The sequence below is a fragment of the Anas acuta genome, chromosome 21 (assembly GCF_963932015.1).
Source record: "Anas acuta chromosome 21, bAnaAcu1.1, whole genome shotgun sequence".
In the NCBI taxonomy this organism is placed as follows: Eukaryota; Metazoa; Chordata; class Aves; order Anseriformes; family Anatidae; genus Anas; species Anas acuta.
The window spans coordinates 8,129,526-8,185,695 of record NC_088999.1 but is presented as its reverse complement, the minus strand read 5'-3'; the positions used below and the strand labels follow the sequence as shown (position 1 = coordinate 8,185,695).

The window sequence follows — 56,170 nt, the reverse complement described above, 5'->3', positions numbered from 1 at the left end:
AAATTTATGTTCTTAAGTGTTTATACTTAAGAATGTGGAAACCTGAAAGGGGGATCAGAGGGGAACACAAACCTTTCCAAAGCTTCTGTAGGAGAATTTAATGTTTTTCAACTTGTTCTGTTCCTTTGTTACAGGGCATTACAGCTAGTAATAACGTAAAAAACAGCATGTATTCTGCCTTAAGTAAAAACAGAAGGCCAAAAATCGAGAGTATAATTAACTATAAACTTATCCTGAAGTTTAGCACACCACATTCATGTCGTAGCTTACACATACAGGAACTTAGTCTTCAAAAACAATAGAAAATCTGCTCGGTAGTGAAAATATAATTTTATTTTTAACAATAGCTGCCAGCAGTATACTGGTATATCTGTAAAAGACGTTCAAGAGAGTGAAAGACATAAGCAAACTACAATAAATTGTATCAACTCTTCAAGTATTTCTGCAAACAATGCTCCAATTCTTGATATCTTGTCTTGGGAGTCTCTATATCCTATTCTGCTCCACTCTTCTCCCATCCTCACACCTCCTCCCTCCAGAAACAAAATGTAATAGTGGCACAGGTTCTGAGGCAGATTACATATTTTTCACTTGGAATAAAGCTTTCTTCTGAAGATATTAATTGGACGTGTTCAGATAGTATTCTGAGTGGCAAAGAGTAAAAAAAAAGTTGACTGTACTTAGCCACTTTTTGTTCTACATTAAGATAGGCATCAGTGGGTTTGGCTCAGGCATCTTCAATTTATTCATGTCTGTGTTCCTTTGATATGAAATGCTAATTTGCTACTTTAGCATAAAAACTTGATTACATCTCTCTTCTTATCATGGAACTGCACGCAACTCTCAATCAGTTTAGACATGCCCATTGCGGAAAAAACACCAATTTTATGGGAAAATGCAAACGTACAAGCTACATGGCTGTGACTGTCAATGAGGGACATTTACAGAGACCAGCAGTGAACAGTAAATGGATAGGAAAGTTTTGGAGTGCATGAAACTGTTTCAGAAGTTCGCATGCCTCTTGTTCAACAGGCAGCTGGGTACACATTAGGAATCTCTTCAAGCAGTAAAGCTTTGTTAAGAAAAAAAATCATGCACATTCTATAATCTGGTCTCCCACACAAAACCAGGGTGAAGATGATGGATTTTCCCTTTATGTTCAGGAAACAGAAGTCACCTGTTTTAATGGAAAATTAAGAATATTTCAGCTTGAGAATAGAGCAAGTTATTCAGCATGCTAATACATGCAACCAACTTGCAAACTGGAATGCCTACTTGAAAGGGTAACTGCTGTTTTTAAATTGTAGAAGGGGCTAGAAGCATCATTTTAAATTTAAACAGGGGGTAGATTAATTGCTGTTTGATGAAATTAAAAATGCATTTAAAGATCAGATTGTAAACAAGTTGACAGAAGTCAAGAATTTACATAGTTATGAAAGGGCTTTTTTAATTAATGTGGGGCTGGTGATTGGGGCCAGATGAAAGTGCTCTACCCACACCAGACGCTAAGGCTTTTACACACCACCCTAGCTATACTGTGCTGCTCCGAAAAGATCACCTACAAAGGTGAAAGCAGCTCACCCTCCATTAGATTCCTGGACTCTGCTGAAGCCAGCAAGAGGCTGGCCAGCTTCTGCCACAACACAACAAAGCTGTGCAATAGGAAGCCAGAAAGTAACCGATTCCTTTCACGTTGGACAGTTAACAGCTATCATATGGTAATCGCCTTAGAAATTACTAACCTGGCCCTCATTTGAATTACACCTATAAGGGAAAGGCTCTAACACTCAACACTACATTGTACTGAGATAAAAAATACATTACTTACAGCAAGAGCTTCAACTTTGTTTACAAGCTTTCAGACACAATCATTAAAATATTTAATGCTGAATATAATGTATTACAAGTGTTTGAAGATTGCCTAAAAAGTAGAGAGAATATATTACCTACACAAGACAACATGTCTGGTGTTTCAACAAGTTAAGTATTTGTGTGCATTGATATGCAGGCAGCACACACACTAGAGAACTGCATGAAAGCATTTTCATGTTCATATGCACAGAGTTGCCTGGTGTATTGAAGCGTGCACACGACGGCTAATTTGCTTTCATAAAGAGCAAGGCCTGATTACTACAACCTCAGACAGCTTCTAAGGGCCATCATGATATAGGTTCTAAAGCAGGGTTAAAAATTTAACAAAACTATGCCCACAATTACATTGCTTCCTATACTGTTTTTAAAGGTTAACTACAGGATGGCAAGGAGCACCAAAATAATGAAGGCTTTTTTTTTCTTTTTTCTTTTTTTTTTTTTAAACCTCTATATATCATTAAAAAAAAAACAACTTTTCTCTAACAAAAGAACATGTCATTCCTTTTTCTAGATGCCACGTATCAAAGACTGAACCCCTACAAAGGATTAGTATGGCTGAGAAACTTTATTCAGGATGAGAATGTGACGTTAGAATACAGTAATTATTAAAAGGCTACAATTAATTCTTCCTAACCAGGTCACCCTGCAGAACTCACTTTCTGTGCCTCAACACTCCTGTAGTAAGTTATAATAGGGTCTAGATGTATCTATGGTTGTCTTAGAAAGACATGTAACAGGATTGTTAATTGCCTTTATATTGCAATTCTAGTTCTAGGAAGGCAAGACAAGGCACCACAAGCCATGTATACAAATACAGATCTTTTACTCTAATTTTTCTATGTCAAGCTAACATCATGGGTATATAAAGTAGCAAAAGCAGGATGCTTAGAAAAGTCAGGCTGGTTTTCATAAAACCAGTGCTTACCAAAAAAAATAGTGTATAAAAGTGTTTATGTGAGCATTTTTATGTTATTGCATAATGTTAAATATTCCAAGAACAACCTAACAGGAATAGCACTTTCCAGCTTCTAAAATCAGTTAAATATAAAAGTATCTTTACAAAAAAAATAGGTATAAGTCTAGCTTTCTTTGGAGTTGTTTATGATGGCCTTTTAAAAAATAACCTAGCAATTTATTTCATGCATCAAAATTTCTTAAACAAGAAAACTATTCACCTGGTTTAGAAATATTTGAAAATTGATTTTAAAAAAATGCAGTGCTATTCCTCAGTGTTGCTGTAAAAAGATTATGTATAGTAGTGCAATGATTACGATTATGCAAAGTTGCAATCCAGGTACACAGACAAGCAATCAGGATAAATTCAATGTACGGACTCATTTCCACGCACCATTTCTTTACAAGAGAAATTAATAAGTTTCCTTTCAAAAAAGAAAAAGGAATACTATAATTTAAGGCAAATATTATCTTTAAAGGTCACTTTAGCTTTCTTCAGGAAAAAAAATAGCTTAAGAAAGTTCCCAGAAAGTTACAACTTTAACGGCTGTCAGTGTTCAGTTTTATATCACTAATCATTGCACTGCTATTCACCATATACAGTAGCTACCTATCAACTATGACACTAATGTTTACATGTTTTGTTTACGACAAAGATTTAAGTAAATATCACCAGAAAGACCTATACAAAATAAAGGCTCTTAACTACCAAAAAGAAAGCCACTTGCAATTTTTAAGGTGAACAGATGGCAAGCATCCAATTCTTTTGGTTTCATGATGTTAAAGGGCATCCTGACAGTTATTCGCTGCAACTCAGAACTTGGGGCAAGTGTAAGCTGATGTGTTTTTTTTTGTTTGGTTGGTTGGTTTTGTTTTTTTTAAATCTCAAACTCTTGAAGACATAACTAAATGCTAGCTCTGAACTGCGAGCTTCTGGCTATAGTGCACAAGCCTAGATTCAAACTTCCTGATGTTCGAGGTCATTCAAATCCAAATTTCACATCTGAGTCCATTCTCAGCCATCATTGTGATTGCAAATCCAAGAGAAGTGCGTGTGTGTGTGTTGTTTTTTGTTTTTAAAAAGCCAAATATTCCACACATGGCTTTTCTGGGTAAGTTCCCTTCTATATGCAAAGAGGATAGACAAACAGGTACAGGTCAATGTGTTGTAGATACGACAACTGTGTATAAATCTTCTGGAAAAGCAATAAATTCCAAAATACATAAATATTCCTGGTACCATATAGCAAGACAGTATCCTAGACCATTTCATAGACAGGGATCAAATGTTTGCAAAGAAAAGTAGCAGGGGCAAGGTAACTCTTCATGCTAAAGAATCTAGAGTTATCCCAGTGCAACATTAACATAACTGAGTTAATGATATTCAGACTTGCTATGAAAAGAGGTAAGGAAAAACAAGGCTATAATTAAGTCTGCAAACTTTAGGTAATTACTGTACCTGGTCTATCCACCATTAACTTTGAATAACTGCAAGTTCATGCAAAAAAAATGCTATCTTATATGAAAAGAGCAGTCTGTTAGAAGCATTGTTATGGAATATGTAAGAAGTCATCTCTTTTGCAAGTGTTGTTTACTTAGTGAGTCTCTTGGCTACATCACTGTAAGCTATTTCAATTTCTTTGTCTCCAGGACAGGTATTGGTGAATTCATCCCTGCTATAAGCATTTGTCAGGTATCTCCAAATCCCTGTCATTTCCTTGGGAATCTCGAAGTTGCGATATTTTTTGGCCACCACCTATAACAACAACAACAACAAAAAAAGATAAATGTATACATTTCAGCATAAACAACTTTTCCATCCCTCATCACTCTCTTGCTATGTTACCCTTCCAACATGCTCAGAGTCACTTCTCAATTCTGTAGAACCTGCCCCTCTGGGATATGCCTGGACCTGGCAGCATACTGCCTCACGTAGTCTTTAATTTGTCCTCTCCAAAGTAAATACTTCCGCATCCAGGCAAAAGCTTAATCTGTGGCTCCATCTGCAGTACAAAACTGACAAAAATCATTGGAGTGAGTGAAAAGAAGCCAACCCATGACTACACAGGCACATCTTCACTCCCATAGTTTTCCTGTGCTACTTCCTCCTTTCTACACCTCTGAACTGCCTTTTTTTTTTTTTTCTTTTACCTCCTGCATCGAGGTATTTACACTATTACTGTTAGAGCAGTTTTCTCTACCTGTATAAGAAGAGGACATGCACTTCAACATTACCTGGTCACACGACGTTCGATTTCCTTCTTCTGCCTCATTCGTTTACATATTGCAACTTCCTCCTGTGACCATATTGGTCAGCACAGTAAAACAGGATTTAGCTTGTCCCATTGTATCATCTACTACCTGACTTGTCTATTGGTTAACACCTTCATAGAATTCAGCTGCTCTATTCCTAAAGCCTTTGTGAACAGTACCTTCACGTACTGTTAATATTGCAGTTAAATTTACATGGGAGCATGGTTGAAATGAGTTGCACTCCAGAATGTCATAAGACTATAAGCATTTTTTTCCTTAATTGTCATGTAACTACATACAAGTCATTTACCTTGACAATGTGTAGTTTGGGTAGCAGGTTGCAGTCTGCTAGTGTCATCTCATTGCCATCCAAAAACTTGCGAGTAGAAATTGTAATATCTTCCATGCTATTCTCATCTATTTCATCAGGAAGAGGAGAGTTCAGATACTCATCCAGTTTCTGGAGGGTTTTCAAGAGGCCACGTTCTAAGGCTATTGAAGAAGGAATAGCTTTAAGAACAAAAAGAAAGCCAAACCACAGCAAGCAAATTTCAAAGCAAATTAACATTTAGGATATTGATACTGGTACCAGACCTGAAATACAAAATCCACATCACCGTGGTACCCAGAAGAGATTATGCAATAAAGGATTTCTAATCCTTGCACAATTTTGGTGACAACACCTCTGCTGGAACTGCAACTGCAGTCACTTGAAACACTAGTAACAATGAAACAGAACAAGAATCTCTTAAATATCACGCTGATACAGGTTATCTCAAAGTTAGTTTATATACAAGCTTGCACTAATTTGTAGCACTGTAAGACTATTCACAAATGTTTATTTTTGGATTAAAAAGTGGCTTATGTCAGTTTCTTAAGACTCTTCCTAACTGGCTTAAATTGTAGTTAGAATTAAGTTAAGCTACATAATCTGTTTAATGTCACATGCTCAGCTAAGAGGCACAACTAAGCATGCAGACTACCCAGGTTTTTGAAACACAGCAGCAGAGGGCAGCATAACCCATAAAAACAAAAAATATTTCTCACTAAGAATATTTGCAAATATTTTGGAGCTCTCTGACTGAAATAGAGCAGAAAGGCATTCTGATTCCCTGAATGAAGTTTTCCCCTCAAACTACATTGACCAGAAAATATTTGTACTGAATGACTTTAAGTCCTAATTGCACATTCTTTAACTCTTATTAACCTCGCACCTTCCATCTCCTATGTTCTCTCCACATGGAAGTGTCTTAATTCTTCACAGAAACTAACATAAACTAAGCTCAATTCATCAGTGTGAATAGGAGCACTCAGTCACAGAAAGGTCAAATATCAAGTGTACAGTAAGGCCTCATCAACTGGACTGGAACTCGGTCACTGAGGCATGTTACAGTCTGCATGGAATTCGGTTCTGGACGTTAAAATCATTACTATTTAGTTCAAGACTTTTGAATGGCTGTTGCAGAGAGAAATTTCAGTGTTAGGGACTTGTACAACACATGCACGCCCTATTAAAATATCCTGCTTGTAAGAAAAGTGGACGGAATGGTTCTTTTTAAAACAAGCTTTAAGAGACTTGAAGGGGTGCAAGAATGGAGTGAAGTCCTTCTCTCACCCAATCTCCTCTGCCATACCTAGAAGGACATGCTTAGTATAAGGGTCTAAGAGGAGACACAGAAGCATGTAATGAGCTTTAAAGTTCTTCATGTTTCCATCCTTTCCCAGTCTTACCGGGAAATAAACCATTTTATCTTGAAGAGTGAGACCCTTCACATAGCTCCGAACAACACAAGAATATAATGCAAGTATGGCTATCAGCCCTCCAGTGACATACCTTCATTAGCCTCTGGTCTAGAATTTTTTATAAATGCAGAAAATTTGGCAAATATATCCATTCCAGCAGTGTTTGATTCTGGGTGCTTTGGAGAAAGTTTTAGGTACCTAAGAAGTAAAAAGAAGTAGATCTACAGCACATTCAGCAGAATGACGACCATCATACATTAACTAGCACAAAATGACTTTTTTTTTTAATATTCTATATCACATACATTTACCAATTTATCCATTTTCAGATTTATGTGGAGAACTTGCTTCTTATGTGTATTATCACACACTTCTATTTAAGTTCAAGATTTTTAACTCCAACTTACCAGAGGAAAAACAAAGCACATTTCTGCCTTCTGATTCAAACATTTGCTTTAAGCAGTGTTTGAAACAGACAATAGCAACAAGAACAAGCTCCTTTATTCTAGCATAGCTGTGTTGCCAACAGGGCAGATCAAACAGGTAGAAAATGAAATATGCTCTTGCCCATTTTCTGTTCGCAGGAGATTTTTTTTTCCAAGTTATTATCAGTTGTCCCAGAAAATCATGGACCCCAAACCTTTCAACAAAAAAGTAAAGTCTTGCCAAGCTTTAAAGACAGAACAGTTCATTCTGCTAAAGACGGTGTCTGCATTTTGCCACTGTCTCCCAGTTGAGGTAGAAGAAAGCAAACAGTTGAGAGAAACCTCAAACACGTTTCCCATGTTTGTGCTGTTTTATTTAATTATCTCAAGAAGCGTTCAGTATTTTCAACTACACTTCCCAAATAGTAAATACCCTATCTCCAGGTTTCATCATCATGCCCCATATGAAGGAATTTTTACAAAAATATTTGCTAAAAGCAAATTGGAAATATTTTTGTAAAAAAATAGCATTTCTTTACAATTACCAACTGTCAATCTGCTTATAAAAAGCTGGAAAGAATAATGAAAAAAAATAGTATTAAATACAAAGTTCACTGATATTCCTGGTGAGAACAAGAAAATTAAGAGTTTTTAGAAGCTTACATAACACCTTACTTCTAGAAGAATGACTGCCCTTACAAGCCTCCAAAAGGAGGTGACATCTTAAAAATCAATTTCTACCATGGTTCATTACTGAGTCAGGGCTACGTTTTGTATAACAGGCTCATCTTAATTTACATTTTTTGGACACATCATCAGAATGGCCTGCCATAGTCATCAAAAGGAAAAGTCATTTAGTCTGAAAAAACACAGGTGACAGGAAGGGTGACAGGACTAAGAAAGGACAATTTTAAAATAAGTAAGTGTCTTTTAATATAAAAGATGGAAGAGCTGGAGGGACGAAAGGTATGACAAACAAGAGCTCCAAGCTATTATTGAAATCTAAACTGCAGTTTACTGATGCTGAAGAATTTATTGTTTCAGTGCAGAAAACCCCTGAGAACACTCCATCTAATCTAAGGTGAGAAATCATTTTAAAACTTACTTTGGTGGAGCCAAAACGTCTTCCAGGAACTCTTCAATCTTATTCACATCTGTTTTCACCTCACCATTATAAGTTATGAAGGGTGGATGAGTGCCTGGAGCCAAATTTTGAAGGTCTGCTGGTTTTCTAGGGTGAAATACAAACAAATGCAAAGGTAAGCTTGGGACACACATTACCCTATCTTTCAATGATAGGGTCTCAAAAGCAGTGTGAGGTTTCCCAGTCCTTGGCAATTCAGAAAATATATCACCAGTTTTCTTAAAAAGTTTAAAACTTAATTAATATTTTCTTTAACAATTAAAGTGCTTAAAAACTACTGCTTTCTCCTACCTTCTGGTTACCTACTTTTCCTCAAGTCAGTTGTATAATGTTGAATAGTGTGGCTGGGATTAGGTCGTATGTGCTATTACCACCCCCCAATACTTACACGCTCCTTCCCAGCGTATGCAGTACAGAGTTTATACAGAGTGTAATCTGCTATCAGTGATAATCCTCCCCCATTACACGTGGCTTCTCTGGAAATATGCAATGCAGGAAGAGCACTACATATAAGCCATCTACTTGTACCCACTCTCCAACTCTAGACAAGGTGAGGTGCTTAAGAACCATGTTTAAAAATGACACCTGCAGCTTCCTCCAGTGGAAAAAAAAATACAAATAATATCAGCACACTTAGACAAGGGGAGGAGAAGCCATGACGTTACCGTAACAAAACCCAAGAGAAAAGCAGAATCACGCTTAAAATACTTAAGACATTTCCATGCAAGTCAGTTTTGGTGATACCTCTTGCTATTGGAAGACTGACTCCAGCTCCTTTTATACCAATTCTTACCAAGCTAAGCCAGTCAAATGCAATTTGCTCTTCTCTCTAATGGGCCTTGATGTTGTAGTGATGAGTGACAGGCATTACTTCAGGGGTCTGTATGGCAGCTGCACATACACACCTAACTCACTCTGTAATGTAAAGCTCTCACATAGGCCTTAGCAGCAAGTCTACATGCAAAGCTGGAGTCAATTCAGCAATGTGATGTGGATTCATTAGAAGCTGTAGAATCCAAAACAGACTAAAACGCTGCACTTTTTCTCCCAGTAAACCATTTTATTGTTGGTTAGTCCCATGATAACTGCAGCACTCTCAGTGTAGGCAGAAATACAGTCACGGTACCGCTCGGCACAACAGCGGCAGCACCTCCCTCTGATGAAGCTACTGACTGCAGCTCAGAAGACTATCAGAAGAACAAATACTGAATGCTCCAAGAACCTTTTCACATTTTAAAGGGCAGCGTGCAATTCCTAGCTCCTCAGACCACCCCTGTGTACTAATATCTGACAGTGGAGGCACAAGGGTGCACCTACATTTTTGGCAAGTTAACCAGAGCACCCGCTAGATGACGACTACCACCTCTTGGTAATGTGCTGGACGAGGAACAACAAACGATACCCAAATCCAGCAGAAAGTTTGCCAAGACAAAGTTACCCCTTCGTTACTGTTTGAACAAATCCAAGCTGGAGCATCACCCTTGACCTGGTCTGTACTTCGCACAGTGCGGCCGTGACTCTGGAGCCGGACCTGCTGCGTACTGGAAAGCCTCCAGACCACACAGGGCAGGGAAACCAGCCCACCACAGCCACAGCCAGCCTGGTCGGCATTGGAAAGCTTCCAGGGACAGCACTCAAACTGTCCACACACACAGGTACAAGCCTGTCCTGTGGAAACCTACCTTCCACATCCTTACAAGATTTGGATTCCCTGCCAGGACTTTGTGTCCTGCCCACTGCCGAACCTTTGAAGCAGGGGAAACAGCAGTAGCACATGGTGACAAACAGCACTTGGGACGGCTATCAGCACTTGGCTGAACATGTAAAACCTGCATGAGACAATGGATTTTCATACTTAAGAAAATTAACTTCCCTGCTTTTAGCCAGGTGACAAAAGTCAGATGTTAATACAAGAATTTAACCATTTTCAATCAATTGGTAAGCTTCCAAGAAGTTCCTTCTCACTATGAGTTGTCATTGCCCTCTCACTGTTAGGGCTTAAAGTCTGTCACAGGCTAATGCTCCAACCTTAGCTTAACACTTCATTTAAATACAGCTTTGTAACCCACAACAATTATAGGAAGTCATTGTGGCTCACTTCCAGTTTTGCATCTTGCCTAGATAACATTCCTCAAAAGGAACGTAACTTTAAAAACTGACACGGGCAAGACCTCCAGATTTGTACTAATGCTATCAAAGGAAAGATTGAATTTCAGAAGCAGACTAGTCTAATGAACTAAACAAAGAAGTTTTCTGGAGAATCAGAGTGCATCTCAAGGATACCAGAACATCTCATTGACCCCTCCTGCCACTCCAGTCGAACCATCTGCATCTTTCAAAGACAGCAGAGATTAACATACCACAGCCAAAGCCTAGACATTAATACTGGCTTCGACTTCCAGTTTGCTGCTCTTGCCAGTAGACATTAAACAAACCCTGGCTAACCACATACAAGCCACAGCTTCTCGAGCACCCTAAGTACACGGGAATATCCTTAAAAGGTTGTGAGCACAACTTCCCTTGAAGAACACCATTAAGATACATAGCGAAGTTTATTTCAGATATGAAATTGGGCAGTTTAAAGCAATTCCAGGATAGTTAGTACCTGCCCCAAAGCATGCTGAGGTATTTGGAGGTAGGACCACATACTTAAGTATCTGCCTATCACCAGCTAATTAAATGGGCAAACTCTTTAACATCAGAGCTCAGTTACAGAATAGCTACAAACATCTTGTGGCTTTGCCACAAGCCAGAATAACAATCAGTGTTTCAGTGATTTCTTGAAGATCAGACAAAAGCCATCCCCCAAATTTAATATGCTCTACTGTGATGTGTAATTTAGACAAGTATTCAAACGAGTGTCTGAAGAGTTAACTTGAAAAAAAAAAAGCAAAGAAAAAAAACAACACAGGAAACACATCTCCAGTTCCTAAGCTGCTGAGGTTGCATTCACCTCTGAGCAGTCTTTAATATTTACTAAACTATTTAATTGTTGTCTGTCAACATAATTGTAAAACTACACAATCAAGATGTTTAAAATAGGATTTCAAAACTTAACTGAATGCAACCTGGCCCTGAATGTTGTGACAAGCCCAACAATGTCCTGTGACTGGTTTACGTACTGTAACTGCTCTAGTCACCAGAACAAGTCAGATCTCTGAGCTCTGAAATGCTGCTTCTGCAAAGAGGAAGAATGAAGTCTCTGTCTGGCTGAACAGAAGCAAGAAATGCATTATTTCTTTGAAAGAGCTGTGCTTCCCTCTTCATTTGCCTATGTGCATGTTTTGTCCTAATAGTAGAGCTGAGGACTGCAAAACTCTTGTTAGCACAGTATGATGTTCAGTGCAAGCATGGAAGGGAAAAATACATGCCATAAAGTCAATCAGAACAGACTCATTTTTTCCTGTGTCCCAAAGTATTAACTTGTGAACTTTTGTATCCAATCCTGACCTTTTAAGCCTCGCAAACAGAGCTTGTCTAACTGCTGAACAGAAATTACACTGAGCCTGAAACATGCTTTGCAAGTAAACCTGCTTTCTTGGCTAGTAAAATAAATGCAAATGATAAACCATTACTACCCAGGATCTTGAAAAAGTTTGTGTGTTTCCTATAACAGGAGGGAGGGGGAAAAAGAAGAGAATAATTGGCTCGAACAATGAAGTTGTTGAATCAGTTTCCTGTGAAATATTAGAAGTACAAGGGCAAAAACTAGCACCTATAATCGTTCTGGTAATGCTAACGTGGTAAAAATACCATCATAAAACATTTCCACTTGAGCAGTTTGCTGAACTTCACGTTCTGCAAGCTACACTAGACTACAACAAGATATTAGACAATTCAGAACATTGTTTTGCTTGTTTTTCTCCTGAAGCTTTATTCAAAGCCTATAAGGAATCAAGTTTGCATCATCATCTATTCAAATCTGAATTAGCTTCAACGGTCCTTATTTTCCTTCACCAGTATGCAAGGAAAAATAGAGTTCATTTGACCTATTCTTGTGCTTTTTTTTTTTTTTTTTTTGGAATTTTGGACTCATTTTGTGTTTTCCCCTTCCCAACATAAAAAAGAAAACCTGAAAGAAAGCTCTCTTGTGTAAGAGAGAATTGTAAAGGACAATTTTAAACATCTGCAAGCAATTTTAATTCTAAACATTAGTTTTACATCCCATCATGCCCCCATCCAATCAACTCAAAGATGCCAAACAAACCCAAATAAAGCCAATTCAATAGGGATCTTTGGCATTTTAATGATATTTCTCAGACTAGTTCAGCAGTACTAATGCTTCAAAGTACAAAATGGTTCTTTTAACCTTTTTATAATTTTTCCCCAGATGACTGCAAAAGGTTAAGTAACGCCATCATTAAAAGTAAAGCAGGTCCAAAACCTATAAACAACACACAAGCACAAGCTCTGCTCCTGAGGTTTCCACAAACCACATGCAGTGCTACACAGAAGATATGATATATTTGGTTTGTGTGTGCTGGCAGCAGTGTTTGCAGTAATACCCCACATCAGCCAGAGAAAATCTTAAAGCTGCTACAAATGCAAACAATTGACAAAAGCTGCTTTTTACCCGTTTGAGGGGTCTGCCTCAGTCCTACTGCACATAGAAATATTTAACGCTCGCTGCCACTTCAATGCTGGCAACTGAGAATTAGGTAACACTGGTATACTAAAAAGCAGTGTTGCCAATCAAAATGGAGGGGGCCACCATAGGATGTGTTATTTCTTGAAGAAAAAGCGAAACAAGTCACCTCCTTGGAAAAAAAAAAAAAGTTAAAAGTGGAGAGGTTAATCCTAGGAAAGTTTACAGATTTTACACTTGATTTGTTGGAGAATGCTGTGTATTTCTATTGGCTTTATTTCTGAAAATAAGATTTGCAAGCACTAGCAGCCTCTCCTCTCTCCAGAGAGTTCAGTCACTAACATCACATTAGTGCTCTGAAAGCATTACTTCACATCAAAAACAAATACAAGGTCTCTGCTGAATATAGCAGTACCGCTTCTAAAACCTTAGGAAATCAAGATTCCTGGATTCACATCTCATCCTTCTCAACCACTACTTCAAAGATAGCGAAGTTATAGTTTAGGTGACATGCAGCATTGTGACATTTCTTCTTACGCATAAGAAGAAATACTACCTTAAAATCTTTAAAGAGAGGAATAGGCTGCACATTATTTGTGACAGTTATCCAATATTCATTGCAGATTTGATCTAAGATTTGTTGATCCAAAATACTCACCTGGCAGTTTCTACTTGTGGGGTCTCAATGTGAAGTTAGTAAGATTCAGTATTCAGTTATAAGAATCTTCACATCAGTTTTTAGTTTTACATAAGAGCATCGTTTATCAAATCCAACAGAATTTATTGGACCAATTCTTTTTGATTACAACTGCTTATAACATTTAAATTAAGGCTGTTGCTTAGTATCTGAGGACTTTTTTACATTTTGGAAAATAAGGCGTGAGATTTAGAAGTTGCTGACAAATATTTGTTCTACCAGCTGTACTGTTGATTTTCAGATAAACCAAATATTTCTTACCTCTTCAGGTCAACTGTTGTGACACTAAACACCACTCCCTTCAGCCAAAGTATCATGAACAGCCTCTGAGAAAAAGGACAGTTTCCTATGCTTTCACCATCGCTGCCAGCCTGCAGAAGAGAACAGAGCACGACTATTAGAAGACATCTACAGGTGCTCACAACTACTAAAAGATCTTTAGAGCCAGTAACAAAACAAACTCTATTGCCCGTGCTGTCTTCACATCACTAGCTCTTCTAAAGACCCAACAGGCTTACAGTCAAACCTAGGGTCATCTTGCAGCAACACTCCTTTCTTCTCAAAGTCCAGCCAATGTACCTGGAACAGATATCTTGATGGCACCTCCATATAATGCATAAAGATAAGCAACCTCAGAACATATAAACTCGTTTCCTATACCAGGAAGGTATGCCTGGACTTCCACATCATTTTGTTTCCGTGTTTTTTTATACCTGGACCTTCCAGTGATTTCTTTTTTTTTGTAGCAGAAATAACTATGATTTCATTACAGCAAAATTTACAAAAGCCACAACTTTGACATCAGTTTTCCAAAGTCAACATTGTTCTTTGGATTTTTTCTTTATACCTTCTTCTACAAGGCACAGATAATTAACTACAGTCATCTTCCAATTTACTGCTCATCACACTGTGTAGTCCTGCTGAGACAACTGCATCCAGGAGCTACAGAACTTCATTGTGCTGCAGGTGCTGTAAGGACAGACGTAACTAAGTACATAGGGGCTGAGCTGCCAAAACAGTAATATTCCAAAGACAGTTTTTATAGGCAATTTATCAACAAGCCTTTGTCCTTCCACAACAAAGTTCTATTGCATAATAACAGTAGGCCACTCCAGGGCACCCAGCGATGGCATGCATCTCATGATTACTCTGACAATGAAGTACATACTGCTGAGTTGGAAGATTTTAGTATTAAAGTAGACTAGAATTAGACATTGGAATCCTCAAATCCTGTTAAAAAAATGAGCTTTTGAATAGAAAAATCGATTCAGTTCTTAAGACAGAGTAAGTCAGATTATCTTGACATGTACTTTATGTCAAAAACTTATAGAATCTTGCTTATTTTTATTAGAATATTTCCAAGAATAATTTTCATCAATGAAATTCTCAAGACCTAGCTAATCCTTTCATTGTTACTATTACCTGTTCCCTAGACAGCTTTAAAACACGTTGTAAAATATGCTGGCTGTACTCCTCTGAGGAAGTACCCAGGACAATTATGTTTACTAAACACCGCATAGTCACAAATGGAAGGGCTGAATACGAGGCCTGGGCATTGACTGGTAGAGATCCATCTTAAAAAAAAAAAAAAAAAAAAGTTTAGGCACTCATGCAAAGGAGTTGCTTTTTCTTCAATTCTCTGCCAGTTCCCAGCCATGCACTGAGCAGGGGCCCCGGTGAGGAGAAGGAAGAAAGACTGAGCAAGTTAAAAAGACTAACAGCAGGATTTTCAAAGATTGGGCAAAAGCTTTTCAGAGAAAGTGTCTTAAATTCAAAAAGCTATTTTATTTTATAAAAAACTCAACTGTCTTTCCACAGATAAGCCATCTAGACATATCAGGACATGGGGATTCATGGCTTACAATACCTCAGGTTTATGCTTAGTTGTGGACATTATATAGAGCCATTTTTCTTCACACATTTACTAGTTTCACTAATGAAGGTTAGAAAGAAGAAAAGTTGGTGGGTTGTTTTTGTTTGGTTGGTTTTTGCCTAAGTTACAAATTGCCTCCATTTTCTTGAGAAAGGAAATAAAACTGGTAGCTAATTAGCAGTATTAGATTGCCTTCAAAGCTGGCACATGACTTCTCAGTGTCTGGGAGCCTAAATTCTAAAAGCACCGACTGAAATGAGAAAAAAGGCAGTCTGGTTACTCAGGCCGTTTTGCTTTATACTGCTCAACACACAATTTTCTATTGAGCACATAACCATGGAAAGGATTGTAGCACTGTGGCTGAGCGTGTTCCTACCTCACAACCTGCTCATGTGAAGGAAGAGCTCTCTCTGCGGTGTACTTCCAACAGCTGTATGTTTTTATGGGTGTTAATATTTAACCACAATGCCCATCCCTCCAGATCACGGTGTATATTTCAGAATTTTCCACTGAAGTGGTTACTGTGTTTACACTGGAACAGACACTTTCTGCAGTTGAATTATGCCAACATAGATTTGCACTTGTTTACTCCCCCCAAAAAACACCTTCAACACATGTAAAATCACCTCCTTTGAAAAACATTGAAAAGCCACCACCTCATCCCACCTGAGGAAGTACATATATTTTCCCGCCCAGTCTAATTCATACTCTCTCAAGCAGAAACGATTCTTTGATTCAGAATCGAGCCCCATCTTCAAGTTTTACACCAACTTCACCAACACTACGTAAAACAAGGCACAGGCAGGAACGGCACAGGTGGGCACGTCCCATTCTGTTACGCTGTCCCCTACTCCCTCAGGCAGAAAAGCCACCACACGTTTACCATAAAGCCACCACACGTTTACCGTAGAAGAGAACATGGGCATCTATCCGGGTGCAGCACCAAGGCCGTGCGGCCGTCCCCTCGGCACCTTGCAGCAGCTGCTCACGCCGCCGTCCCCAAGGGGCTCCGTGGAGCCACCTGCAGCAGCTCCCCTCGCTCTCCTTTCCTTCAGCACTTCTGACCTCGAGACCACAGCTGGTGCAATACCACATGGCCAGAGGTCTTATTTATACATCCCATGTCTTCTTTCATGTAATACAATTCCACCACCGAGTTTTATCATTTGCAGTGGAAGATTAAAGAATTGTGACTGGAATAAACCAATCTCAAATTCAGGAAGCATTTTTGCTTGTACTACCAATGCAATCTTAGTCCATCTGAAACCCAAAACAAAACTGCTTTGAAGTCACAGAACTGAACAAAAATAAATCAAATTTTAAGGCATAGCACAGAACTGTGGCTTTCATCGAAGCCCAGTAACAAACCCAAAGCAATTCTTATGAGGACCAAAAAAGGTGAAATGCATTTATGCTGTCCCAACTTGTACAGAAACTTTTCCTCTCTCTCAATATAAGCATAACATTCAAAATGAACAAACAACATGATCAATATCATCTACTTTTGTTTAAGCATTACAGAATTTTTAATTACTTTAAATCAGAGAAAAAGGATTACAGCCCCCTACCAAATAGTAATTTTATCAAAACCTAATGCATTTTCGAAGCTGCAACCAAACAGCTGAACTGAGCATAGACTTTTATATCTACATTCAAAAGTTTGTCCCACTTCTGCTCCAAAAAGTCCCAAGTTATTCTGAGCACATACTGGAAAAGGAATGCGGTCAGAATGCCAAGAAACTTCTGGCTTCGATGCTCTTGCGCCAAGGAATTCTGCTATGTAACTGTTTGCCCGAGAGGCCCGTTTTTTATCTTCCTGTATGTGATGCACTGAGAGCTGCAGCCCAGATCTGTTACAACCGCCATCACGAGCGGCACAGCGCTGGCAGTGCAGCACACGGTTCTCCTGCACATGGAACTTCTCTGGAGGGAAGACGAGTTTGGTAGCTGCTGAGTCTCTGTCAGAGTCGGTGCAGGCTGATCTTCCCCCTGGAATACGTATCTGTGTCGGCAGTAAAGTACCTTTAAATATTGCAAGAATATTCTGATGTTCCACATGACTAGTCCTGCAGGGGATTATCATATACCAGTCATTTCTCAAGCTCACTGCTAGAAGCTAGAAATTTGGCAGTACCTGGTCTTTTAATTCAGGCCACAATATACCGAGGTATCTTCAGTCTCTAGTGCTCAGTCTCTAATCCTCAGCACCATCAGACTGAATATTAAACGTTGACTTCTCTATATTATGAACATCAGTCTAGATTATTTATTACTTCAACAAGATTATACTCATTCTATACAGAAAAGCTAAGGACATCCAGTTGACTTGAACGAAGTTGTGTTACCCTCCAAACTGACCGCAACTAAGAAATGCCTGAGACGATGTCAAAATGGACCTCACGTTACTTGTCAGGTGCGGGGCAGAGAAAGGGCTGGGCAGCCCCTGCAGCACACAGCGGGCAGGACTGCATGACAAACCAGGCTGCTTTTAAGAACAGAAGAGTCACAAGGCAGTAAAACAAACCAGTGTGCTCCCTGAGAAGACAATCTGATTTATCATAGCCCACGAACTTAAAACGACTAGCAACTTCTAATGGCAAGTACCTCAGATCATGCCAGCTACCTGAAGAAAATGATCTGCTTATCCCCCTGCCCAGGAGGCTCAGCTCAGCTGATCCAGGCGGTGCAGAAGCCACCTCCTTTCTCTTTCCCCAAAGCAGTGATTTCATTCAAATTAGATTGTCTTTCCCCCAAAAAATTGAGAGTCTAAGTAATCATACATTTTTCTAACAGCTAAATAAGCTAACAGAAGTAAAAAAGAAAAAAGAAAATCAATTAAAATTGTGAAATATTTGTGTTTACAAGAGCATAAAAATTAACTTGACTCCCACCACAATGACCTGCATGCATTTACTTTACCAAGGTAGCACTGAGGTTTACTGCAGACAGAAATTGACAAGAAATGAAACACTCAAAAAGACCCACAGCCCTCATTATATAGTATAGGTCTAAAAGACTTGAGAGTAAAACAGAATTCTAGAAATCTTTGGTCCTGAAGGCTTGCAAAATTGTTTCCAACAGCAATCAGTTAAAAGGAGCGTATTATGATTTTCCCAAACTGCATCAAATGACTGCAGGAATAAGTAAAGTCAGAGTGATGGGAAACACAGTACAGCTCAGGCTCTGCCTATGGAAATAAAGGCAAGAAAGGGCAGGGCAGTAGACCACCCCCCCCCCCCCTCAGGAATGAAGAACCATCAAAGCAATCTTTCCCAGATTTGATATACCAGGAAGAGGCAGGAAAAAAGTTTTGTTGAAGAAGGAAAAATCCAATTTAGAAACACATCACAGAATACTTCCTGAGGGGAAAAGAAAAGCAAAAAACACAGGTGACAAAGCTAGTCACACCCCCAATAAAGTCCCCACTGATCTGAACATGAAAATTGAACTTCAGCCTAGAGGATTAAAGTTCAAAAGCAAGTAAACAGACTAAGGAAAAAAAGTAAAATGAAAAGCAATCTCTATTTCAGTTCTAACTAATAAAAAAAATCTGCTGGTAAATCTACAAGAGAAAACAGCATGATATATACCCATTACCTCAAAACAGCAGATAAAAATCACTCTCGCACAGTAAGCTCATTCAAAAAATGAGCAAATTAATAATCCTACATGGATTAGTGTTTTGAGAGGAAACAGTTTAAAGTAAACCAACAAAGTGATTCAAGTGAAAAACAAGCAGCAGTTCAAAACCCCGGAGATGAAAGAATATAGACAGGAGTGGTTTAATGTTCCACGCAGGAATACGGAAAAGTCTGGCAGTATCAGTCTAAACCCTTGCAGCTCGCGCCTTTATCTTGCCGAGCTGGATAAACAGAATTCCATGCTGTTGACTGGGTAGGGCTCTCAGATAAGACGTAAGGAACCGGGTCTGCGCGAGGACCGCGAGACTCTGCTGCAACACCCTCAGCAGCCGGACAGGCTTCAGGGTGTCGCAGGTACACGCTGGTTTCGCCTGCTGAAACACACCTTAAAGGATCACAATGCCTGAAATATTAATGAGGCACCATTATGAGGAGGATATAGATGATGAGGTGGTAGGATGCACAGCTCAGGACAGAAAAAATGCGCTGTCTGTAACACGTGATGTTAGATGGATTCTCGAGCTTCCAGACTTATTAGCTTGTGGGGGCAGTTGTTTTCATGGGAAGAACAGGTCAGGCAGCAAGTTAGAATCCAGCCCCAAACTCTGCTGCTAACTAAATCTGGTTCTGCCACATTTAATCCGAGGTATGACAAGACAAAGGGACAAGACAAAGGGACACCTCTGTCCCCAGCTCCCCCTTCGCCTTGCCCCTGGGCATAGCAGATAGCTCGCATCCAGTCCAGCTCCTGGTGGCAGTGGGTCAGGCTGGGACGTACCGGGACGCTGCCCTGCTGGACTGGCACACTGTGATAGAGGAGGCCCAGATGTCTGACAGCCCAAAGGAGCTCCCTGCCACAATGAGCAAGTCAGACTGACGGTCAGATCTAGGAAAAAAAACACACAGCTGTAAAACCAACTGCAACCTGCAAAGGATTCAGAATACTAGAAGGACTTTCTTGCCATGTTGCAATACAGATCCAGCGTTGGATTGCAGCTGCTGGAAATATATAACTAGTGGCAGCAGCGGGTCATTGCTTGTGATGCACAACAAATCCAAACACTCATTATCATCTTCTTAGCAGCACTGGAAGTGATCAGCTAAACCTTACTCTAACTTCAGCACTGAAAGATTGTTTCTAGGTACACAGCCTGCCACTATAGGAGTCCTTTCTTTCAAATGCAGCTGTCCTGGGAAGCATAAAACAGAGTGCTGAAAAAAGACCTTAACATGGAAAAGTTGAAGAACAGTACTATAAGGATAGACATACTAGCAGATGAAAACAAAATCTCAGGGTCTATTATTCAACCAACCAGCACCTGCTACAGCAGCACAAACCAAGGGGCAGCCTTGGACAAGTCCTTGCAGCATGGTCCCTTCTCACACCAGACATATCAAAGAGTGCTCAAGCAACGAACACTTCACAAACATTGCAAGAATATCCTCTTGCCATTTTGTTACAAAAAAAAAATTGTAATTGTTGTTTATTTATTTACATGATTGAACGTCTCTGACAAGCACGCTGACTCTTACAATTCTTTTATGATGCTCAGAACATCCTAAATAAAATATCCAGCATCATTCTCATTACCTCAAAGGTCAGCAGTTTGACAAGTTATATTGCCATTAGTTCAAATTCACCTCTGTTCATCATGAGCCTACTGCATTTACAGGCACTACAGCATGCCTTTTTCTACATAATCTTGTTCTCCAAATCCATCGTTAACTAACCTTCATCCTATGTCAACTGCTTTTGAACTCAGAAGGTAACTATTTTTATAAAGAGATGTGTGCTTAACTTGCCTCTGCCTTCAACACCTACAAATACGAAAGTATCTGCTAGGAAAAGAATGTACATCCATTTACAAACAGGCCAGATGATCTCAGAAAGCATCAAACTAAGCTTCCAGTGCCTATATCACAGCCTTATCTCTATATGAACTATATTGATTTGTGCAAGCCCTTGTTTGACCTTTAGAAGGAAACTTAGAGCTTGGTAGCACTACATCAACTTAGGTTTAAACTCTTAGATCACCAGAAAAGTAATTAATTAGTGCTAAAGAACAATTTAGATAATCATTGTTACCTTAAATAGCTGGAGTACTAAGAAAAGCATAGGGGGAAAAAAAAAAACACGAATCCAGTGCTCATACCTGGAATTAGCTGTAAATACAAGAAGCCTAAGATGATTAACCTATATTTTCTGTGTGGTGATTGACACCTACCCCAACCTGGGGAAAAAGCAATCTTAGCTACTGCTGCCTCTGGACAAGCCGCATCTTCACCTCATTTGTAATTGATCCAACTTCCACTTCAACTGATATTCCTGGAAACTCAGAAAGCTTTTAAAAAAATAAATGAATGAATTGGACTCCCAGTAAGTACTTGAGATCTATTAAACCACGGAAAGGAATGTTTATCAGCCCATTCAAGCAGCCTCTTAAGTCATCACCTTTCCCATTAGCTGCTGCTGTGTCAGACATTTGGCTGTAGCAGCAACTGACCATTTTAGGATGATGCTGTATTTAACCTTGTGATGCTGTTCCCATCAAAATACTTAGGAGATTTGTCTTGTACAGTTTCACGCAGCTCTTGCTTATTTTCAGCATAAAACTTTTGGGAAAAGCTATGGGATTTTCATGATGTATTAAAATAACTTCATAATTCAGTAGAAATTAATTAAGCCCTTCTAGTTCTTTGGAGAAAAGACATTATCCCACATTCATCCTTTGGGAGAATTGGATGGAGAGTCAGATCAAAACCTGCATTAAATACTAACCACCATTTTCTTCAGTGGAGCAATTGGCTTAATGCTACAAATATAATGGTACAAACTTGGTATTACTGTGGATAGCCAGATGCACGGCTTTCTCCTAGCCTGATGTAAGGAAAATTGAAGTTACTAATAGCAGAAGCCTCACAGCTCATCTCTTCTACCTTTTTTATTCCAATGACAATACCTTTAACAAAGTGATTCAGTTGTAACAGACCTAAATAAAATAAATATGGCCAAACACACTGAAATCTGCTAAGTGACAGCTTGACACATTCTTGCAATTACACAGTAGGAAAGGCAAGTACGCTGTTAACCATTCAGCACAACATGTTTCTTTCCTCTCCCAGCTTATTAATTTGTTAATGAAGTGTGTGCTTCGGCTACACCCCAAGAGGCCCATTTCCAAGATCTCCCACCAAACACCGAAGCACCTATAAAAATCAGAGGAAGGAACAGCAAACCTGCATCACTGGGGTTCAGAAGACTGAGCACAATCTTAAATTTTAAGAATTCTTCAAATAAACCTTCGAACACACATCACTTCTGTGGGGCAAAACAAAGTGCCCCATTTATGGTAGTGTACAGCCGGGTTCTCAGACGGAGGAGGTGCTGCCAGCTGGGCAGGATGCCCCCAGCAGAGCCAGTGCTGGGTGCCCAAAGGAGTCCCACATCGATACACAAGCGCTCACCCAGGAGTTTCAAAATTCTGGAAAAAAATAACACAGCTAAGCACAACTGCCTCCAAATCTGAAATCAACAGCAGTGTCCATGGAAGAATTGCCTGTAAATGGAAAAAATTGCTTGAATTCTCAAAATTCGCTGAAGAAGAGCTGCCATTTTGAACCTGCACCCCCCGCTAACAGCACATTCAATGCTCTAGCAAGGAAAACCATTCACTTAGACCAAAATTGGCGTTGGAATTTTTATTCTATAGCTACTAGCACACGAAGGTTCCGCGGGAGGCTTGCCCTCTGCTGCTTCTTGCTCCAGTGCAAGTGCTGAGCAATTCACTTACTAAGAGGCACCTCTATGAATGTATTCCACACCCCTCGGGAAGCGGTATCCAAGGTCTTCATTCGCAGAGCAGAACTTCCTCCTTCGGGACATGTTGCCTTATCTCATTAAGATCCAGTACAGCATGTCTCATGAGGGCAGCTAAAACATCACTTTAAAAGACTACAGAAATGTACTTATGCTTTCTTTCATTTTATTTTTAGACAAAACCACGTAAAAAACTATTTCCTTTATTTAAAAATAGCAGCTCTCCAAAGTACAGACCAAAGTCTCGCCAAAAGAGTAATTCTTTAACAGAGCCAAAACACTCTGAAGCTGATCCAGTAGCACTGACTGATCTCATCGACTCTTCTCATGAAAATATACAGATGTGACTTCACTCCTGGATTACGCTCCTATATTTAGTTTATACCTAATATGGATATTCATTGCAGATCTCAGTCATTTCCTTTCCTCGTGCAAAGTTCTTTGTCCTTTGTCTAGCCAACAATACAAGGAATAAGTTTGAACTCCTAGAGAACTTGCACACAAAGACATCTGTAATTAATAGCAGTTTACCTTATACTTTTAACTTCAGCATAAACAAACAGCATTCAGAGCCCTGAAAATCAGATTATGCCACAAATGCATGTTTGACCTGAATTGAGAAAAAAAAAAATCAAAAAAAAAGTTTAAGAAAAGACACTGTTCTCTTTTAAAGAAAAAAAAATATTTCAAGCAAGGAACATAAAGCCCCTGATGTCAAAGCTCTATTTAAACTCATATCAAGGCAAAATAATTGTTTTGGGATGTCTTAACTGTTAAAACGTTCAGAAACTCTTAATACAAAGCAAGAGTAGAATGAGTACCTGACACCTATTTTAGAAGTATTCTGAATCGAAGAATATTCAATAAAATGCAAGAAATAAAATGTTGATTAGGACAAAAAGCAGTTGTTTCATAAGGGTCATTTACAGAACAACTTTGAATATAAAAATCGATTACATGGATTAACAAGTTCAGATGTAAACTATTTTTCCATAGACGGTCAACTTGCAACCAACCACCGGCTTCCTTGAAGTTTTTTATTTTAGACAAACTTCAGGGCCTCACTTCTAGAAGTTCTTGCAGTCCCAAGTGCCTCTATCCTAAAGGAGAAGTCACCTCACCTTCTCCCACAGTCCAGTTAAGGCTTTATGGAATTGCCCTGCTCAGCTGGTTATCAGTTGCGAGGCCTAATCAGCAGAGGACATCTTCAAAAGAAAAATAAAATACTGACAAGTACAGTTATTCAGCCTTAAATGTAGCTTCTGGGGAATTCTGCATAGCCCAGCAGGCCCTGCAGCTGCTGCAGGCGCAGTGCCTTGCATTAGCTGCCTCACAGCGAATGCCCCCTCCACAGCCAGCCTGAACGCGCTCGCAGCAGTGAGGAAATAAGAGTGCACGGCTCTTCTGGTCCCTTCTAACTAAGGTACACTTAAATGCACACTTTGCAACCTCAGCGTACAAAAGTCACTTTCCGCAGCAGACAGATTACTGTTTAGCCAAAAGTCCAACAGATTCCCTGGCTAGGCGCCTAACACCAGACTTTCACGGGATAACACAGCCCTCAAAATCCACAAGTTCAGTGACAAAAGATGGCCGCAGAGCCAGCTGCTTCTCTGCCCACCCTCTTCCCCTTAGAAGACAAGCACGATTACTTCTCAAAGAGCTCTTTCTTCCCTCCCTGGTTCTTTCCACGAGCTTCGGCCAGGACAGCCTGCGCGGGGCCGGGCAGGGACACCGTGAGGAACCACGACCGGCCGCTCACCACGCTGGGGCCCAGACTCCCATTGGCCCCCCCAGCGGTGGAACCAAGCTCACAACCAGCCCTCACACCCACCCGCTACTTCTCAGCCATCGAGGCAACTCCCTCCAGAGGATTCTCATTCTCCTCAAATATTTTTGTATGATCTCTAGTGGTAAGCGTACTCTTCTCTGCTTCTGTGCATTCCTTACTACACACGTAGATGGCTGGACCAAAACACAGAAGCACAAGGCTCGCACTGCTCAGCCCTCGGCGTGCATTGCCCCCAACTTTCAATAGGACCCAGGTCCCAAAGCTTCTCCAGCAATACCTGGCCTAACCCACAGGCGCCTCTTTCCTTTTGAGCCTCCACTGCACAGCCCGAGACACTTCCCTTCGGATTTAGGCTCAAAGAACGCCTTTGTGGCACACAGCCCCTGCGAACACCACGGAGCCGGTGACTCAGAAACCCCGCTGCAGATGGCAGGCAGAGGAGCAGGCTGCACAGACGGCGAGCTGAGGCTCAGGGACTCCGCCAGGCTGCTCGCTGCGAGCAGAGGAAAAGCAGTCGAGCAACAAGCATCCTGCTACTGCGAAGCAAGCCTCCAGTTCTCCTGACCACCTGAGCTGCCTAGCTGCTAACCTAGGAGGGCAGATGCCAGTGAATAAAACCCTTATTGCTGTGGAAAGATATTCAGAAGCAATTTCACAATTAAGATAAAGTAATTCCTCTCCGTAACCCCTTTGGAAATTATTGCTAGAAGTTTTTAAGCTTATTTTCCGATGTTTTGGAAAAAAAATATGTCTAGACTTGGGGCCATCTCTCTATCTGTGAAGAGTATGTTGCAAAGTGCACTGGTTCCTGCATCAGCAACCAGATCAAAAAAGACAAAGAGGTTTCTGGATATAAGAAGTCTCCCAAGAAGAAATTCAAACAATGTAGTTTGTTGGCCAAAGAAAAAGGCCTGATTCGCCACAATTAAGCACAGGTATACCATGATGGTTATGCTTCAGTGTACAACGGGATCCTTCACAATAAATAAGCCACACATGAAATGCTGCTATCCATACCAAATGCATACTGAGAAAGTTCTCAGGTGCTGAGGTTATTACACTAAAACCTCCAAAGGATGATCTTGTACATAAGGAAGAGATTTATCCAATAAGATTACCAAGTGACAAGCCTGCCCCTGACAACACCATCTCTGAGAAGCAATGTTACATGCCTCTAGTTTTGTTATTTCTCCTCCCTCCCCCCCCCCCTTTTTTTTTTTTGGTTTTACAGCTGTATTGCAGTTGACAAAAAATGACAATGAGCAAGTTTATGGAATGATGTGTTATAAATCAACATACAGCAGCAAGACAGATCAGACCTTACATAAAGACACTCAGGCAAAGAGCAGCCGTAGAACAAAGGCAGACCCACAAGCCAGCAGGACAGACAGATCACGCTCCTTCACCCAGCACGGAGCTAGCATCGAGTCTGCTGCTAGTGGTGCGGGCACACATCCCTTCCCTCTCAGAAGCTTCCACATCTAATTGAACAAACTGCACCTAGGTCCCAGAAGACAAAGTTCACCTGCCAAATTTCTCTTTAATTCAGCTATAGAGAAATGTAGATAAACTTCTGACGCAATCACTGGGAGTTTTAGAGGAGGATATTTATCAAATATGAATTCACAGCTTTTTCTCTACAGACAGCACAACTCACATCTGATTTTCAAAACAAGTGCCCAGTTTCACAAAGACATCTTATCTGAAAGCTGCTGGATATCCACAGCCTAATTAATTTACATGTATACACACGTCACACAGCTGAATACGACCATATATTCCTTAATGATTACCTATATCTACTATAAACCAATGTCTCCTGTCAACAGATATACGACTAGGAATTTCTTGTTTGTTGAGTTTGTTTTTTTTTCTTAATGCTGAACTCACTGATCGTCCATGTCTTCACCTTGCTATTACAAGAAGAATGCGATTGCTGGCTGCCCTCTGGAACACCAAAGGCTGAGCTATAGGCAACTTCCATCCCCACCTCCTTTGTACACATCTTACTCTGCACAGGCTCTGTCCTGCGGTTTCTGCAAAAGAGTGGCTCTGTTTGACCAAAGCAGTCAGACATACTTTTTATTTACAGTAAAAATCCACACATGACCAACTAAATTGCAGTTATTAAAGGGCCAATATGAGCTGTATTCAGATCCCAATGCTTGAGTTTCTGTGTGCACGTTCATCACAGTGTAGTCTTCACTTTTCTAAAATGCCACCAGGGTATATAAAAATATTCATTAGACAATGGAAGTGGGCCTCCCTTATTAATAATACACACGAGCATACGAGGAACTGAATGAAATCAGATACATCACTCGTTTCTCCTAACCAGCTCTCAGAAGACTTGAGAAATATTTTCACTTAGTTTAAAAGAGCCTGCAGGCAGCCCACCAGAGCTGTAACAAAAAACCTCCTGAAGTTGCTTGTTATAAGACCAAGAAACACATTATTCATGTCAGTTACAGCACCACAATATAAACATTTTCTTACCTGAATATTCTAATTCTGCACAACCTTTATCACAGCCGATGAAAATGCAGGTTATAACAGACTGATACACTACACTGTCTTCTTGAATAAGCCAAAGCTATCAGCGTGTGTCTGACAGCCCTACGCAGCTATTTGTATCTGTACACTCCTTGCTGTGCCCACCCTATCCAGTTACTGATCACAGTTAAAAAGGATTCAAACACAACATTTTGGGCATGAAACCAAGCAGTTTCCCCTGCTTCACAGGTTTGTTTCTCAAGCTTTAACCCATACCTCTGTTTCATCTTAGTCTGGCTGCTACAATCCTTTGTACGCAGGTCATACAGTTGCCGCCCTTCAGCCGCAGGCATTTGGCACACATTTCTTTTTTCGTCAGGAAGTCCTGCCACCGCCTCTGTCTGAAGCACTTTGCAGACTGGCAGTGCACTGTTAGACCCGAGCCCCCACGCGCTGCTCAGAACGTTACCACAGTGTGAAGTCCTGTTCTCAGGCTCAGCAGCGTCAGACTTTTTCTGGTCTGCACCCACAGCCAGGTGAGAACTGGGCAGAACAGACAAAACCAGACCCTGTGCTTTGCGTTTATAAAAGAAAAAGACTAAATCAAATTCTAGTGCTCTGCTAAAAAGATGCTGTTAGTTCTATTGAAAAAATATAAATATTTTCCTCTCATTCACATGAAGCGATGCTCTGGGCAGTCAGACACCAAACAAGACTTCTGTTAGGAAGGGATCACTATTCCAGTAACACTTAACAGCTTCAGCCCAGTATGGGGCAGGTAGCAACACCAGATGAAACAACTATTTCCAGTGTTCAGGGGGGTAGAGGGTGTTCCTCCTCTGCAGGACTTTCCAGGAAAATAACCTTTACGTAAAGATCATGAAGACAGACAAAAATAAATCCCTTTTTGTCCTGAACTCTACCGCAAAGACTGCCAGTATAGAGCTTGTAGCAGTCATTCATAACACTGGGAAAAGGCTTCCTTGAGGGAGATAGTACTCACTGATAATCCCAGAATCCCAGAATTTCTAGGTTGGAAGAGACCTCAAGATCATCGAGTCCACCCTCTGACCTAACACCAACAGTCCCCACTAAACCATCCTGAGCACAGCTGTCCTAAATGCATCCCAATAAAGAAATTTTAAGCGAGGGTGACAGAAAAGTCCCCTGCTTTTTCCCTTTCATATTCATTGATGTCATTGCCAGTCCAATACTAATCACAATCATTTTTTTTTCTGACAAGTAATTTTACTCTTTCTTTCCTGCTGCTCCTCAAGCACGACACAGCCTCCTTGAACAGATCCACAAGGATTCACCCTGCCCCCAAACCCTTCTGCCATCAGTAGCTGCTCTAATTTGTTTAAAAATAAAGACAAAAACTGGCGAACGAGCTTTAGGTTGGATGAAGGTAAGCTGGCACGTTACACCCAAGTACTGCTCTAAATAATTCAGAGCAGCCTGGAACGCAACTGCTGTCCCGGGGAGCTCTCACCGAGCTCCGGGAGCCGCCGTGCTCGGCCCAGGACCAGGCCTGGACCCCCCCCCGCACCTCCACACTGCGAACGAGTCTGAAAAGAGCAAAAGGCAACTTTTGTGGAGCACCCCTTCATAAAGTAACGGCGTCGGAACGGCTTCTTGGCAAAGCCCCCGTGCCGTGCAGGAGACGCCCCCCGCCCCCCGCCGCCCTCCGCGCCCGGCAGCCCCCAGGGTCCGGGGCTGGCCTCCCACCGCCCCCCCCCCCCCGGGAGCCGCGTCCCGGGGCCCCTCGGCTGTTCCCGAGCCGCGTTTAAACGGGGAAACCGAGCCGCCCCCCCCCGCGCCGCCCCGATAAGCGGCCCGCGGGCGAGCAGCCCCGCGACAGGCGGCGACAGGGGCGACACTGCGCGACACGGCGACGCCCAGCGCGCGGCCACGCGGGGCTCGGCCACACTGGGGCTGCCCCGAGCCGCCGCTGCCCCCCGCGGGCCCCGGGCGGGCGTTTTCCGCCCCGGCCCCGCGCCCCCCCCCCCCAGCCCCGGCCCCTTTTGTGCGCGGCCGCCCCGCCCCACCCCGCCCGGCCCGAGGGGAGCGCCCCGCGCCTCGGCCCCGGGACCCCGCGTGCGGCCCGGGGGCCCCGCGCCCGCTGCTGCGGGGGACGCGGAGCCCGCGGCGGGGGGAGACGGAAAGGGGAGGTGGGGGGGGGGGGGCGCCCGGCGGCACGAGGGGAGCGGTACCGGGCCCCGTACCTTGACGAAGAGCTCGATGACGGGCTCCTTGTCGCCCTCCTTGAGCCCGTTGACCGGCACGGACAGCGCCATGCTTCGCCCCTCGCCCGCAGCTGCCCCCCCGGGACGGCCGCCGCCCGCTCCGCCGCTCGCCTCGCCCGCCCTGCGCGCGACTGCGGCCCCGCCCCGGCGGCACGGGGACCCGCCGCGGCCGGCGGCACGGGGGCGGGGCCGAGGAGAGGGGCGGGGCCGAGGGGGGGGCAACGGTTCCCTCCGCGGGCCTCGGGGGTCGGCACTGGGCGGCGCGGGGGGGACCCTGGCGGAGGCCCCGCGGGCGCTGCCGGGCCCGGGGCGGCGCTGCCCGTTCCCGGTCGTTTCACCGAAGCTGCCCGGGGCCGCCCGCGACCCCCCGGGAGCTGCACCCAAGGCAGCCGAGGACCCTGCGGCCGGGACACGGTGGCACGCGGCGCCCAGCCCCGTCCCGCCGCCCTCAGCCCCTCGGAGCCGCGCGTCCCGCAGCCGATCCCTGCTCCCCGCGAGTCCCCGTCCACAGCAGGGAAGCGGCTGCCGGGCTCTCGCCGCGCCGCTAGGGCCGGGCAGCCGACACGGCAAAGCCCTCGTGGCTCCCGCGGCCTCCTCACGGCGCTTGTTGGCCGCCCCCCCCCCGGGGAGCCCCCTCCCCGCTGGGCTCTGTGGTGCGGAGCCCGGGAGCCGCGCTGATTCACAGGGTGGGACCGGCGGAGCGGGCAGGACCACGCGTCCCAGCCCCGTCCAGGAACCTCCGCGAGTAACCCACCCTAAATGGCTTAGGCCGTGCTACAAGGGTTGCTCTGTTGGAATGGGGCTGGGAGAGAGGGGCAGGGGGGCAGGGAAGAACACCCCCTGAGCGGGGTGGTCACGGAGCTGTTACCCTCTGCTGCTCGTCCCCTGCCTGCTGGGACAGGCCAGGAGCTGAGCCGTGACCGGGCAGCACGGGGCCGCCACCCCCCTCCACCCTGCGCCTCACCTGCCTTCTGTGCCCAAAGCTTCAAACTCAGAGGGTTTTGTAAAAGCTGAAGTATTTTGTGCCTCCCCTCCCTAAAGCAAAGACCCCCCTACTTTTGAGAAGGTAAGGAGCAGAGCACAAAGAACCAGCTCCCCCGCAGAGCCGCTACAAGTATGTGTACAAGTAAGGCACTCTGTGTTGTGTTGTGTTTTATTTTTATTTTACCAGCAGTACAAATGAGTTGCCAGGGCCATTTTTCCTCACTACCACTGAATTTCTTCTTTAACAAAGGAGTTCACGTGGTGTTATCTTGCCGAGCAGCTAATAGCTTATTTCATTTATATCCAGCTGCACCAGCCTTGTCGGCTGCTTAACATCTTTTCAGTTATTTTACTTTTAGATGACATTTTCCTGGTTTCCAGCTGCCTCATACCAAAGCCCTCATCCTTCCCATTCAATCGAAACCTCTTTCTTTAACGATGTTCAGAACAGTTTTGAATGCTGAAAGCTCTCAGTTGTTTCTCAGTTCTGTAATTGCTGGTTATGTTATTCTGGCAGGTTTTTGCAATAATACTTAGAATTAGTTTGCCCAAGCTTTACAAAATAAATAACCAATCCTCTTAACGACTCATAGAGAAGTGAGTATTACCCACCTTTTACAGCTAGGAGAAGTGAGTCAGAAAAGTGACTTATTCAAAGCTAAATTTGCACCAAGTCAGGGAGTCAGAACACAGCAGTTCAGGCCTCCCACCTATGCTCAGAGCAGCAGGTCACTCCCTCTATATTATTTTATGCTGTATTGAGAAGGCTTATTTCCATTTGTCAGAGCAGCAGTACAGTGTATTATTGTTTCGTTTCTCTAGCACTTTGGCCTTTATGCAGCAATTTTCCATCTCAAACTTTCCAAGTGCTTTTGGAAGTGGAGGCATCAGATGTTAAACGTATCAAAGCAAGCGCTCTCCTGCCCCAGCCCTCGCTGCACAAACTCAGCCAGGGGCATTTGCTGCCGCATTGACCCCGGGGTTCAGAAGTGGCTCTTTATCCCTGAGTGGGATTTTTCAGGCACTGGAGGCACTCAGCATGCAGATCGTGTTGCAACTCAGCAGGACCACATGCCAAGTCTTCATCCTGTTTTTTAAACACAATGAATCTGCTTAGGGAAGAAAGGGTGCTGAGGAAAGGTTGGAAGACAGAAACGCCGCATAGCCCTGTGCTGGACCATCCAGTGTTGGCTGCAGCTGAAAACAAGAGCCCAGCCAGACTGAAGGATTTGTTGTATCAATATAAAGCCGTGGTGGATGAAACTGTGAGAAGAACCTGCCCACAGACACCTATTAAAAGAAAAGCAGAAATGACTCCGCCTGGTTTAAAAATACCAGTATTCTCATTCCAGTGCTAATTTGGGCCTGTCTGCAGGCTGGGATGCTGCAAAGCCCTTCCCCGGAGACTTGACAACACGGAGGAGCAGAAGCACGGGCCCAGGGATTGCGCGTCCCAGAGGCTGTGCTGCGGTGGTGCCCCTTCGCAGAGTAACCCCGTAAGCTCCAGTCGCCCTCTGCCTCCTGTCCAAGCATAAAGTGGCATTTTTGGCTCCGTCCATCACCTGCTCTCTAGGATGGACTGTTTTTTCTTGCTGATATTGCTCATTTTTATTTTATTACCCCTGTGTTGAGCAGTGTTTGTTTATGGAGCTCATTGGAGGGTGTTAGCCCGCCAGACTTACAGGGATTGCGGGGGAGATGGAGCTTCTGTTTGTGTCAGACTGTTTGCAGTTTGCTGTAGCTCACAACCAGCTGTCCCTAGATAGCTCATTCTCATCCGGGGCGAATGCCAAATTTTAGCATTAACTGCACGCTCACAGAGCTGATCCCACAAGGCTCTGAAGCGAGCAGCTGAGGACATGCAGCACCGTGCCCAGAGTCAGCATCCAGCACTGGTGAAGAACGTAGTGGAAAAGAGCTCACTGCTGTGGGCTGGCACCAGAGGCAGGCAGAACTGCAGAGGGACGTGTCCCATATCATTATGTGGGGAGCTGACTTCATCCCACGATTTCTGGGTCACTCCTCTTTTGCACAGTCTGAGTTAACACTGCTCCAAGCACAAACACTGGAGGATAAATGCCTCTAGGAAGTGTTCATCGGGAACTTTTAGTGGAAGTAATTGCAGTTTAGAGACATTTAACAATCGATGTACTTTCCATGCAATAGCATTCTTTTTTTCTGGTTACTGGCATATGGTCCTTACCCCAGGGAGCTGGACAGTAATTAATGCATTTTGTGGTTAAATGTTCGGACTCAGCATCTCACAGCACCCAAGGAGAACAGAGGTAGACAAAGCGTGCATTGTCTGCAGGTTTCCCCAGCTTGTGTGAGTCCCCTAAACTGAGGCACGCTGGGGTCAGTTTTACAGGAACGCTGGCAGAGTTTTCACCTCGCTTCCTTTAGAGTCACTGAAACATTGGGAAAGTTATCCTGCTGGCAGCTGGCTGCCCTTGGAGCTGAAGTCCAAGGGGTGGAAAAGGAAAGTTGGCTCTGAGGACCACACATACAGCACCAGTGGGAGGCTGGTGCCGTGCCTCGTCACCTTTCCATGTATTTCTTACTGCCCTGCTCTTAAAATTCAGATATTGGCCCATGCTGCAAAGGGTTTTCCTGTCCTGTTAGCATCAGGAAGCAAATTTAAAGATTTCAGCTTCATCTGCTGCAGAGAGGGACCTGGAAAGGACCGAAGGTGAGAGCTGGATCCTCAGCTGACTATTTTCTTTTAAGGTCTTTGTCATTCCAGCTCTTTGAATTGCCTAATGTAGTTTGGTTAAAGAAAACGACACTAAGCAGCCTGCTTCTCTCAAAATACCAAGTTTGTCTGTCTTTGGTTGGTTAAATGGTTAAATCAACCTCACTATACTGAAGTGCGGCAATCAAATGCCACCACCTGTGTTTCCTCCTGGATTTCCATCTCAGTGCAAAGTGAAAAGCCTGAAAGTTGCCAGTAGCTGGGGATTCCCCTAATGAACTCTTTATGTAATATCCAAGCGGCTCCCAGCTGGGTTTCAACACCATGGACTGGCTTCTGTCATGAAGCTTAAATGGAAGAAATGCTCTTTGATGTGGCTTTTTAATGGTCTGCAAGTCCTGTAAAAGACCCCGGGGGAAGATCTTGTGCTGAAAAGCAGTGCACAGCACAGACAGCCTCTGGTGCGCCGTGTGCTCCGTTGTGTGTGAGCTGAGGGTGGAAGCACCAGTCCCTTCATCAGCCTGCAAACAGCATCTGCCAAGCATCAGCCCAATTAAAGTCATGACACCAAGACGGTCTATTTTCTCTCCGGTTACAGGTTAACATCAGAAACAAAAATAAAAGAAGGGAAAGGAAAAAAAAAAAAAAAAAGGAAACCCCAAAACAAACACCAAAAGCTCTTTATCCTCATGCTTGCTGGATACAAAAACCACGCAACCACTGTAGACACCTGATCATCCATCTCAATTTCTTGAAAGACTGTCACTCTTAAAAATACAAACCATTGTGTTTTTTCATCAGTAAACATACTGCTGATGTCCTCTGCTGCAGCCCAGCCCGCAGCCACTGCTCAGAGCATTTCCATGCTCATGGCAGGACGGCAGCCGCTGCCTGGGCAGGGCAAAGCTGCGCACCACAAAAGAGGCATCCGAACGCCCCCAAGCTTTCCAGGTGGTTCTCTGGGCAAAGCCCATATCCAAGATTGGATATTGCAATCATCATAAGACACAAAAGCAAACGCCCATCACAGAGCCAACCAGCTCTGGACTAATGGCGTAAGTGCAGAGTTGACTCAAGCAGTGACGTGGTGAATGTGGAGTTTATTTCCTCCTGAGTCACAGTGGAATGAGTAAGACTTTTTTTCAAAGGACTTGAAAAAAATAAAAGGAAATGTGATTGGACAAGAAGCCAAGGTCTCACAATCTTATGAGGACTTGGAAATAATCTTATTGATAAAATTATTTGTATTCCAGCAACACCTATAGTGCTAGCAGCTTTCTAAACACAGTAACAGAAACTCCTCCACCTTCTTCAAACCTTGCAGGCACAGCAATGCCGAGAAAGTGACTTGCCCAAAGCCCTGATATGCCCACAGGAGGATGGAGACCTGAACTTGAACCTCCTGAGTCACAGCTTAAAAACTCACAGGAGCAGCTGCGGTCCTTGTCACAGCAAAACCTCTTTCACCCAGGAGATGGGGAGAACGACAATCCTACAGGTAGAACCAGAGCAGAGATTTCCCAAATATTCCCATTACAAGAGCCGGTTATTTGCAGCATGCACTCTACTTGCTCAGGCTGAATTTCTGGTATTTCTGAACACTGGGTATTTGATTTTGCAATTCTAATAATCACCTCTTTAACCCAGTGGTTTTTCTGTGCAATGATCACTACAGGACACTCTTGTAGTGATAGAAATAAGGCTCCTGCTACGTTACAATAACAGACATGTAGAGCCTGAAGATTAGATGCAAAACTGGGGCAGCTGCACAAGGGGCCAACCCCTTCCTCTGTCTATCTCACAGGACCAGCCCAGCACCAGGGGGCTGCACACACAAGAGCTGCTGGAGACCCCCCAGGCCCTGCACGGCACCCCTCTGAGCACCAATGCTGGCCACACTTTCCCCTTTTAAATCCTCTGCATCCGTCCCATCCGCGGTGGCAGCACCGCCAGGCGACCTGCAGCAGGTCCCAGCCCCTCGCAGCCATGAGGTGAGCAGTGGAACCACACCGGAGCCACGCGTGGCAGCGTGCAAACATCGCTACGAGGTGGTTCAAACATCGCTACGAGGTGGTTCAAACATGGTCTGCTTTCCTACAGCCTTCCCAGCCAGACGCACGAGAGGTTTCTGTGATTCAGTTTTCTCTTACTGATCTAACGTTCTGGGTATGCAAGTGAGCAATTAGCAGGGCTACATCTGTGATGTCATTTAAATTCAAATGACACCCTCATTAAAACGCAGGTGTGCATTTTGAGACAATAAGCCCCAATCCCCTGTTGTCAGCTGGCAGAAGTCCAACCCTCTGCACACCCCTTGTCCTGCGCTGCCTGCAGGGCACTCGCCACAGGGGTGGGCAGATTTAGGGCTCCCTGGGCATTTTGGCAGAAACCCTGTTTTGGAAGGGAGGGTCCCTGCTGCATTCGCGCAATGCCACGCCATCTGCCTTGGCATTATCTTGTTAATCCAGTGATAACTTCGGAAGACTTCTCGCTTTGCATCAGTGGACGCAACCTGAGGGGAAAAATCCACGCACGCAGCTGCTCAGGCTCCAGCGCAAACCCGAGCAAGGTTTGGTTACACCCAGATCCCCCATTTCCACGTAACTCCCCCCTACAGGAACTGGTTAGCCTGGGACTCCCCATCCCTCCAGGGGGTTATTTCACAAGCAAGCCCACCCCCAGGGCAGGGCAGGGCACCCATCCTCAGCCCCATGCCCGAGGTCCAACACAGGGAACATCACGGCGGGGGCCGCTGCTGTGGGGGAACTGTGCTCCTTGCGTTTTGTATCCTCGATGTCTCCATCCGAGGGTGGTGCCAGGATGTGGGGGCAGCGCAGAGCCCAGCAGCCACACAGGAGGAGCTGGAGCAGGGGCTGGAGCCGCCTGGGATCTGCAGGCAAATCCCCACTGCAATCAGCCCAGATAAACCGGTGCTGCTGGTTGCATGCAAACTGCCCTGTGGGTCCTCCCAAAAACTGTGGAGGCCCATACGGCACCAGGCCGGGATCTGGACATCTGCTCACCCAGCTAGGACACCGGTGTCCAGCACCGAGGAGCTGAGAGGACAAACCATGGTCCCCAAGCCCCCGGCACAGCCCATCGCTACCCACATCACCGGAAAATCGGCTGCAAGGGCAAAGCACATTGGGATCCTCTAGGGGGAAAAGTTACTACAGACAAACCAGGTTGACATGGACAGGGACTTCAGAGCGTTTTTAGTTCCTTTGGGAACTTCCAGCAACAGAAGCTAATTTGTGTTTTGGCAAAACCAACTCTGTGTTTGTGGCTGAGGGCAGGTGGGTGCAGCACACGCATGGCAAAGCAGAGCTGTGGCGATCGCAGTGGGTGTGGAAAGGCACTGGAGTACACATGTCTTTTATTCACATTTGATTACCCAAAACTGATACAGCTTGCTCAAAAGGCTGGAGAGCCAGGGCCCCTTTCCCAGCAGAGCCGAACCACCCCAGGGATGACAACAGCAGCATTCAGAGCCGGGCTCCTGCTGCGGCAGTGGGAGGAAGGCCCTGGCGGAGCAAGCTGCAGTGCTGTGTCCTCAGCTCAGGACCGTCATCATTTCCTTTCTTCCCCAGTGAGAAATGATCAGAAAAGGACACTGAGCAGCAAATTACATTAACATTTTGCTGCAGTTTCTCCAAGCTGCCATTGAGGCAGCGAAAGGCACTGAGTGCTGCACTGAGTACAGGGAGGAAGGAAGCAGCAGCTGGAGAAAGGCCAAGTCCTCGCTGGCAGCAGAGCTAACCTTGAGACAAGGTGTTTTGTGCATACAGCGTAATTTGGACAAGCGATGAAGCAAAGCTTTGTAGCAGGAGAGCGGTGCTCAGCTCCAGCTGAGGTGCTGCTGCAGCCCCATCAGCCATTCGGAGCAGTAAGCGGACACCAGCGTGGCCGAGCTCACAGGATGTCCCAGCTGGAGCAGTCTGAGAGCCTTTGGGAGGATGAAGCTCACTCTCAGCAGTGAGGTTCACTCTGTGGAGGCCCCGGGAACCCACAGACCACCACCATGAGCCACTCACCCAGTCCTGTAACTTGCACACGTGGAGCTGGTCTCCTCCTGGGTAATTCCTGGGTCTTCCACAAAACGTGCGAGTTACTCCATTTTCACATAACTGCTGTCAGTTATCTCTGTCCCGGATAACAGCGAGGTGTCCGTTTTCCTTGCCTGGAAAGAAGAGTTGAAGCTGAAAGCGGAGTCTGCTCCCTCCAGAAGCTGTGAGAACAGCTCACTTTATCCTCGAGCATAAATAATAAAAGGATTAATTCACATGTTTGTAATAGATTAAAAATAAATAAGAAAGAGCTCAATTCTGTTTTGCCAATCATGCACTTAATATAATTTTCTCTTCTTGTCCCCTTGTGTCGGTGCATGTGGACTTGCAGAGGTTTTAATAAGCTGGAAAGGAGCCAAACAATTTCCATCTCATTAAAAAAATATCATTGCAATGACAAAGGTAATTTTTTCACATCGGTAGTCAGATCTGCTCTCTGAACTAAAGTCCAGCTGACAGAGAGACCAATCTTTGATGGGAGCTGAAAACCCCTTCTGGAGAGGGGAAACACATGGGGGCTATTCACAAAGGAGGTCTGACTTTCATAACAACTCTGCGAGCTTCAGTCATTCATTTGAAGCAGACAATTATATTTAAAACCTGGATGAGGAATCACAAAAAGCTGCTGTCCCCAGCCAAATACTCTTTCGTGATCTTCACGAATAGAGCTGCAAGCCCAGGCAGGGTCTGTCCCACCAGGGACACTGATGCCCTGACCTCTCCCAGCACAGCCCGAGGTGCGGGCAGCACCACGAAGGCAGCCGAGACGGGCGCTGCTGGGGATGGCCCGGGGTGGGATGCAGCATCAGCACAGCTCAAGGGTGGGGAGAAAACTGGAGGGAAGGTCTGGCCAAGTGGGTAAGTGATGCGCACGCTTCTGTCAGCCTGGCTGCACAAGGTGAGACCTCTCTCCAGGGGCCTCCCCCAGTCTGATGTCAGCAACAACGCCATTTATTGCAACGAAGCTGCAACAGTTTATGTGAGCTGAAGTTCTGCCCATGGATTTAACACAAAGCTTTTGCAGAGGGACTGAACAATTCCTTTCCCTTCATTGCTTGCCCAAGATAGCACTGTTTTCCATGTTTTCTTTTAAGTAAAACGGGAGGATTCAGAGCTATCCAGGCTGGCATGCCACGAGCATCACCCCACGCAGCTCCCACCCCGTGCCCAGGGGCTGTGAACGCAGCTCACGTGCTCCAGACCAGCCCCGCTCCTCTCCTGCAACTGGAAAGAGCAACCTGAGCAGTCGGCTATCTGTTAGACAACCTCCTTCTCCGTTTCTCTGTAAGCACCTCCTATGCCCTGGATTTATTACCTTAATGCAGTGGCAAGATCCTCCTCTAAGCCGGTTGCGTCACCGGCCTGTACCCCACCGGCCCCTCAGCCCTCATGGCCGCTCCGCGAGGCCCCGCTCCCATCTCGCCTCCTGGCTGAGCCTCTCCCTCGCAGGAATTGTTCCCAAAACATACAGCTGCTCGGGCTGCGCACACAAAGGCAGCATTGATTTCCCAAGCAAGAGCTACCTACAGCGCTCTGCCCGAGGGGCAAACACATCCTGCGTTTGTATAGAAGGAAGGCCTCAGCCGGACCCACATCCCTTCTGCTGCTTAACTCATTACATCGGGTATTGCAGCATGCCCTGGGTGGGGAAACAGACGTGGGAATTAAAAGCAATTCCTGTTCCCCTGCACCCCCTGGACTCAGCAGGCTCCCCCGGTCCCTGGGGATCACTCACAGCCCAGAGGTTAAGTCCTGCACAACCGCCTGCCTCAGGCTTTCAGCGTGCAAACCCCCAGGGATTGATCCCAGATGAGAGAAAACGCCATTCCCAAGGAATCTGCCACGATACAAACTGCAGAGATAAAACTTTGTGACCGGAGCACCTTGTGGTAAAGGCTCAGAGTCGCCCACCCCTCTGCAGCAAATCTCCCAAAGCTGCTGGGGCGTTGCCAGCACTCGATGCTGGTCCCACTTTGGGAGCCGGCAAACTCTTTCCTGCAGTGCTGATTTTTGAGTTATCCAAAACAATCTCAGCAAAAAATAGAAGCAGAACATTGCAGAAGTGGGTGCACACAGCAGGAGGTCACTGTGAGTCACTGTGCCCTCTAATCCCAGTTTCACCTGGCCAAATGAGAGCGCAGTGACTGACTCACCTGCCCCGGGAACCAGCCCATGATAAAATCCGACACTCCCAGCCAAGGAAGCATTTGGATTTTCCATAGTATTTCCCCTGCTTGGTACACTAGCTGGCCCTGTGTGATACCTGTTTGCTGTTCGGACACAGCCCCTTCGCAGTTGTATAGGACATCAGCAAAATGGATAGGAAGCGTACTGCAGATCATGATTTTAAGTGAAAGATGAAAAAAAAAAAATAGTACTTTCCAACAGTACTTCCATAGTTCTGCAAAGTAGTTATAATCCTTCTCCCTTAAGCAACAGCTTCCAGTTCAGCAAACCCTCTAGCAGATAAAAGATACAAAATTTAATTAAGTGGCCTGCTGTGTGCTGGGCCAGAGCTGGCACTGCTAGCCTCAACACAGAAATTACCCTAATGGATCGGGCTGTCTCCATCTAATCTACTGTCCTGTCTCCAGGAGCAGCCAGCACCACATTTCCTAAAGCCCTGGCATGGAAGACATCGCGCTCTGTTCCTGCAGGCGGCTGAGAGCTCCCCATTTTATCTTAAGAAGGGATGGGTGGAATCAGTGTTTCCTATTAGCATGCTTGAATTAATTGAAATCACTAATTTAAATTACTAGACAGGAAGCATCTTTTCAAGTAATCAGTTTTATCCTATTTTGCATTTTTAGTTTCATTTTTCTTTAAGGAAAGTAACTGATATAAATGCTAGGCATGCAGTTTACAACTCTGTGGGTCCCTACTCTAACCTGGATAATGTTTTTTGTAAATTTGATACAGCATCCCTGTATGCTTGTGAGCAGTTACCACACAATATACATACATACTTGTAAATCTGTTAAATACCTCCTTCCTCCCCCTTCCCCCCCCAGTATTTTGCCAAATTGCACAGAGATGAAAGTTAATCAGAACAAAATGTGAACCTTTTTTTTTTTTTTTCCCCAGTTGTTTTGCTAAGTCTGGTGATTTTCACAGCCATTTTCCTCTTCAAAAGCTGAAAAACTGAACAATTCCCATGCTCCTTTGGTAGGTTTGTAGACAAGCTCAGTCTGCATGCTGCTTCACTGCCTCGTATTGAATACATTTAACAATACTTAAAACAGCTCTGGTAAAGCTCTGTATACTTTCTGTATTTTTTTCAGAAAAATGTTTCCTACTTTGTTGCATGTATGCATGCATCAGTGTTTTTCATTGTCATCAACAGGCAACGTTTTAGTGAATGGGGCAAGTGAGCCCAGCAACACAAAGCGAGCCCTTTTCACATTGTGAAGAGACCCTAAAGACTACTTTATAATTTTATTAAAAAGCTTCTCTTGCACCAAAACACCCAAGCCTTTGGGTATTTGGGTCAGACAAAGTTCCACATCAACGATCATCCAGGTAAGGCTACACACCTTTCTCCTGGGGTCCTTTTCTGGAAGTTTCTGCACTGAGTAAATTTAATAGATAACTAAATTAGTCGTTAACTGATACGATTTTTATCGGCGACTCCTCTTGAAGAATGTTGAAATCTAGTTTTGTTTTAAGTGCAAGACACCAGTCGCAGAGGCGCCTTTCTCTCTCGCCCATCCCTGGCACAGCCCGGCCGTCCTGCTCCCAGCCCCACCTGCTGCGAGGCACTCGCAAGTGCATCCTGTGCTGGCACAGCCTGGCCGGTGGCAGCAGCTTCAGTTCCCTCCGTTCATCCAAGGAAGACAGCAGAGGCATAGCCCTGCGATAAAACAAATCCTTTGAAGGTACAAGCGCACAGCTCCCCAAGCTGAATCCCCATTTTTGTATCTTCAGCTGCTGCACGACACAGCACACACACAGAGCTCTCTGCTTGCATTAGCTTCCCCCAGCCAGCCCTGTAATACAAATGTGTTATTAATGTCTGCCGTGAATAGACTGAGGACCACCTCTCTAAACAAAGATCAGCGGTGGTTCTACTATTTTAAGGCCATTGAAGTAAGACCTCACTCTTCTCAGACATTTTCCATGCACAGAACTGGGCATACGAGGAACTTTGTCCGCGTATTTGCATGTTGATTACTAGAGGTAATCTAAGCAACAATGGAATTAAATAAAACATCACCATAAGGTTTTTAAGCATGATGAACGGTAGCTCAGCTTCACTTTTACTGGAAAACAATATTACTACGTCAGAACCAAACCTGAACAAGAAAAAACAAGTTGTTCTGCTTATTTGAACCAGAATATACCTTGAAACAAAGACTGCGTTATAAGTCACACAGTTTACGTACCTCATGCATTCAGGAATGTAATACAGGAGCAATATGCGATACACGTGCTGTACTTCAAGCAGCTGACTGTCTGATTTCTGAGACGGAGCTCAGACAAAAGTCACTATTATGGGACTACTCCAGCCACCGGGGCAGGGAACAGCATCTTTTTGCTTTGTTTTGTAGCAAAATGGACTCAAAGATAGGAGCTCTTCAAACTAGTTCTAGGAGAGCCAAAGCAGTAAGTTCAAAGTCAAACTTGACTGAATCTGGAAATTGCCTATGGTTTTCAGATTTGAGAATCTTTTTAATATTAAAACAATCACTACTTTCACTGTAACTTATTACAATGACTGAGACTTGACCAAGAGAGAAAAAAATAATTCCACTGTAAAGTTCTGTGAATGACAGGCAAGCTAAAAAGGTACAGCAGTAAAACCAAGCTTCCCTCCAGTAAAGCAAAAGAAGCTGCAAGGTAACAGTAAAAAGTGGCAGATCCCCCTTTGCCTGCCAAAGTCTGTACGACAGTTTTGGATGGAGATTGACAAGTAAACCAAGTATTGCTGTCAATGCTGGATACGAGTCAAGGTTTTATAAGCAAATGATCCTATACTAAATGATGTCATCACACTCAACAGCTGAACTCCGTAGAAATGCAGTTCAATGCCCTGCTGAAAGCTACTCTTTCAATAGCACTTTCCGTATGAAAACACACATATTAGTATGTTTACTGTTTGTGGAATGAGATCAGCAGTGTGCAAAAACACATGTGATATTTAAGCTGCTACAAGTTAGTGCACCTTATGTCATAGCCTCCACTAGGCAGTTCTCCAGCTCTGAGCCTCTGCTTGGGAGACAAATTAATCAGACAACATGCAGCTAAGCAAGCTTTAACATGCAAAATTTTAGTTATGACTCTAAGCACTGAACTCTGCTTTAGTGATGCTATTTATCATTCAGACTACACCAGCTTTCAGAGTAATAGACATTTCACAAACCAGAAGAACTGCTTCTGCCCTGAACATTAAGGGAATTCATAAATTAGTGTGAGTGTAAAACTTCTGGTAAAGCTCAGGGAGCTGGCCCATGAAGAACTCACTAGGCAAAATTCCAAAGTCACGTAAGTGGAAAAATTTAATAGTTCAACAGTGAGTTTCTATAAACTACTGCACACACCCTTGCTATTGTCGCATCTGTTGACGCTACAAATACATCTTTCTTTACTATGAACTATAGATATCGAACTGCCAGTGACTCATTTCATCCTTATGTTTACTTATGTGGAATCATTTTCATCTAAATTATTGAAGTCCAATAAAACTTGATATTTTTTTTGGCATAGTTATAGTTTTTGCAGCAAGTCAGTTGTATAAACCCACTTATCTGTCATTTCAGGAAGGTTGCCTTGATTAACAAGTACACATACAGCATTAGCAGATTCAGAATAAAAAGAACAAGTATGATTCATGCACTAGAGATTCTGCCACATTGTGCAAGGCATCCTACATGGTTACTTATGAACTACAACAGCATGACTACAAAAAGGATTTAGGAACAGAGACAGAAGATTAACCAAGATGAGCGGCAAATAGATCAGACAGGTTTGACTTTGGATGATGTGATCGCAATTACAGACAATCAAGAGAGGAATTCAATGATAAGGCAACAGTTCACCACTACAAAATTCCACAGTACAGACACAAGCACTAAAGGTTATTATACTATCTATACAACAGGTATTCAGAACAGCAAGAGATGGTATAGTAACTCAAAAGATGACAAGGGTGCTTGCTATCACTTCTCTAGTATTTGAATGTAATGTGATATACAGCTAAGTAGGAAGGAATCTAAATATTATGCTAAATTCTATTTAGAAGTGAAATTCTTCTTGAAAAGTGTGTTAATTCCTCTTTTCAAACAAATTATTCTTTATGGATAGACACCAAAAAAAATGAGAAAGGGGGCACCTAAGAATTGAAACTCCACAGAGGAAAAGGGGGGAACATCCACCAAGTCTTGGGAAGTTCCGGTATTCCTTCACGGTTTGTCCAAATCAATAGTGAAGTCCTTTATCAAAAAGTACAGTCCTGGAGGCAAGACATGAAAAATGGGCATAAGGAAAGTTAAGCTGTCAGAGACTCAGGTACAGAATATTTTTAAAGAGCTTCTATTATTCCAAAGATTAAAAGGTGCAGAGGTCAAAAATCCGTATGAAAATAACATGGAAGTTGTAAAGCACAGAATGTTAACTCCTTGTGAAAACTGCACATATACAGTCTCTTAAGACTGAATTTCAGACTCATTTGTGCTGCCAAGAAACACCACAGGAAAAAAAAAAAAAGCAATGACATTAGCACAATACATTGCTAGGTTCTGTAGCTTCATAGCACCACATTGACTCCAATGTATTTTTCAAAATGTGTTTGTCCAGAAAGTTCTTGGAATTTATTATACACATAGTAACAGATGACACTCAACACTGGAGTGTTGATGTACTAAGTTTACAAGCACTTCAGCATTCAATGTATACTATGCTAAGAAACAGAAAAAGATTCAGCATACAAGGAAATGAAGAAAGAAGCAACTTTTAAAGATAACCCTTGCATCTGGTATCTACATAATACCAGTTTTATTTTAAAACCCTACACAATGTCAAGAAAGAAGACTAATCAAGTATCTACACTTAATTGTGCACACCACATCTACTTCAGACATAGAACAAAATTTTCAAAAGCTTGTATGTTTCAGTCTTCCTTCCAGAGGAGCCTTACGACTCCAGGATTGGCTTGATATCAGAATCAGAGCTTGAATTTTTAAAGGAATTTGACAGCAGCAATCTACCAAGTTTCAAATATGACTATACAAGACGAGCAACCAGAATTCTTTAGATGATCATTCAAACCAGTGATTACATGAACAAAGTTAATTAACTAAATTTATGCAAACTTGACATTTAAGAGTCATGATTATTTTTTTTTTTTTTTGCAATACTTTGAAACATTCTACTTCCTATGACAAGCAGTTTTCACTGGCAAACATTTTTTTTGTGCGCTTATTTTTAGATGTTACTATCCTAACACAATGCTGACCAGGTAAGACTGATGCTCTTGCAAAACAAGAGTAAAACAATCTAGACACATTAGGAGCACCACTGAATTAACAAAGGGCTATTTCTGCTATCTATAGGACAGTTAAAAACAAAGGTCCTGATTTTTCAAAAGTCAACATACTGCATCAAATATTTTTTCTTATCTGTGTATTTGTTAACCCTGTACAAAAGAAAGCTGATTAGCAAATGTAAGTGTTCATATAAAAATAGCCAACATCTGTTTAAATTTAGAAATTTATTTTGTTTAATCCACAAGCTTTATATAGCTTTAGTTAAAAAAACAAAAACAAAAAACAGTGAAAACATGACAATATCCAAAGTTCAGGTTCCTCAAACTTTCAAAGACCACATCTCTGAAAGTTGCTTATACCATTCAGAAGAACCGCAACGAGACAAGATTTATGAATGGGGCAACGACATCTCACAAACAAAATTTATGTAACTGAAGGAATTTTTCTGTGACTGCTGATCATGGAAACTGCCCTTTAAAAAAAGAACATAAAAATACAAATGAAATTCCAGTGTTCCAAATCAACATGTTACATCAATATAAACCCACAGTGTCCTGGTAAACAACATGCTTTCATTTATGTACCACTCTAAATTGCTATTCTTGATTTGCTTCAATGGAGACTGTACAGGCAACAGTAGAAAGCATTAAAATATATGTACTTCCTTGGTAATTCTGCAGTGGTTTTATTTCTGGGCAAGCTTACAAACCACAAAGGTTAGTAGCATAATGTAAGTGGATATAAAAAAAGTCAAATGAGACCCTCACAAATTATTCTAAACGCTTTGTTGAATTTCAAAGAAACTAGGGAATTGACGGTCATGTTTGAAACCTTCAAAACAAATTCCTACTGCTTCTAAGAAGTCTCACGCTAAATGAAATTATGTTGACTGTCAATGAAAGAATGTCACTAGTACACTGTGGACACCTTTTGTAATGTAAATCCATGCCCTTTGTACATGGTGAACCTCAACCTAGCAATTATTACAACAAATGTTATATTCTAAAGCTCAAACACATTTAGCAATTTGAAATTGAATTCTGAGTACAAACCAAATAAAATGTACATTATATCAAAGGATTCAGCCTAAGATGGTGGTGACACTTGCGCCTTCCTCATTGACCTCAGTGCTTTTTCTCTCAGGTGTTTCTCTAGGTCATCGAGGTTGTCTTCTGGTTCACTTTCTGTCTCCTTGAAACAAAGATAAAATATTTCTTCAAATACTGAAAGCCAAGCTGGGCTGCAGCCCTCCCGCTACTGTAAATCATCAATTAAAGTCATGAAACAGTAAGTTGCATTTCTGAAGTAAGACTGCTATTTGCTATCAGAGTGCTGTGTACATTCATCTCCTTCTCTACCTATTTTCTTACACTCTGAAACAGTCTACTACTACTTTCTTCTACTCTGAAACAGTCGTATCTACCAAATTCCTACCTTTTTAGGTTCTGTCTCTGCTTCCTGTTCTTCCTGTGCTGAGGTGGTATCTGCTGCAGCCACAGCAGCAGCTGCTGTAGCTGCTGCCGCCTTTTCCTTCTTATGTTTTTTGTGTTTCTTGTGCTTCTTATCCTTTTTATGCTTCTTATCCTTCTTTTTCTTCTTCTTCTTTCCACCCCCTTCTTGATCTGAATTCTGTAACAAACCATTCAACAGACATTACAACTCATTTCCAAGACTTAAAAATTCAGTTAGAACAAACCCACACCCAAACACTGGGCAATTCAGATGGACTGTGCAACTTCTGAAACTCACTCAACTCCAGACTGCCTTCAGAACTTGGGGAAAGTCACGTGCCAATGCACTGACAGTAGCAATTCCAGAAGACAGATAACACAATGCATGGTTGTGCTGTCTGAATACAGAACGTAACACCACACAAACTTGATATGCCTGTCACAGCAACAACACACAAGCCTCTTCATAGACATTAATACTGCAGGTGGAATCTAACTCCCTAAAACAATCTTCAACCAAAGAAATGCAATGTCTCTAGGAAACATTCACAGAACAGATAAGAATGCCAAATTATCTGTTCTTTCCTATTATGAATATAGCTTGCAAATAACACTGCCAAGCATAATTCAGACCACCTCACTTTGTAGGCCATCAAACTAATTACAAGTGAAGCAATACTTAAGTAATCCCAGTGATTTCCTGAAATGAGAACATATTTTGTTTCAAAAGTTATAACAGAGCTTTTTTCAGACTCAGAAACGTTAAGCTTGAAATGTTTGTGTTGTGATCTAAGAATTTTTAACTATAAAAAATCACTCCAAGACTATTTTTAATTTTGCCATGTGAATAAGCTTAGAGCTGTTCAATCATTAAGTCTTTACGAAAATAACTTGCCATATAACCCCCAAACAGTATTGCTTTTATTAGCAAAGAAATACCCTTGCAGGGGATGGGCTCTGAGTTGGACTTTTAGCCTTTTTTGCAGGTGACCAGTTTCCAGAAGGGGAACGAGATCGAGCAGGAGATGGAGGTCCTTGATGTTTTTTTGGAGCTGGTTCAGGTGATCCTGATGCGGACCGCGATGAAGACACCCGTCTTGCAGATCGTGGACTTGGCGTGGAAGCCCTTGAAAACAGAAATGCCACACTTAGATTCTAGTGTTAGAAATACAACATGAAACAAGGAAGTAAAAATTACAGAAAGTCAAATGAACATTTGTATTTATAACTTGGTTAAGCTGCCACTTAAAAAAAATTAGTTACTGTGCTGGCGTATGTTACAAAGGGCAAAACGATCTCATACCATTGCGTATCCGTAATGCAAAAGGATATTGCAACTTGATAGCTTGTTAAACAATAATGCTATTGTTGTTCAGGAATGATTGCTCCCTTTCTTTTTCTGATATGACTAATTTATAACCTCATTAGAATTCAAGAGAATAGCAATGCTATTTTATCATCCAATGAAGGAAGAGTGCAAACCATTTTGTTCAGCTACACTTTCTTGCTGAAAGAATAATCCAGCACCAAAATTGCTGTGCACCAATCTGCTTGTAACAGCAACATCACATTAAAGAAAACTGATAAAATTTTAAGTATTTATCTTGCATAACCATATGGGAAATGATTTATGAATTAAAAGTATTGGTTCTATTCTGTTTTATTTAAAAGCTAACTGCAAAGTTTGTTTTGCTTTAAGCATAGCTAGGAAAAAAGTTTTAAAATTCTTTTTATCTGCTCATTCCCAGTAATTTGTTAGGCTACTAAAAAGACTCCTTAGACTCTAGATCCTCTGTAATGCTTCTCCCCACACCTCACTTACAGTTGAAAACACTGATTAAAATAAACCTCAAAAAAATCACTTAGGGGTTGGTTCTATGAAAGCGAACAGAGCCCCCAATACTTGAGTGACCTCAAGATACGAGAATCATTTTCATGTGATCCCCTAGCTATGCTCATTGTATTATTAAATAATAATAATAATAATAATAATAATAATAATAATAATAATAATAATAATAATAAAAACACCACCAATGAATAAGATTTTTTTTTTTTTTTTTACTTTGTCTTCTTAGGTTCTGGCGTTCTTGACACCCTCCTGATGGGTCTAGTGCTTGGAGATGGAGACTGTCTTCTCTGCGGTGAAGCTGAAGCTCCCCTTCGCAGTGGTGGTGGGCTTGCAGATGTATGAGAAGCTCTAGGCCTTGGTGAAGGTGAATGCCTTTTGTTTTGTGGTGGAGAACGTGCTTCGCGATTAGACCTACTGGGAGGAGAACCCTTCCTGTGCTTGGAAGATATCGAAGGTGAACGCCTTTTAGCAGCTGGAGAGCTCCTTTGTTTTGGCGGTGGTGAATGGGAGACTCTGCGTTTTGACTGTGGAGACGGTGATGCTCGTCGTTTAGGGGGAGGAGGAGAAGCTGTTCTTCTCTTTGGAGGTGGAGAAGGAGAGTATCGTCTCTGTATTGGTGGAGAGTATCTCCGTGGAGAAGGTGAGCGTCTACGTGGGGGTGGTGACGGAGACCTAGAAAGAAAAGAGATGTTCACGATCATTCCTGAAATTCTTAAAAACTTTATTAAATAAAAACTTTTTGGAAAAATCAACTGAATAGATGTTATTCAGTACCTGATAACAGCAATCAAACTGTATCCAGACCACATGCCTATCACAGAAAATCTCAGCAGCAAAACTACATTCCCCTTAGTAAAGCTGTAAATCAAGGAATGGGTTTCCTGTATTATGGCATTGATTTTTCCATACCGTAGTTGGAAGTCAACAAACCAAAAAGCAATTTTTTCACAACAAAAATGCAATACAGTACCTTCGGCGAGGCAATGAAGGTGACCGTCGCCGCCTAGGAGGAGGGGCAGGCGAAGGAGAGCGCCGTCGCCTGGCTGGTGGGGGTGATGGACTTCTTCTCCTCCTACTAAGGAGATAAAGGGATTACTCAGAAATATTTCAACTGAGCTATGAGATTATTATTATTTTTAATTATTATGCTTTCACTATACAAGAGCATCTTGCTCATGTACTTCTAATTCTAGTAGAACCACTAATGGGAAAATATATATACATCCAAGTATTTCTACAGAGTGAGATAATAGATTTTTATCGTAATTTTCAGACCCTACAACACTAGTCACAAGAATTTCACATTCTGCTTAACCTGATCTATTTGCACCCTGCAGCCAAAGAGCAAGTCCCATTCTCTCCCATCTTCTTCTCCTAAAAGTTCATTTCTGCCAACTTCCTTGGGCTGAATCTAGTGATAATGTAATGAGTCAGACCAGCTTACTGATTCAATAACAAAAACTCTCTGTCATCAGACAGTAAAACAGACTTTAAAACAGACTTCCAGGAAAGTTTCAATAAAGCTTGTACTTTCCTGAAGTTATAAAGGGAGGAAAACTTGCGTTTTGTAAAGAAAAAACATTCTTCCCTGGCTGTTGTTCTCCAAGGCAATGAATTACACTTTTTATACATAAGAGTTTGCTCCAAAACACATTCTTTTATGATCTGGAAAAAAACAGCCTCTAAATGTCATGGTTGCCCTAATTAAATGTGTTTAAGCATTTACACAATAAGCAATAGGTGAATTTAGTATGCTGCAAGTTTTATGCCAAATTTAAGATCTTTGAATTCTAATCTGTTTTACATAGAATTGTTTGATAAACGACAAGATACAATACATGATTAGAATTGACTACATTGGTAGAAGCAGTCACACAATCTCACACCATTATGTATGCTGCAACCGCATTCTAGCTAGGTCTTAATCACAGATTGCTCACATGGATGATTATATCAGATTAATAAACCCATCATACACTGAGGTTCCAACATTCCAAGATCAACACATACCAAACAATTCCACAAACAGAAGAGTTAACAATACTGCCTACATAAGAAAAGAAAAAAGTAGGTATTAGCTATTAGTACACAGCTACTAGCTCCAAATACCTTATGGATGGGAAGAATGAGAGTACTGAAAACACAAATTAAGTGTGACCCAGAACATCAAGATCTTTATTCCCTATTGCAAGTCCAGGGAAGGGTTTTAATCGTAATATGAAAGGCCAGTATTCAGTTATTTTCAGGCATCAGTGAGAACATTAGTGTTATTAGCTGTTACAGGCTCCATTAGGATTATCAAGTAGTCTCTCTATCGGGAGATAATACAGGTGTTTATTTGTTGTTTGATCTTTTTTCCCTGCCAATGAAATGGTCCCAAATACAAACCAACAAGGAACAGATAAGACTGAATTTCCTTCACCTTACTGCTCTGAGTGCACAAATCCAAAGGGCAGATGTACTTGTCCATGACAAAATAAGTGAGAGCCTAAATGATATGCAAATCCTGTTTAACAGATTAATTTCTAACCAACCTTTTCATCACTGGCGATTGCCACCTCTTTTCCATCTGCATCCTGATAGCAGTGGAGGAAAAACAAAACAAAACATCTAACTGCCATATATTTGAGGCAAAAATGAGCAAGTTCAAATAAAGTTCAGGGTAATTCTCAACAAATGAGCAAAACAAGAGCGCAATCTTGAAGCAGAGCAAAAGGTCCATCTAATCTAGCATCCTGTTTTTGACAGGCAGCTGAAGATACTTCAAGGAAATAGAATAAAAGCAGTCCGTATTAAAAAAAGTAAATAAATTTATCTTTGTGATTTCCATGGAATTCTCTTAAAATTGCTACCCTTTGAACTTTCCACAAGTTTAGTTCATAGTAGGGGCTTTTAAGAAAGCATTATAGGCCAGAACACGATCATGTCACTATAGAGGAAGCTTGCTAGAACCAGCATTGAGATCCTCATTTTCTTTTGACTGTTACTTTGGAGAAAAAGGATTATCTACTTGCACGATTTGGGGCTAAATGGGCACGACAATTCTTTTGGGTAGTTGCCAACAGTTGCATAGCAGATAAACACAACATTAACCAGTTATTAAAAGAAGACATCAGTTATGCCCAACTTAAGAAGAAATTACCGAGGGGAGGATTCTTTCTGTCGTTTTCGTGGAGATGGGGATGGACTGCGTGAATGCGAATGGCGTCGGCGTCTACCAACTTCTCCATTCTTCACATTGGATCTTTTAGGTCTTTCCTCTTCAGATGAAGATGAGGAGCCAGAATCTATAAATGTAGAAGAATTATTCTCTGGAATATGATTCTCATTACACAGTTACTGATATGGTTATACTGCTGTTTACACTAATGTCCACTCTTGCAAAACAAGAAGCCTCTGTTTACAATGAGTTCAACTATAAACATAAGTTGATGTGATAAATAAATCCATCAGAGTTGGGTAATAAACTTTGCAGCAACCTAACCGTCCACATAACATTTAACTAGCCAGGTAACTTAAAAAAAAAAAAAAAAAAAGAAGTCAACTGCTGTTATATACAGAAACAAAGTGGACAAAAACCTACACCAAGTCCAGGTTACCTTACTGACCTCAAGCAAGCAGAAGTCCTAATTATTAGAAAACAACCTAATGCATCAATAGATTAAGTAAACCATAGAATTATACTATGATAGTAAACAATATTTGAGTCTGATGGTAAGAGTTTAGAAGTGCAACTTTTAAAGATGCAAATTTATAATGATACATACCATAACCTTAAAAAAAATAAGTTCATTATTGCTCACACTACTTTCACAAACAATAAAGGTACTTGATTATGAGTGGTAAATACATACAACCCAATTTTAGGAAATGTACATTATCCATACCAGATGAAGACTGTTGATTTTGCCTTCTGTATTGACGCCTCTGTTGCACAGAATCTGCTGCAGCCATTTTACCTCCTTTATCTTCTTCTGAAAATGTACATACAAACAAAAATTAAATTAAAAATACAAATTTGTCTTATCAAGGCAGAAGTAATTAAATACAGCAGATCAAGCATTTTTTTTTTTAATTAACTCTCCTCATCTTAAGGTTGTATTGAGTCTGGAGTATTTTTTGGCTGAGCTTTTTCCAAGAAAGCTCAGATGAAAGACCTTACGCAGTATGAGTGATTATTTTTATGTTTCTGAAAAGATCTTTCTTTCAATGCCAGTTTATCAACAGGATTTGGCACTTTACTAGTACCTTTTATTGTCATATACCTGATTAAAAACCCCACCCAAAACCAGTGCTGAAAAGTGGCAACCATACCCGATTCAGACAGATCAGCTTTCCTTGGTTTTGGCGCTGGTGAAGGAGATTCTCTTTTTTCAGTACTCTTATGTTTGGGTGCTAAAGAACAAAAGTCAAGTTACTGTGCTGTAATTTTTTTTTTAAACATCCATGCATGTTTTTCTGCTCTCACAAACAGTAAATACCATTTTTGAGAAAATGAAAACCCAAAAAGATTAAAGTGCTGAAAAAAAATTGTTACCTGATGCTCTGCCAGGTGAAACAGAGCCACGGCTTTTTCTTGAACGATTTGACTGCTGAGGCGTTGGAGATCTACGTGGTTTTGGAGGTGGACTTGCTGGTGGAGATGGTCTGTGCCTCCGTCTAGGAGGGCTTGCAGAAGGAGACATCCTACGCGTTTTACGGGGAGGACTGGATACAGTTCTTTTAGGTGGTTTCTTTGGTGGTGATCGGGAACGTGACGAGGAGGAAGAGGAGCTACTACCAGATAAAGATGCCGATGACCGTCTTCTCCTGCAAATCAAGTATAACATTAGACAATGACTAGTCAGTTTAGGAAATGTTTGAGCATGAGCACAGAACTGCATTTGTTTGCAAGCACATAGAGAGCCACATACAACAGCAATCCCAAAACATGGTGGACAGCCTTCAACATGTGGCTTGTAGAACAGACTAACAACCAATCTTTCAGTTATCTTTAAACTACAGTGAGCAAAAAAAATGAATAAATGTTAGTGTTACCTTTGCTTGCTTTCTGTCAATCTACGGACTACAACTAAGCTTTTCACCTCGGTACAATTAGTTTTCTTTGGGCTTTCTAACTTTTGGATGGTTAAGAGAATTCTCCATGTTAGCAGATGTGATTTAATGATCTTCAAAACAGATCTATTTAAGAGTTTAGTGGGCAAGTATGCTAAAAAGTTTTTATACCAGGAAGAAAAAAAATTCAGACAGTTTAACAATTCTGAATCAGCATATTCCTCCTTGTGTTTTAGTCTTTCAACTTTACTTTGCAATTTTAAAAAGGTAGGGCCTCTAGAATTCTGCGGCAAAATTTGTGGCAAGTTCTGTTGTAATTGTGTACCTGCAGAATCCACCTTTGGCTGCAGAATTCCTGAGAACCTGGAAAAAAGAAACCCTACCTTGAGTGAGATAAACATTTGCTGAAAGGGAGCTCTTGTACATCTCGAAACATACATATTTGATACTTTTCACAGTTCTCACAGTAACTGTGCAAAATGAGCATCTCTACAAACTCAAAAAAGTATTTATCACCTTGTCATAAACAAAAAAAAAAAAAAAAGGAAGAATTGTTCCTTCTTAAAAAGAAGTAACTGTTGTACACAGGAAGCATCACTAATTCTCTTTCTACGCCAAAACAAGAATCTATTCTCTGCCTATGAAGACAAACATCTATTTTGACATTACCCTAAGTATGCAATTCTCTGCAGTACAACTCGGAGCTTTCCTACTAGAAAAATTGCTCACGCCATCAAAAATATAACCTTCAACAACAAAGAGCCAATCTGAAAAGATTTTTATTTACTGAAGCAAAAGAACATGAAGAAATACATTTCAAGTCAAAGTTTAATTTTGACCTTAACTTTATGTGATGGAAAAGTGATTCATAATAAAAAAAATCCCTAGAAGTAAAATTCATAGTAAATTATTCAACATTTTCCCTCAAGTGGGGAAAAAAAACTGTTACAGAAGATGCAATGTCCCTCTATGCTGGGAGCTACCGAGAGCTATTTCAAGCAAGTTTTGAAGTTGCTACTTTTCAAAGAACTGGAATTCTCAGCAATAATTTAATTTCAAAAGAAATCATGCCACAGCAACTAGAATGCCCCCCCAAACTCATGAAATATGACATCGCAGCTCTTACGTCACTCAAATTATCTATTACAAACAGCATTAGGTTAAGATGAATAAGGTGATTTTGATAACATTGAGTTTTCAGGAATGACTGTTACTTTCTAAATCTGAGTATAAAATTTTCAAGTGTCTCAAAAAAAGGGAACCTTACCGCCTCACAGGCGATCTGCTTCTTCTGTGTCTGGGTGGGGGAGGCAATCGCCTTGGAGGACTCCTCCTCCTTGGGGATGGTCGTCGTCTTGGGCTTGGTCGCCTTCTAGGAGAGTAAGACCTGTCACAATCAAAAATTCAAATGAAAAGCAACTACCTAATAATTTTCAGATTTGAGGAAATTTAGCCTCAGGGAATTGAGTGTAAAGTTGCTTCTCTCCAAGTGCATTACATTACAGCAGCATTTAAATTATGGTGCCAAGCAGTACATTCAGCCACAGTGTTTTTATGTTTATCAATACCTTATGCTAAGTAGTAAAAAAAAAAAAAAAAAAAAAAAAAAGTGGGAGGGGAAAATCTGCAAAACCTTCAGTAAACCTACCTGCTAAAAGGCTACATAATTCCCACTACCAAATGACACAGTCAGCATTAAGTACCCTGTTCTGTCCTCAGTCAGTGTAAGTCCCTGTAAGAATCCTCCCATGAACTGATATGATGAAAACTCCTGAGCACGCTTATTCACTGAATGTGTCATTCTCATTTGGCCTACAACACTCACAACTCAACATCATTAAAAACATCATTACCTTAACTGAGAACATTAAATTAAATGGCAACTTCAGAAGAAAATATTCAGTTCTCAATCTCTGCAATCAAGACAAGCTGAAGTCCTACCTTGACCGTGATCTATGACGCCTTCTTGGTCGGGAATGAGATGGAGAACGGGATCGAGACCTTGACCTCGACTTGGACCGAGTTGGGGATCTTTGACGAGTCTTCTCTTTCTCCTTCTCTCTCTCTTTCTTTGAATTACGTTCTGGTGAAGTTTCCTTAGTCTCTGGCACAGGAGGTTCAGATTTAGGAGCTTTTGGGATATCACTATTAAAAAACAAAGAATTAATTTACAAGCACATACAAACCATAACCACTGGAGTAACATTTTAGAAGCTGACAAGATGTTCCCCAACAACATTCTCTTGCCCATCCACTGACAAGATATTACAGACCCCACTTCAAAATTGTGTAAAGAATTAGAATATGGTACAATGATTCAAAGACAAGGAAAAGTAATAATCAGGCTCTCTCTTAACTTGCTAGGAAACAAGATGACATTGTCAGAAGCAGAAAAGATTCCCAGTATGATGAAACAACAGTGGCAGATTAGCAGTCTACCTTTAGAATTCTACACAGGAAAAAAGAAATCTTACTGAAGATTCTTAAATTCTTTTGCCATTTTAGGGGGATAAGGAGCAGACATTGTCCCTACACAAGCTAGGGGGAATGATCTTTAAAAAAAAAAAAAGAAAATTATCTTAAATTCTTGTTAAAAGTAATACATAGTTCTACACACAAAGTTATCGCTTACCTGTTTGAAGTTGCCTCTTGAACAACAGTCTCCTTTGGTTTCACAGAGGGTTCTGGCTCAGGAGTTGCCTCCTTCTTTTCTGCTGCAGGAGTAGCACTACGGCTCTTGGTTCTGTGATGAGGGGAGCGAGAATGGCTGCGTTTCCGCTCTCTTCTGACAGGTGATGACCTCCTTCTAGGGGAAGGAGACCTTGACTTGCGTCTAGGAAAAAGAAGCACCACAATATAATGAAACAACGTATGCAAAAATAAAAAAACAGAAGCTTAATATTCAGGAGCTTAAAGCTCTTCTTAATCAGGCAGACTCTCAGTACTGTGTACAGCAGTTAAAACACGTGTAGGACTACTTCAGATTTTCTGCTGGTAATTTACAGCCAAATTAAGATGTCAAACTTCAAAAAATTAAGACAAAGTCTTGAACA

The 56,170-nt window shown here is 42.2% G+C and overlaps 2 protein-coding genes across 12 annotated transcripts in view; both read right to left on the bottom strand.

Moving 5' to 3' along the window:
* Nucleotides 1-311: 311 nt before the first annotated feature.
* On the bottom strand, nucleotides 312-29,682 carry CLIC4 (chloride intracellular channel 4). 2 transcript variants are annotated; one of them, XM_068658190.1, is made up of 6 exons: nucleotides 29,515-29,682; nucleotides 13,935-14,044; nucleotides 8,353-8,478; nucleotides 6,914-7,020; nucleotides 5,390-5,571; nucleotides 312-4,582 (listed from the first exon to the last, which is right to left on the bottom strand). In XM_068658190.1, the coding sequence occupies exons 1-6, from the start codon at nucleotides 29,584-29,586 to the stop codon at nucleotides 4,418-4,420; spliced, it is 762 nt and encodes a 253-aa protein (XP_068514291.1). In that variant the 5' UTR covers nucleotides 29,587-29,682; the 3' UTR covers nucleotides 312-4,417. The 2 variants fall into 2 exon arrangements, with proteins under 2 accessions (XP_068514291.1, XP_068514292.1); XM_068658191.1 differs by lacking the exon at nucleotides 29,515-29,682 and adding an exon at nucleotides 16,452-16,487.
* A 15,286-nt stretch (nucleotides 29,683-44,968) lies between these two features.
* SRRM1 (serine and arginine repetitive matrix 1) overlaps nucleotides 44,969-56,170 on the bottom strand; it is a 17,946-nt gene continuing 6,744 nt past the window's right edge. For 4 of the 10 annotated variants that reach the window (XM_068657606.1, XM_068657607.1, XM_068657608.1 and 1 more), the window contains 13 exons: nucleotides 55,750-55,950; nucleotides 55,059-55,262; nucleotides 54,385-54,504; nucleotides 52,600-52,871; nucleotides 52,377-52,457; nucleotides 51,950-52,036; nucleotides 51,205-51,349; nucleotides 50,597-50,638; nucleotides 49,033-49,137; nucleotides 48,276-48,734; nucleotides 47,150-47,336; nucleotides 46,194-46,388; nucleotides 44,969-45,950 (listed from right to left, as the gene is read on the bottom strand). In XM_068657606.1, the coding sequence (XP_068513707.1) occupies nucleotides 45,846-45,950; nucleotides 46,194-46,388; nucleotides 47,150-47,336; nucleotides 48,276-48,734; nucleotides 49,033-49,137; nucleotides 50,597-50,638; nucleotides 51,205-51,349; nucleotides 51,950-52,036; nucleotides 52,377-52,457; nucleotides 52,600-52,871; nucleotides 54,385-54,504; nucleotides 55,059-55,262; nucleotides 55,750-55,950 (2,203 nt within the window). In that variant the 3' untranslated portion in view covers nucleotides 44,969-45,845. The remainder of the gene's footprint in view (nucleotides 45,951-46,193; nucleotides 46,389-47,149; nucleotides 47,337-48,275; nucleotides 48,735-49,032; nucleotides 49,138-50,596; nucleotides 50,639-51,204; nucleotides 51,350-51,949; nucleotides 52,037-52,376; nucleotides 52,458-52,599; nucleotides 52,872-54,384; nucleotides 54,505-55,058; nucleotides 55,263-55,749; nucleotides 55,951-56,170) is intronic. The other 6 variants (XM_068657599.1, XM_068657600.1, XM_068657601.1 and 3 more) reach the window with 6 other exon arrangements.

What these genes read in the sequence shown, in the direction of transcription:
- CLIC4 (XM_068658190.1), bottom strand. Translation starts at nt 29,586, where the DNA reads ATGGCGCTGTCCGTGCCGGTCAACGGGCTCAAGGAGGGCGACAAGGAG. An exon ending in TCATCGAGCTCTTCGTCAAG is followed by an intron (nt 14,045 to 29,514) that starts GTACGGGGCCCG and finishes TCTCTTCTGCAG; the next exon opens with GCTGGCAGCGATGGTGAAAG. An exon ending in ACAACAGTTGACCTGAAGAG is followed by an intron (nt 8,479 to 13,934) that starts GTAAGAAATATT and finishes ATTTCACCCTAG; the next exon opens with AAAACCAGCAGACCTTCAAA.